Source organism: Caretta caretta, chromosome 6, assembly GCF_965140235.1.
Source record: "Caretta caretta isolate rCarCar2 chromosome 6, rCarCar1.hap1, whole genome shotgun sequence".
NCBI lineage: Eukaryota > Metazoa > Chordata > Testudines > Cheloniidae > Caretta > Caretta caretta.
Genome location: NC_134211.1, coordinates 2,181,142 through 2,247,909, shown reverse-complemented (window position 1 = coordinate 2,247,909; position 66,768 = coordinate 2,181,142). Strand labels below are relative to the sequence as shown.

Here is a 66,768-nt window from a genome sequence, read left to right as displayed (position 1 = left end):
GATCCGCAGGCTCTGGAGTTGGGGGTCAGGGGAATCTGGCTGACAGACTCGCCCAGCTGGGGGGCTGGCTTGCCCAGCCTCTGGATCAGGAGCCCAGTGCGGGACACGAGCAGGGATGTTGCCTCATGGGGGATGGGAATGAGAAACGACACGGCTACCCCCTGTCTGCGAGCACCCTTCCCGTCGGACGTTAGGTTAGGACAGGGGAGGGACAGCTGGGAGCCAGGGCTCCTGGGTTCTAGCCCCAGCCCGGGGAGGGGAGTGGGTCGAGTGGGTTTTGGGGGGGGGGCTGATAGAACCCTAATTCTAGTGGCCACTGTTTGCTCTAATCACTAGACTCCCCTCCCCTCCCAGAGTTAGGAATAGAACCCAGGAGTCCTGACTCCCAGGCCCGCCCTATCTGTCACAGGCCTGTCCCGGCTAGCTGGAAGTGAAATATGATTGAAAACCCCAGCGTTTATGGTGCCATTATTAGGTTCCAGGATGAACGTGGGCCTGGGAATACCCCCCCAACTCTTGGTGCCTGGGTCGAGTGGCTCCTCCTTTTAGGCTGGGGCAGGGCTTTGGATATGGGGGGGGGGGCTTGCTCCAGCCCATCCCTGGCGATTCCATAGGTGGGTCTGGGCATGAGGCAAAGCCCTAATTGTTCTCCTTTCTGCGGTCAGGACTACAATTCCCACAATGTTCAGCCACCCATTCCCTTCGTGGACACTCGGCCCACCCTGCTGGGGTGGGGGCGGAGAGCCCGAACTCCTGGGTTCCATCTCCAGCTCTGGGAGGAGAGCGGGGATTTCTCCTTCAACCGAGGCTGAAATTAGTAGTATTTAATGCCTGCAAGGCAGCAATGCCAGGGAGCCCGCACTCCTGGGTTCTCTCCCCAGCTCTGAGAGGGGAGTGGGGTCTAGTGGTTAGAGGGGGGAGGGTGTTTAGGAATCAGACTGGGTTATCTGGGGTTTTCTGCCCCCTTTCGGTCACCCCATGGGGGTTTCCAAAGATCTCATGGCTGGAGAATGCTGAGGGGAGTTATAGGGCTGGGTCTTTCCATGGGAGCTAGAGTCTCATCTCAGCCCCCCCCCCCCACGGGGGTGAATCGGGAGTCACTAATCCTAAACCCCGTGCACACGGCAAAACACCGCACGCACAAAACTGTTCACAGAAGCACCATTTGCACACAGGGCCTGTCAAAAATCAGAGGGAACGGTGCCCCTGGGCTGCAATGGGGTCATGGCCAGATCATCTCAGTTCCCCTGGTGTAAATCTTGAGCTACCCCCTGGGAAACTGCAGGGTAGTTAATGGACTCACTCCGGATTCACACCCGTTTACTTGTAAGCGGGGCTATCACACCAGCTCCGCTCTCTGCATGGGTTGGGGGCACGAGCTGATTTCCTGCCTTCCCAATACGCCCAGCCTCAAGCAGTCGGAAGTTGCCAAACCAGCCGGCAGGACATTGCTCACGGCTCTGAAATAATCGGTGGGCTATTTGGATCTTGCCGGGGGGTGATCACGATGCCCGTCCATGCTTCTTTGAGTTGGCACTCCGCTGAGTCTGGCTGCATTTCGGATGCAGGGGCCGGGCGAGGAATATCTTTTCCTCTCTGCAGTGGACTGAAACTCCGTGGCCCGGTCAGTTCGGTTCGGCAGACTTCAACGTGTCTCGTGGCCATTGGACAGCGAAGAGCCATCTTGATGTTTTTTTAGCATTTTATTTCTGCTCTGGTTGGCTTTTTAAGGCTTCACCATGGAGCGACACGCTGGATTTTAAGGGTTTTGTTCCCTGTGTGGCGATGTAAACTGGCACAATGGCGGGCAGTTATGGGGGCCGGCCGACTCAAATGATGGCATGACAGGAGAGGTCGCGATTCAAGCTTCGTAACTGTTAAGAACACAAATGGTCAAAATAGACACAATAAATAGCCTTCAAGCAACCCGCGCCTTTGTCTGATGGTGCCTTGCTGTAATTTTTGACGAGCGATGGATTTGTCGGCTTGTGCGGGTACAGTGAAATCCATTAGGGATTACAAAATCGATTCCCGCCAAAGCTGGACCATAGTGAATGGTCCTCAACTGAAATTCAGACAGCCGCACTCTGTCTGTGGGCAGGTTTAGCAGGGGCTCGGTCTCGCGGAGTTAATAAATCGGCTCTGGCTCTCCAGCCGTTTCTCACCGGCTCACACCGCAGGAAGAAGTCGCATACCCGAGAGCAGCGGTTCTCCAACGGCGGCTCGGGACCCCAAAGTGGGTTGGGACCCCAATGGGGGGCCAGGGCTGGCTTAGACCGCATCCCGCTGCCCAGGGCTGAAAGCGAAGCCCGAGGGCTTCAGCTCTGGGCGGTGGGGCTCAGGTGACAGGCCCCCTTCCTAGGGTCGTGGAGTAATTTTTGTTGTCAGACGGGGGTCACAGTGCAGTGAAGTTAGAGAACCCCAGAACTAGAGACCCCAGGGCAAAAGGGGCCAGTGAGAAGGTGAGAGATTTGGGGGTCATCCTGGCAAAGCAGCTCAACATGTGTGACTCATGGCCAAAGGGGCTAATGCGAGCCCGGGCTGGCTAAAGAGGGGAATCTGAAGGAGGAGCAGAGAGCTTATGGATGCAGCTAATTTGGGGAGGGGTCGAAGACCTGCTGTTCAAGGATCGCCTCCGCAGGGTCAGTTGATTTCGCTGAACAAAGAGAAGGTCCAAGGGTGACTTGATCCCAGTCTAAAAATACCCCCCCCCCGAACAAATACTGAATAAGGGGCTTCTCTAGCAGAGAAAAGGTCCAACGCGATCCAAGGGCTGGAAGCTGAAGTTAGACAACGTCAGCCGGGAAAGAAAGTGTAAATTCTTAACGAGGAGAGTTTTTATAGTGGACCATTTTTAAATCAAGCGAGGATGGGGTTTTTTGACAAGATCTGCTCTAAGAATTATTTTGAGGCAGGTCTCTGGCCTGGGGCAGACTAGATATCCACGGCGGTGGCTTCTGCGCTGGGAATCGGTACCGTTCTGGAGGGCTCACTGCTTTTGTCGGGCTCCGGGTGTGCCTCTCGGGGGAGCCAGTCACGGGCAACTAGGCCGCGTTAGCCGTCGGAACCGCCGGCCTCAGTGTTTACTCCGCTCCGCCTACCCTCCAGGGGCGAGCCCAGCGCTCGGCCGGGCGGAAGGGGATAAATATAGAGATTCCCTCGCAAGCCAAGCAAGGAACCTGCATGCCAGAAAACTCGGTGCCCAAGGCGGGTTTCAGAGAGATAATAAATACCCCCCCGGCCCGTAACAAACTCGGACAGGTCTGACGAGTGACTGACGATTCAGTTGAGGCCAGGGAGCGGTAAAAACTGGAGGCTGACTTCAGAAAGAAGAGGAGGAAATGACACAGGGTGGAATTCAGTAAAGAATGGCCCAGTAGTTAGAGGAGAGAGGACAGGGACTCTGGTTCACTCCCCAGCGCTGGGAGGGGAGTGGGGTCGAGTGGGATAGAGCAGGAGGGCTGGGATCCAGGACTCCTGGGTTCTATCCCCAGCTCTGGGAGGGGGGTGGGGTCTAGTGGGATAGAGCAGGGGGGCTGGGAGCCAGGACTCCTGGGTTCCATCCCCAGCGCTGGAAGGCGAGTGAGGTCTAGTAGGTGAGAGGGGGGGCTGGGATCCAGGACTCCTGGGTTCCATACCCAGCGCTGGGAGGGGAGTGGGGTCTAGTGGGATAGAGCAGGGGGGCTGGGAGCCAGGACTCCTGGGTTCCATCCCCAGCACTGGGAGGGGGGTGGGGTCTAGTGGGATAGAGCGGGGCGGGGTGAGAACCTGCCAAGAGTCTGACAGAAGAACACAGTAGCTGTTATGCCAATAAGTCTTTATTACAAGAAGGGTGAGGAACACAGGCCTGCGGCTGAGAGCAGGGCCTGATCGCTCCCAGGTACCTGCAGCAGCCCCCACCAAGCTCGGCTGTCCCCCACCCCAAGCTGGGATGACACACACGGACCCACCCCCACAATGACTCCCCAACCCCCCTCCCCCCGCGCACAAGGAAGTGTGTGGGGGGAATAACTCCCCAACCCCACCCAGACTTCACTAACAGATTTTCCCCAAGGGCTGCATAGATGTTTATGGGTTAAACTGGAGAAGCCCCGACCCCGGAAGCGTTACGGATCCCCAATCTAAAAATGGGGAAACCGAGGCACAGAGTGGCATGCACCTCACAGTTACATAATGACAGCAAAGAGGGAGGACTGGGCAAAGAACCCTGGAGTCCTGAACCCCCCTTCCTGATGCTCTAACCACTAGACCCCACTTCCCTCCCAGAGCTGGGGACAGAACCCAGGTGTCCTGGCTCCCAGCCCCCCCAGCTCTAACCCACTTCACTCCACTCCCCTCCGAGAGCTGGAAGAGAACCCAGGAGTCCTGCCCCTACCCCGGCTCTAACCATGAGACTCCCCGCTCCCCTCCCAGAGGTGTGTCGAATCTCCCAGTGGAACTCAGACACCCTCGGATTTCTTCTCTCTGTAGTGGTGGGGTTGTGCTAAACTCCTCTCCACCCACTTCCTGTTTAGTCCCCACCCACCCCACAGACTAGAGCCGGGGCGCCGTAGTGGGGAAAGGCCCCCGGTCCCATTCCCCATCTCGGCACCTCTCCGCTGCTTCTCTACAGCGCGGCCTCTACGGCAACGGGGAACGCTGCCTACTCGCTAATGTTGCCAACAGAGCGGATTACGGCATCCTCACCCCACCAGCTCCACGGCTCTAACCCACTAGACCCCACTTCCCTCCCGGAGCCGAGGATAGAACCCAGGAATCCTGGCTCCCAGCCTCCCCTGCTCTAACCACTACACCGCACTCCCCTCCCAGAGCCAGGGACAGAACCCAGGAGTCCTGGCTCCCAGCCTTCCCTGCTCTAACCACTACACCGCACTCCACTCCCAGAGCCAGGGACAGAACCCAGGAGTCCTGGCTCCCAGCCTTCCCTGCTCTAACCACTACACCACACTCCCCTCCCAGAGCCAGGGACAGGACCCAGGAGTCCTGGCTCCCAGCCTCCCCTACTCTAACCACTACACCCCACTCCCTTCCCACACCCGGGGACAGAACCCAGGAGTCCTGGCTCCCAGCCTTCCCTGCTCTAACCACTACACCGCACTCCCCTCCCAGAGCCGGGGACAGAACCCAGGAATCCTGGCTCCCAGCCTTCTAACCACAAAATCCCACTCCCCTCCCAGAGCCGGGGACAGAACCCGGGAGTCCTGGCTCCCAGTCCTCCCTGCTCTAACCCACTAGGCCCCACTCCCCTCCCAGAGCCAGGGAAAGAACCCAGGAGTCCTGGCTCCCAACCCCTGCTGCTCTAACCCACCAGACCCCAATCCCCTGCAAGATCCAGGGATAGAACCCAGGAGTCCGGGCTCCCACTGCTCCCCTGCCCCTCCCACGCCTGTACACAAAAGACAGATACATTTTGTTCAGACCCAAACCCTCCACGCTGATCAGCGTCAACCTCAGAGGGTTCCCAGTGTGTCTCCCCCGCAGCCCTCCTTCCCTCACTGCTTCCCCCCTCCCCATTGCCACCCCCCCCGGGGGGGGGATGCAGATTCTCACACTCCCGTGCCTACAGCCCTTCCTCGACCGCCACCCCGAGCGCCGCGGAGAGCCCCGGCGTCCCGGCCCCCGGCCCCACCTCCAGAGCCGCGGAGGCCGCCGGTGCCCCGGCTGCCGGGGGCGCCGCCCCGGCTCGCTCCTGGGCCAGGAGCTCCTCGCGGGCGTGCAGCTTCTGGTGACGGGTGTACTGCAGCAGGTAGCGGAAGGCCAGGCCGCAGCGGGAGCACCGGTAGGGCTTCTCCCCGGTGTGGATGCGCTGGTGTTGGACCAACGCCGAGCTCTGGCTGAAGCTCTTCCCGCACGCCCCGCAGGCGTAGGGCCGCTCGCCGGTGTGGGTCCGGCGGTGCTGGGCCAGGGCCGAGCTGTGGCCGAAGGCCCGGCCGCAGTCGGGGCAGGCGTAGGGCCGCTCGCCGGTGTGGGTCCGGCGGTGCTCCAGCAGCTTGGAGCTCTGGGAGAAGCCCCGGCCGCACTCCCCGCACCGGAAGGGCCGCTCGCCGGTGTGGGTGCGTCGGTGCTGGGCCAGGTGGGAGCTCTGCCGGAAGCTCTTGCCGCAGTCGCCGCAGATGTAGAGGGTGCCGGGCGGGCGGGCCTCCCCGCCGGCCCGGTGCGCCTTGCGGTGCTGGGCCAGGTGGGAATTCTGCCCGAAGCCGCGCCCGCAGTCCGGGCAGCGGAAGGGGCGCTCGCCGGTGTGGACCCGGCGGTGCTGCGCCAGGTGGGAGCGGACGCCAAAGCTCTTGCCGCAGTCCGGGCAGCGGTGGGGCTTCTCGCCGGCGTGGGCCCGCCGGTGCCGCAGCAGGGTGGAGCTGAGGCCGAAGGTCTTGCCGCACTCGGGGCACTGGTAGGGGCGCTCCCCGCTGTGGGTGGTCTGGTGCTGGAGCAGGGTGGAGCTGAGGCTGAAGGCCTTGCCGCACTCGGTGCAGCGGAAGGGCCGCTCGCCGGTGTGGGTGCGCTGGTGCTGGGTACGGGTGGAGCTCTCCGAGAAGCGCTTCCCGCACAGGCCGCAGGGGAAGGGCTTCTCGCCAGTGTGGGTGCGCCGGTGGTTGAGCAGGTTGGAGTTGCGGTTGAAACTCTTGCCGCACTCGGGGCACTGGTAGGGGCGCTCGCCGGTGTGGATGATCTGGTGCTGGAGCAGGGTGGAGCTGAGGCTGAAGGCCTTGCCGCAGTCCGGGCACTTGTAGGGACGCTCGCCGGTGTGGACCCGCCGGTGCTGCAGCAGGTTGGAGCTGCGGCTGAAGGCCTTGCCGCAGTCCGGGCACTTGTAGGGGCGCTCGCCGGTGTGGGTGCGTTGGTGCTGGAGGAAGGTGGAGCCCCGGCTGAAGGCCCGCCCGCACTCCCCGCATTTATAGGGCCGCTCGCCCGTGTGGATGCGGCGGTGCTGTGCCAGGGTGGAGTTGGAGCCGAAGGATTTGCCGCAGTCCGGGCACTGGAAGGGGCGCGCCGGCGGGGCGGGGCGGGAGGGCGGCGGGCCCGGATTGCCGGCGAGGTCGAAGGCGGGGGGGGGTTCCGAGCCGGCGTGCAACCCACGTTCCCCGTCCCCGCGCGAGCCACGACGGAAGCGGAGCTCCCCGCCCTCGTGCGAGCCAGCAGGCAAGCCCCGCTCGCCGTCTTCGTCGGAGCCCCGATGGAAGTTTAGCTCGCCGTCTTCGTCGGAGCCGGCGTGCAACCCAAGCTCGCCGTCCTCGTGCGAGCCGGCGTGCAGCCTGAACTCGTCATCTTCATCTGAGTGCAACCCAAGCTCGCCGTCCTCGGGCAAGCCAGCGTGCAGCCTGAACTCACTGTCTTCATCTGAGCCGGCGTGCAACCCAAGCTCACTGTCCTCGTGCGAGCCAGCGTGCAGCCCGAACTCACCGTCTTCATCTGAGCCGCCCTGCAGGCCACGCTCACCATCCTTGTGCGAGCCAGTGTGAAGCCCAAGCTCGCCGTCTTCTTCCGAGCCGGCGTGGAACCCGAGCTCACCGTCCTCGTGCGAGCCAGTGTGAAGTCCAAGCTCAATGTCTTCTTCCGAGCCGGCGTGGAACCCGAGCTCACCGTCCTCGTGCGAGCCAGTGTGAAGTCCAAGCTCAATGTCTTCTTCCGAGCCGGCGTGGAACCCGAGCTCACCGTCCTCGTGCGAGCCGGCGTGCAACCTGAACCCACCATCTTCATGTGAGCCCCGTTGGAAGTCGAGCTCACTGTCTTCCCCCGAGCTGGCGTGCAGCCCGAGCTCACAGTCCTCGTGCGAGCCACGAGGGTAGCTCCTCCGGTAGGCTGCGGGGCTGCTGTCCGGCTGGGAGCAGGCATCCCCCACTGCCCCGCTGCCGGCTGGGCTGTCCGGCCCCCACTCCTCGTTATCCGACCAGCACTGGATGTCGCACGAGATCCCCTGTTCCGAGCCAGCCGGGCTCGGCGGCTTTTCCTCTTCCTCGGCCCACGGAGAGGGGCTGTGCTCTTCTGCCTCGCTCATGGCTGGGACTGGGGGGAGAAGAGAGGAGTTCATGGAGTGACGGGCCAAGAGGGGACCTGACCCCCCTGGGCTGGGAGCCCGGACTCCTGGGTTCTCTCCCCGGCTCTGGGAGGGGAGTGGGGGCTAGTGGGTGAGTGAGGGAGGCTGGGAGCCAGGACTCCTGGGTTCTCTCCCTGGCTCTGGGAGGGGAGTGGGGGCTAGTGGGTAGAATCGGGGGAGGCTGGGAGCCCGGACTCCTGGGTTCTATCCCCCTGGGCTACAAAGGCTGCGGGGGGGAGCGGGGGTCCATGCTGTTCTCCCCAGGACAAGGCGAGGGGAAGGGCTGGGGATTGGGGAGGGGACACACAGCCCAGGAGGTGAGGAGGGAAGAAGAGGAGAAATCTGCACCAGGGCTGGGAAGTGAGCCAGGGGGTGCCCCCAAACAGCCCCAGTCTGGGTGCTAAGCACTACACCCCGAGCTGGAATCCAAGGGCAAAACTACCCTGAACCCCAAACGGGCCAGGCTGGGGGGGGGATGAGACCCTGCACCGCCCGCCCCGTACACCCCTCGAGCGGACCGGGCTGGGGGGGGTGAGACCCTGCACCACCGCCCCCCGTGTACCCTTAGAGTGGGCCGGGCTGGGAGGGATCCTGTACCGCCCCCCCTCTCCGTGCACCCCCCGAGTGGGCCGAGCTGGGGGGGGACCCTGCACCGCCCCGTGCACCCCACGAGCGGGCCGGGCTGGGGGGGACACCCTGCACCGCCCCCCCCATACACCCCACGAGCGGGCCGGGCTGGGGGGGACACCCTGCACCGCCCCCCCCATACACCCCACGAGCGGGCCGGGCTGCGGGGGGGGACCCTGCACCGCCCCCCCGGTACACCCCCCGAGCGACCCGGGCTGCGGGGGGGGACCCTGCACCGCCCTCCCCGTACACCCCGAGAGCAGGCCGGGCTGGGGGAGCCCTGCACCGCCCCCCCCGTACACCCCGCGAGCGGCCCGGACTGGGGGGGGAACTCTGCACCCCCCCCGTGCACCCCCCGAGCGGGCTGGGGGGGGACCCTGCACCGCCCCCCCCCGTGCACCCCCCGAGCGGGCCGGGCTGGGGGGGACCCTGCTCCGCCCCCCCCCGTGCACCCCCCGAGCGGGCCGGCCTGGGGGTGGACCCTGCACCGCCCCCCCCGTGCACCCCCCGAGCGGGCCGGGCTGGGGGGGACCCTGCTCCGCCCCCCCCCGTGCACCCCCCGAGCGGGCCGGCCTGGGGGGGGACCCTGCACCGCCCCCCCCGTGCACCCCCCGAGCGGCCCGGGCTGGGGGGGCCCCTGCTGGGCTCGGCTCCCTGCCTGGATCCCGGGCGGCCCCGACTCACCCGCGCCGGGAGGGTGGGGGCTGGATCCCCGCTGGGGGCCCCGATCCGGCCCCTGGGGCCCAGCCGGCGCCGAGCCCAGGGCCGGGGGTGGGCGGGGGCCGGTAACAGGAAGGTCCCGGCGTGAAAGCGGCTCCCGGTTACGCACTTCCGAGGCGGGGGGTTTGAACTGGCGCCCGGGAGGGCTGGAGCCGGAGCCCCGAAGCCAGGGCGATGGGCGGGGAGCCACGCCCAGAGATGGGGGGGGGGGCGGATTTCCCCAGCGGGAGGGGCCACCCCCTGGCCCACAGCGCCCCCCTCTGCCCCCACACCCATCCGCCCCATAGCCCTCTGGGCCCCACCCTCCTGCGCCCCCCCACACCCATCCGCCCCATAGCCCTCTGCGCCCCACTCTCCTGCGCTCCCCATGCATGCACAGCGCCCCCCTCTGTACCCACACCCATCCGCCCCATAGCCCTCTGGGCCCCCCACCCACAGCCCCCTCTGCATGCATAGGCCCCCTACACACAGCCCCCCATGCAACCCCCGACAGTCTCTACCACTCCCCCAGACATCCCCCTCCCCTTGCATGCACCCAGCACCCCCATGGCCCCCTCCACCCGGCACACACACGCAGTCCCTCTCTGCACCCCGTATACATACACACAGCCCCTCTGTGCCCAGGTGTGTACACACACACCCCAGAGCTAGAGGTGCCCGTTTTGGTTGGAGGTATTCCTGGATGACCATCTTTCATTAAAGATTAATCTTTACTTCCTGCAGAGTCTAGGATAATCCCGGATTGTTGGCAGGAGAGACCCAAGCTCCCTTGCAGGGATATTCTCCAAGTGCAGCTGGTAGGAGACAAAACATTTCCGCTTTCCCCACTCAGAACTAGGCAAAACTTGTCCAGTTTGATTTTATTCCGGATTAAAACGAACAGATCTGGGGGTTTTTTTTTTTAACATAAGGAGCCTTTGACCCCATGGAACCACAAAAACACCCACCTTCTGAACAGAAAACAAAGTCTTTTGTTTCATTCTGAACACCCTGAAGTTGTTTTCCACTGTCTGCAAGATGTAAGCCGTTGTCTGAGCCAACCTAGATGCCAGTTCATATTGCTGTAACGAGGAAAGATTTTTACACTTCCATTGTTCCTCCCAGAAAATGGCGATGAATGTATTGTCTTTTAAACACAAAGTGAAACACTCTCACTTTTTCGGGTGGCGATTGACTGGAAATTAATGGGGAAACAAAGTGAGATGACTTAACTTTCCATTGAAACTAAATGAAATCCTTCTCTTTTTACATGGTTAAATATTGGACTTTGCCTCACTGTCGCGAAGTGAACATGGTAATCAGCACCCTTTTTACAAGAAAGGGAAACATTTTGACTTTCTGATCACAAACGAAAGAAAACCGGCTTTTGAATTAACTGAAATTTCAGCTTTTCCCAATTCAAAGCAATTTTCCTTCGGACTCAACACAAAGTGCAGGTCAGGGTTTTGGGGTTGTTGTTTTTTTTTTTTTTTTAAAGATTCACCATGTTTTGAATTTGTTTGATGGAAAAATCAATCACTTTAGCTAGAGCAGACATTTCCTTGCCCCCCCCCCCCCCAAATCAGTTTAGATGAAGACACCAAGGCCAAAGGAGACAGCCCCTGCCCCTAAAAGCTCACAGTCCAAATAAACAAAGCCAGGATCATTCCCCCATTTTACACATGGGGAAACTGAGGCCCAAACCGATTCAGTGACTCCCCAGAAGTCACATGGGGAGTATGTGACAAAGCCAGGGATAGAACCCAGGCATCCTGACTCCCAGTCCCCACTAGACCCTGCTTCCCTCCCAGAGCTGGGGATAGAACCCAGGCGTCCTGGCTCCCAGCACCCCCTGCTCTAACCCGCCAGACCCCACTCTTCTCCCAGAGCTGGGGAGAGAACCCAGGCGTCCTGGCTCCCAGCCCCCCCTGCTCTAACCCAACAGACCCCACTCCCCTCCCAGAGCTGGGGATAGAACCCAGGCGTCCCGGCTCCCAGCCCCCGCTCCCCTGACTCTAACCTACTTAACCCCGCTCCCCTCCACCTAGGGAGAGAACAAAAGTTGGGCAAGAAGTAGCTTTTGTGTTGAGCAGGAAACGCCAAGATTTCAAAAAAATGTCAGTTCCCAAACCATTCTTTTTTGGGGAAACGTCTTGAAAAATGACGTGTGTGTGTGTGTGTGGGGGGGGGGGGAATCACTTTGCGTCAATCAAAATGTTATGTTCCAATTTCAACCTTTACCAAAAATTATGTCCTATAAACACTTATGTATAGTTCTATTAAATAGACAATTCTTTATATAATTTTTTAAAAGCCAGACTATGAAATATTGCATATGAAATATTAATTGTATACGTATACATATATCATTGTATTTAAGTATTCTATCTAGCACACACTGGTCTCAATTTAGTTTTCACTTCAATTTATATTCTATGAATATTTGGCTCGGGAGAACTAGCTTTGACATTTATAATTTGGACTGATCGTGACGTTTATTTGTCAGCTTTTTGATATTTTTATCAACTTAAAACTTTCAGAGTTGCAGGAAATTCTGGGAGAGTCCGCTAGTTCTTTAATGATTGTCTCATCAAAGCCAAATGCTTCTATGATTATCTGTCCATTTCGATGATTACGAATGGAAATATTTTTCCATGGCGGATGGTGACATTGACATTGACGGATACAAATGAGCAGATACAAATCCAATCCTTCCAGGCTTAAACAGTGTTGGGCTGAGAATTATGATAAATGTAAAATTAAAAAAAATCAAAATGAACCATCACGTTGAAGCAAAAAAACCAAAATGCCCTGATCTGATTCTCCCCCGGCCCTGCCATTCCCTCCGCCCCGAAATGTCATCAGAATGTTTCCATGGCATTTTTTCCCTATACAAACATGATCCCTCTTTGGAAACTTTCCCACTGCCTCTAGCCAGGACCCAGGAGTCCTGGCTCCCACGCCGGTACCTTCAACTCAAGCGCGTCTTCGCCCCTTATCACTCGCCCACCGATTATGGATCATGGGGCAACATGGAAATCGGTCTCCTGTGAGGACCAATGTCTGCAGCATTGTTTCAGAGGATCCAGGGCCTACCACCAAGGATGGCTAATCTGCGGCTGGAGTCCAAGATGCCACCGGGACCCCATCCACTCTTGATTGAAAACTTGCCAGTGATGGACACTCCGCCACGGCCCTTGGGAAATTGTTCCCATGGTGAATTCCCCTCCCTGTTACAAATTTGCACCTTATTTCCCATCTGAACTGGTCTAGCTTCAACTTCCAGCCGTTGGATCATGTTAGACTTTTCTCTGCTAGACTGAAGAGCCCACGGTCACATCTGTTCCCCACGGAGGTACTTGTAGACCATGATCTAGTCACCCCGCAGCCTTCTCTTTGTTCCTCTAAACAGCTTGAGCTCCGGCAGTCTCTCTCTCTAAGGCAGGTTGTCCAGTCCTTTAATCGTTCTTCTCCGACCCCTCGCCAATCGATCCACATCCTTCTTGAACCGTGGGCACCAGAACTGGACACAGGACTCCATCAGCGGTCGCACAAGGGCCAAATCCAGGGGGGAAATAAACCTCTCTGCTCCTACTCACCATTCCCCTGTTTGCACATCCCAGGATCACACTAGCTGGATCTTTAGATCCTTTTCAGAGTCCCTGCTTGGCAGGATACAGTGTGGCCTGGCGCTCGGCTCCCTCTTGCTTTGGAGCATGAAATAGCCGGGGTTGATGGGTTTGAGAGTTTTTTTTTCTATGTGTAAGGTGGTGCTTATAAAACCACTGGATGGCTCATGGGGGCAGGGAATGGGGCCCGGGGCTTTTCCCTCTATGGGGCGCCGGCTCTGATCCGACCCCAGGGCAGAGGACTGGCTGGCTCAGGGCAAGGGGCAGATTTTCAGGGGGGTAGAGTTCCCTGCCGAATCATAGAGCCCAGGGCAGAAATAGGGATACACACTCTCTGCAAACCGGGCGCTGAACGTATAGAGGTGGGACATGCCCCAGGCATCATAGAAGGAAACCTGGCCCCCTTCGTAGTCCAGGTACACCCCAATCCTGTGGGGCAGGGCCTGGGGGCGGAGCACCACTGGGGGCGTGTCCTTGGCCATGAGCTCGGCCCCGCCCCGGAGCCGAATGACCCAGAATCCCTTGCTGGGGGAGGCATGGATCTTCCCTTTGCGGCTGATGGAGGCGTGGACCACGCCCAGCGTCCACGCCGGCTTCTCCCCGACCTCCACCTCCCAGTAGCGCCTCCCGGAGGTGAACGCCCCCGCGCCCAGCACGGCCACGCAGAAATCGAAGCGGGCGGGCGTGTCGGGGAGAGGCCGGCGGAGGTGGCCGTCCCGGACTCGGGTGCGATCCTCCGAGAGAACCAGGCAGGGATGAGCCGTGGCGGGATCCAGCGTCACCTGGGGAAGATCTGGGGAGGGAAAAGGAGCAGGGGTATGGGGGGCAGGGTTGGTTTAACATGGGACCCCCTATTGAGCCCCCTGCCCCTCCCCACTCCCTGCAGCACAGCGCCCCCTAGCGCTGCACTGGGGCATTGGGCCAGCCCTGACTGCCAGGGGAGAGCGCCCCCTGCTGATCCCCATCTCTTACCTATGTTGAGGATAGATTTCATGTTCTTCCAGGCAGTATACTGGATCGGCCCTTTGAATTGCCCCAGAGTCTGTGATTGGGACCCTGTATTTGGCCCACAAGGGGTAGCCAGTTGCTGCTTTGCCCTATATGAGAGGGAAGAACCGTGCCCCCCCCGCCCCATAGCGTGTGTTAGTGACTGAGCAATGGGGATGGAGGTGTGGGGGAATCAGGGAATGAAGCTGCTTCTGCAGTGGCAGACTTACCAGTCCAGGAAGGATTTTATGTCCTGCGAGGGGACGGACACGGAGAGAGAGAAACAAGGAATTAGTAGAGTTCTGTCTCTTTAAGACACTGTGGGGCGCTGGGAGTGGCTGGCTCAGTGGGGTGGGGAACAGGACATGGGGCTTTTCCCCTCTCGGGGGCGCCGACTCCCATCCAGACCCACGGTGGGGGACTGGCTGGATCAGCGGGGTGGGGAATGGGAGACGGGGCCTTTCCCCTCTAGGGGGCGCCGACTCCCATCCAGACCCACGGTGGGGGACTGGCTGGATCAGTGGGGTGGGGAACAGGACATGGGGTCTTTCCCCTCTAGGGGGCGCCGACTCCCATCCAGACCCACGGTGGGAGACTGGCTGGATCAGTGGGGTGGGGAACAGGACATGGGGTCTTTCCCCTCTAGGGGGCGCCGACTCCCATCCGGCCCCACGGTGGGGGACTGGCTGGATCAGCGGGGTGGGGAATGGGAGACGGGGCCTTTCCCCTCTAGGGGGCGCCGACTCCCATCCAGCCCCACGGTGGGGGACTGGCTGGATCAGCGGGGTGGGGAATGGGAGACGGGGCCTTTCCCCTCTAGGGGGTGCCGACTCCCATCCAGCCCCACGGTGGGGGACTGGCTGGATCAGCGGGACGGGGAATGGGAGACGGGGCCTTTCCCCACTAGGGGGCGCTGGACTCACCGTCAGGAACTCCATGGTGCTCTGCTGGGGCAGGTGGGCCTGGGCCTCGGTGAGCATCTCCTGGGCTGCCTGGCATTTCCCCGCCAGCTCCTGCAGGTTCGTCTGCATCGCCCGCAGCTGGGCGCTGCCCGCCCGCCGCAGCCTCTCCTGCCACTCCCCCTCCCGGGCGGCCAGCCAGCCCCGCAGCGTCCCGAACTCCGCGGAGATGTGATCTTCCAGGCTGAGCACCGTCGCCTGGAAAACAGCAGCTCGAACACCCCCTAGGTACCCTTGGGCATCTCGTGAGCTAGTACTTCAGGTACCAGACATCGTCGACAGCTAATACTCCCTGGGACCCAGCATTCCTTGAGCTAATACTCCCAGGTACCTGCCAGTGTCCTTCTATAGCCAGTACTCTCTGAGATGCAGCATTTGTCCAGCTAATACTCCCTGGTACCCAACATTTCCTGAGCTAATACCCCAGACACCCTTCCACAGCGAATACTCCCTGGTACCCGCATTGCTCCAGCTACTCGAGTACCCAGCAACTTTCTAGAGCTAATGCTCCCAGGATACTCCCAGGTACCTCCCCCCCCCCGTGCATGGCAAATACCCCCAGGTACCCAATATCTCCATATAGTTAATACTCCCAGGTACCTACCCCCTTGTGCATGGCGAATACCCCAGACACCCTTCTACAGCGAATACTCCCTGGTACCCACATTGCTCCAGCTACTCGAGTACCCAGCAACTTTCTAGAGCTAATGCTCCCAGGATACTCCCAGGTACCTACCCCGCTGTGCATGGCGAATACCCCCAGGTACCCAATATCTCCATGGAGCTAATATTCCCAGGTAGCTACCCTCTGTGCATAGCGAATACCCCCAGGTACCTAATATCTCCATATAGCTAATACTCCCAGGTAGCTACCCTCTGTGCATAGCGAATACCCCGAGGTACCCAATATCTCCATATAGCTAATACTCCCAGGTACCTACCCCCTGTGCATGGTGAATACCCCCAGGTACCCAATATTTCCATGGAGATAATACTCCCAGGTACCTACCCCCTGTGCATGGCGAATACCCCCCAGGTACCCAATATCTCCATGGAGCTAATACTCCCAGGTAACCAGGAAGTAACTTCACTATACACCAAGTACCTCACATTCTCTCCCAGCTATGGTAAGACTCAAGGTACCCCACCCCCAGCCCTACCCTTACCCCTCACAGGTGACTCAGCCGTGCTGTCCCCCAGAGGGCTGCCTGCCTCCTCCCCAGAGTCCCTCGGGTAGCGGGGTGGGGGTGGGAGGTGGGGTCGGGGATCCCGCCCTTCCTCGATCCACCCAGCCCCGGGTACCTGGTGGTTCCGAATCCTCTCTTCCTTCTCCGTCTTCAGCGTCCGGAGCCGAGCGAGGCTGGACTCCAGCTGGGCAATGGCTGAGGGCAGCTCTTCCTGCGGGGCAGCAAACAGGCTGGAGGCGAGGGTGGGGCGGGGGGTCACAGGCCAGCGTCCCCAGCTTTACCCCACCAGACCCCACTCTCCAACCAGAGTGGCCCACAGAACCCAGGAGTCCTGGCTCCCAGCACCCTCTGCTCTAACCCACTAGATCCCACTCCCCCGGGGCTCCGAGAGCAGGGGGAAAAACCCAGGAGTCCCAGCACCCTCTGGCAAATACTCCCAGCACCCTCTGCTCTAACCCACTAGACCCCACTCCCCTCCCCAAGCTGGGGAGAGAACCCAGGAGTCCTGGGGCTTCCCGGTCTCACCTGATGCTGCCCAGTGGCCTGGTGGATGGGGAGGAACGGGAGGTTTTCGGATGTGGCTGGTTCCCTGGCGGCGAATTCCCCACCCTCCACCCCCCAGGGTTCGCTGTGCTCCGGGCACCTGCCCCCTGGGCACGCCCCCTCCTCTGCCCCACCAGGGCTCAGGCCCCTGGCCTGGTCGATCAGCTTCCTCAGCAGCCTGCAGGGCGCATATCTCCTGTCGGGGCAGGGCTCCCGGCATTCAGGGCAGGCAGGGGCGACGCCCAGGGTGCCCCACGTTGTCTCGATGCAGCCCTGGCAGTAGACGTGGCCGCAGGGCAGGGTGACGGGATCCTGCAGCCAGTCCAGGCACACGGGGCAGGAGAACTCCTTGGAGAGAGACCCCAATTGGGGGGCAGAAGAGGCCATGGGGTAGGGGGCAGATCCTGGCTCCCAGCCCCCCTGCTGTAACCAGTAGACCCCACTGCCCGCCCTGGGCCGGGGGAGATCCCAGGAGTTGCCGTTCCTGTGCGTGCTGCAGGCCGGCCCAGGGAAAGGTGCGGCCCAGGCTCCCTTTGCTCTCCCCACAGGGAGTTTCTCACTCGCAGGGTGTGTGCCCCAGATCTCTGCTCAACACACCCAGCCAGAGAGAGATGCTCAGAGATAGACGCGGAGCCCGGCCAAGGAAACACCCGCCCCACCCCCACCGGCTAACAGCCAGAATCACACCCCCCCACCCCCACCGGCTAACAGCCAGAATCACCCCCCCACACCCCCACCGGCTAACAGCCAGAATCACCCCCCCCACCCCACCGGCTAACAGCCAGAATCACCCCCCCCACCCCACCGGCTAACAGCCAGAATCACACCCCCCCCACCCCCACCGGCTAACAGCCAGAATCACACCCCCCCCACCCCCACCGGCTAACAGCCAGAATCACCCCCCCCACCCCCACCGGCTAACAGCCAGAATCACACCCCCCCACCCCCACCGGCTAACAGCCAGAATCACACCCCCCCACCCCCACCGGCTAACAGCCAGAATCACACCCCCCACCGGCTAACAGCCAGAATCACCCCCCCACCCCCACCGGCTAACAGCCAGAATCACACCCCACCCCCACCCCACCGGCTAACAGCCAGAATCACACCCCCCACCCCCACCGGCTAACAGCCAGAATCACACCCCCCCACCCCCACCGGCTAACAGCCAGAATCACCCCCCCCACCCCCACCGGCTAACAGCCAGAATCACACCCCCCCACCCCCACCGGCTAACAGCCAGAATCACCCCCCCCACCCCCACCGGCTAACAGCCAGAATCACACCCCCCACCCCCACCGGCTAACAGCCAGAATCACACCCCCACCGGCTAACAGCCAGAATCACCCCCCCACCCCCACCGGCTAACAGCCAGAATCACACCCCCCACACCCCCACCGGCTAACAGCCAGAATCACACCCCCCACCGGCCAACAGCCAGAATCTCACACACCCCCACCCCCACCGGCTAACAGCCAGAATCACCCCCCCCACCCCCACCGGCTAACAGCCAGAATCACACCCCCCCACCCCCACCGGCTAACAGCCAGAATCACCCCCCCCACCCCCACCGGCTAACAGCCAGAATCACCCCCCCCACCCCCACCGGCTAACAGCCAGAATCACACCCACCCCCACCAGCTAACGCCAGAATCACACCCCACCCCCACCCCACCGGCTAACAGCCAGAATCACACCCCCCACCCCCACCGGCTAACAGCCAGAATCACCCCCCCCACACCCCCACCGGCTAACAGCCAGAATCACACCCCCCACCCCCACCGGCTAACAGCCAGAATCACCCCCCCACACCCCCACCGGCTAACAGCCAGAATCACACACCCCCCCCCCCACCGGCTAACAGCCAGAATCACACCCCCCCACCCCCACCGGCTAACAGCCAGAATCACACCCCCCACACCCCCACCGGCTAACAGCCAGAATCACACCCCCCACCAGCTAACAGCCAGAATCACCCCCCCACCCCCACCGGCTAACAGCCAGAATCACACCCCCCACACCCCCACCGACTAACAGCCAGAATCACACCCCCCACCGGCCAACAGCCAGAATCTCACACACCCCCACCCCCACCGGCTAACAGCCAGAATCACCCCCCCCCACCCCCACCGGCTAACAGCCAGAATCACCCCCCCCACCCCCACCGGCTAACAGCCAGAATCACACACACACAGACACACACACCGGCCAACAGCCAGAATCTCACACACACACACAGGCTAACAACCAGAATCACACACACAGACACACACACACACACACAGAGGTTCACAGCCAGAATTGTGCACACGCACCCTCACCCCACACCCACACACAGGCTAACAGCCCGAATCTCTCTCTCCCACGCACACAGGTTGACAGCCAGAATCACACGCACCCACACGCAGGCTAACAGCCAGCATCTCTCTCTCTCTCTCACACACACACATGCAGAGCCAGCCACAAACACACACGCACAAACATGCTTGCAAAGGGTCTTTCTGTCATACAAACAGCCAGATTTACACACACACACATCCAGAGGCAGGTGATGAGCGGGAGCACAGCCGAGCAGGGGGCAGCCCGGCACTCGCTGGCTCCCAGCCCCGGCAGGGCAGGGCGGGTCTGGTGGGGATAAGATGTGTTTACCCACCGCAAACTCTAGGGGTAGGGTTGCCAGGTGGCTAGTTTTCGACTGGAATGCCTGGTCGAAAAGGGACCCTGGCGGCTCCGGTCAGCACTGCTGACCGGGCTGTTAAAAGGCCGGTCCGTGCGCCGGGCTAAGGCAGGCTCCCCGAGTGCTCTGGCTCCATGCGGCTCCTGGAAGCAGTGGCATGTCCCCCCTCCAGATCCTATGCATAGGGGCAGCCAGGAGGGTCCTCACGCTGCCCCTGCCCAAGCGCCGGCTCCGCAGCTCCCATTGGCCATGTAAGAGCCAGAGGCAGGACACGCCGTTGCTTCCGGGAGCTGCTTGAGGTAAGCGCTGCCTGGAGCCTGCACCCTGACTCCCTTCCATGCCCCAACCCCCTGCCCCAGCCCTGATACCCCTCCCGCCCTCCAAACCTAACCCGGAGCGCCCTGCTGCACCGCAAACCCCTCATCCCCAGCTCCATCCCAGAGCCCACACCCCCAGCCGGAGCCGTCACACCTGCCTGCGCCCCAACCACCTGCCCCAGGCCGGAGCCCCCTCCCACACGCTGAACCCCTCATCCCCAGCCCGGCGCCCCCTCCTGCACCCCAAACCCCTCATCCCCAGCCCCACCGCAGAGCCCTCACCCTCTCCTGCACCCCAACCCCCGCACGGCCCCAGCCCAGATCCCTCTCCCACACTCCCAACCCAGCCCGGAGCACCCTCCTGCACCCCAAACCCCTCGTCCCCCGCCCCAGAGCCCACACCCCCAGCCGGAGCCGTCACACCTGCCTGCGCCCCAACCACCTGCCCCAGGCCGGAGCCCCCTCCCACACGCTGAACCCCTCATCCCCAGCCCGGCGCCCCCTCCTGCACCCCAAACCCCTCATCCCCAGCCCCACCGCAGAGCCCTCACCCTCTCCTGCACCCCAACCCCCGCACGGCCCCAGCCCAGATCCCTCTCCCGCACTCCCAACCCAGCCCGGAGCACCCTCCTGCACCCCAAACCCCTCGTCCCCCGCCCCAGAGCCCACACCCCCAGCCGGAGCCTGCACCCCAAACCCCTGCCTCAGCCCAGATCCCCCTCCCTCAACTCCTCATTTCTGGCCCCGCCCCGGAGCCTGCACCCCCAGCTGGAGCCCAAGCCCCTACCCCAGCCCGGTGAAAATAAATGAAGTGGGGAGAGCAAAGGATGTGTGTGTGTGTGTGGGGGGGGGGGGAAGGGGGGCTGGAGTGAATGAGGGCGGGGCCTCGGAGAAGGGGCAGGGCAGGGGACGGGGCAAAGGTATTCAGTTTTATGGGAGTAGAAAGTTGGCAACCCAGTCTAGGGGTGACAATTCACTGCACCCTGGGGCTTCAATCGGATTGTCACTCCCCTCCCACGCCCGCCCCGCAGCTGGGGAGAGAACCCAGGAGTCCGGGCTCCCAGCCCCCTGCTCTAACCACCAGCCCCCACTCCCCTCCCAGAGCTGGGGGGAGAACCCAGGAGTCCTGGCTCCCAGCCCCCCCTGCTCTAACCCACCAGCCCCCACTCCCCTCGCAGAGCTGGGGAGAGAACCCAGGAGTCCTGGCTCCCAGCCCCCCCTGCTCTAACCCACCAGCCCCCACTCCCCTCCCAGAGCTGGGGACAGAACCCAGGAGTCCTGGCTCCCAGCCCCCCCTGCTCTAACCCACCAGCCCCCACTCCCCTCCCAGAGCTGTTCCCACGGTCACTGGCCCTTTAATTTTTTTCATCCATAAAACGCTGGTTGGCCCTTTAAATCCCCCCCTTCCATTGTTGCGCTCTGATTGGACAGGATTAATGAGGAAGTAATCGCTGATTGGTTGAATTCCTGAAGTAGGCGAGCCATGGAAAGGATCAATTTTCTCTTTCTGACTGGCTGGTTTGTCCATATAGCCGTCTCTTGATTGGCCAATCGTTGAGAGAGGGCGGGATTTAGGGAAGAACGAAGCTCCACCTGCCTCTGCCTGAGCTTCCCATTTTCTGATTGGCTGGAAACTGCCCGCATCCTCCCTGTGATTGGTCAAACTCTGCTAGAAGGCGGGACTTTGAGGAACATAACGCCGTTGCCGTGCGCAGGGATTGGCCTCGCGTCCTTCGCTCTCTGATTGGCTGCATTCTCACTGAACTAACCTCTGATTTGCCGAATCTTTGTAGGGGCGGGAATTGCTTGCAGACAGCGCTCCTCTCGGGCGAGGTCGCGCCCCCTCCAGTCTGATTGGCTGATAGTCACGGGACCCGCCGCCGATTGGCCCATCTACCAGGAGGGGGCGGGACTTGGTCCCGCCAAACACCTGCGCGCTTCTGAGGGCCCCGCCCCGGCCTCCAGTGTGATTGGGCGGGAGCGGCGACATCCGGGCACTCGAGGACGGAGCAGGGAGCGGCGGACCCGAGAGGGAACCAGCCCCGGGCTGGCAGGGTCCCGGGCGCGAGCCGGTGAGAGGGCCCGCGAGGCCCCGCCCCGCTGGGGACTCCCCGCTGCCCCGCCCCTTGCGGAGACCCCGCCCCCTGGGGGGGCCGTTGGCTCCTCCCCATATGGGAGAGAGGCGCCGCCCGAGCCCCGCCCCCTGCAGAGACCCCCGCCCCATAAGGGAAAGAGGCCCCGCCCCCTCCCCGTCCGGCCCCGCCCCCTGTCCCCGAGGCCCCGCCCCTCCCTACCCGGCCCCGCCTCCTGCCCCCAAAGCCCCGCCCCCTCCTGGTCCTGCCTCTTCCCCTCCCCCGCCATGGCCGGTTGAGGCCCTGCCTTCCCCGCGCCCCCCATTTCCTGCCCCCTCCCGCACCCCCCCTCGTGCTGTTCCCTGCCCTGCCCCCCCCCACCGTCCCCGGACTCCTGGGTTCTCTCCCCTGGAGCTACGGGGTGACTCGTCCCCGCCTCCCCTGCTCCTGCTGGGCCCCCCCGTCCCCGGACTCCTGGGTTCTCTCTTTGATCTCCCCGCCCGCCCTCCCTCGGCAGGGGAGCAGGTGCCATGGCGGAGCCGCGGAAGGAGGAAGAGGAGGAGGCCGAGGAGCGGGGCAAGCGGGAGCCAGCCCACCGGGCCACCGTCGCGGCCAAGAACCTGGCCATCCTCAAGGCCCGCTCCCTGGACGTCACCTTCGAGGTGGGGGACGAGTACGAGGTCATCGAGACCATCGGCACCGGAGCCTACGGCGTGGTCAGCTCTGCCCGCCGCAGATCCACAGGTCAGCTCGGACGCCTGGGTCCCATCCCCACTCCTGGGAGGGGCGTGGGGTCTAGTGGGTGGTGGGGGCCGGGAGCCAGGACTCCTGGGTTCTATCCTAAGTTCTGGGAGGGGAGTTAGGTCTGGGGGCTCAGCGCGGGGGGCAGGGAGCCAGGACTCCCGGGATCCATAGGGGAGGGCTGCGCAGGGGATGGTGTCTCTGCTCTGACTCTCCCCGTGCTGTTTGCCTCCAGGCCAGCAGGTGGCGATCAAGAAGATCCCCAACGCCTTCGATGTGGTGATGAACGCCAAGCGCACCCTCCGCGAGCTCAAGATCCTCAAACACTTCAAGCACGACAACATCATCGCCATCAAAGACATCCTGAAACCCGCCGTGCCCTATGACGACTTCAAATCCGTGTGAGCGCCCGCCCGGACGCCTGGGTCCTGTCCCCAGCCCTGGGAGGGGAGTGGGGTCTAGTGGTTAGAACGGGGCGGGGGGGCTGGGAGGCAGGACTCCTGGGTTCTGACCCTGGCTTTGGAAGGAGAGTGGGGTCTAGTGGGGAGAAGTAGGTGGGGTTGGTAGCCAGAAGTATGGGGAATACGAAGGAAGAACTCGAAATGCTGGAAAATAAATACAACTATGACCTGGTTGGCATTACAGAGACCTGGTGGGATAATACGCAGGACTGGAACATTGGTATAGATGGGTACAGCTTACTCAGGAAGGACAGACAGGGAAAAACGGGAGGAGGTGTTGCCTTATATATTAAAAATGCATACACTTGGACTGAGGCTGAGATGGAAATAGGAGACAGACTTGTTGAAAGTCTCTGCGTAAGGATAAAAGGGGTAAAACCAAGGCTGATGTCATGGTTGGGGTCTACTACAGACCACCTAACCAGGAAGAAGAGACAGATGAGGCTTCTTTTAAACAGCTAACAAAATCATACAAAGTCCAGGACTTGGTGGTGACGGGGGACTTCAACCACCCAGACATCTGTGGGGAAAATAACACCGCAGGGCACAGATTATCCAACAAGTTCTTGGACTGTATTGGAGACCATTTTTTATTTCAGACGGTGGAGAAAGCTATTAGGGGGGAGGCTGTTCTAGATTTGATTTTGACAAATAGGGAGGAGTTGGTTGAGAATTTGAAAGTGGAAGGCAGCTTGGGTGAAAGTGATCATGAAATGATAAAGTTCATGATTTCTAAGGAAGGGTAGGCGGGAGAACAGCACAATAAGACATTGGATTTCAAGAAGGCAGACGTTAGCAAACTCAGGGAGTTGGTAGGTAAGATCCCATGGGAAGCAAGTCTAAGGGGAAAAACAATTGAAGACAGTCGGCAGTTTTTCAAGGAGACATTATTAAGGGCACAAGAACAAACTATCCCGCTGCTTAGGAAAGATAGGAAGTATGGCAAGAGACCACCCTGGGTTAACCAGGAGATCTTCGAGTGATCTAAACATTAAAAAAAAAGGGTCCTACAAAAAGTGGAAACTCTCAAATTACAAAGGATGAATATAAACAAATAACACGAGCATGTAGAGACAAAATTAGAAAGGCCAAGGCACAAAACAAGATCAAAGTAGCTAGAGACATAAAGGATAACAAGAAAACATTCTAAAAATACATTTGAAGCAAGAGGAAGACCAAGGACAGGGTAGGCCCATTACTCAGTGAGGGGGGAAAAGTAATAACAGAAAATGTGGAAATGGCAGAGGTGCTTAATGACCTCTTTGTTTCAGTTTTCACCATGAAGGTTGGTGGCGATTGGACGTCTAACGTAGTGAATGCCTGTGAAAATGAGGTAGGACAGAGGCTAAAATAGGAAAAGAGGAAGTTAAAAATTACTTATACAAGTTAGATGTCTTCAAATCACCAGGGCCTGATGAAATGCATCCTAGACTACTCAAGGAGCTGACTGAGGAGATATCTGAGCCATTAGCGATTATCTTTGAGAAGTCATGGAAGAGGGGAGAGATTCCAGAAGACTAGAAAAGGGCAAATATAGTGACCATCAATAAAACCCGGGGAATTACAAACCAGTCATCTTAACTTGTGTACCCGGAAAGATAATGGAACAAATAATTAAGCAATCAATTTGCAAACATCTAGAAGATAATAAGGTGATAGGTAACAGTGAGCAAGGATTTGTCAGGAACAAATAATGTCAAACCAACCTGATAGCTTTCTTTGACAGGGTAACAAGCCTTGTGGATGGGGGGAAAGCAGTAGACATGGTATATCTTGACTTTAGTAAAGCTTTTGATACTGTCTCCCATGACCTTCTCATAAACAAACTCGGGAAATGCAACCTAGAAGGAACTACTGTAAGGTGGGTGCAAAACTGGCTGGAAAACGGTTCCCAGAGAGTAGTTATCAGTGGTTCACAGTCATGTTGGAAAGGAATAACGAGTGGGGTCCCACAGGGATCGGTTCTGAGTCTGGTTCTGTTCAATATCTTCCTCAGTGATTTAGATCATGGCATAGAGAGTACACGTATAAAGTTTGCAGATGATACCAACCTGGGAGAGGTTGCAAGTGCTTTGGAGGATAGGATTAAAATCCAAAATGCTCTGGACAAACTGGAGAAATGGTCTGAAGTAAATAGGATGAAATTCAGTGTACTCCACTTAGGAAGGAACAATCAGTTGCGCACGCACAGAATGGGAAATGACAGCCTAGGAAGGAGGACTGCGGAAAGGGATCTGGGGGTCATAGTGGATCACAAGCTAAATCTGAGTCAACAGTGTAAAGCTGTTGCAAAAAAAGCAAACATCCTTCTGGGATGTATTAGCAGGAGTGTTGTAAGCAAGACACGAGAAGTAATTCTTCTGTTCTGCTCAGCACTGATTAGGCCTCAGCTGGAGTATTGGGTCAGGTTCTGGGCGTCACATTTCAGGAAAGATGTGGACAAATTGGAGAAAGTCCAGAGAAGAGCAACAGAAACGATTCAAGGTCTAGAAACCATGAGCTGTGAGGGAAGAATGAAAGAACTGGGTTTGTTTAGTCTGGAGAAGAGAAGACTGAGAGGGGACGTGAGAACAGTTTTCAAGTGTGTAAAAGGTTGTTACAAGGAGGAGGAAGAAAAAGTGATCTCCTTAACCTTTGAGGCTAGGACGAGAAGCAATGGGCTTAAATTGAAGCTTGGACATGAGGAAGAACTTCCTACCTGTCAGGGTGGTTAAGCCCTGGAATAACTTGCCTAGGGAGGTTGTGGAATCTCCATCATTGGGGATTTTTAAGAGCAGGTTGGACAGACACCTGACAGGGATTTGTCTAGATAATAGTCAGTCCTGCCATGAGTGCAGGGGACTGGACTAGATGACCTCCTGAGGTCCCTTCCAGTCCTATGATTCTGTGACTCCTGGGTTCTATCTCCAGCTATGGGAAGAGAGTGGGGTCTAGTGGGTAGAGCTAGGTGGGGTTGGTAGCCAGGACACCAACCTGTGGGGAGGGATAGCTCAGGGGTTTGAGCATTGGCCAGCTAAACCCAGGATTGTGAATTCAATCCTTGAGGGAGCCATTTAGGGATCTGGGGCAAAAATTGGGGATTGGCCCTGCTTTGAGCAGGGGGTTGGACTAGATGACCTCCTGAGGTCCCTTCCAACCCTGATATTGTATGATTCTATACCCCCCAGCTCTGGGAGGGGAGTCGGGGGGCTGGGAGGTAGACTCCTGGGTTCTCTCCCTGGTTCTGGGAAGGAACTGGGGTCTAGTGGGTTAGAGCAGGGAGGCCTCGGAGCCCGGACCTCTGGGTTCTATAGGGAGGGGAGTTTAGTGAGTTAGCAGGGGTGGGGGCTGGGAGTCAGGACTTCTGGGTCCTCTCCCCGCTGACCTCCCCATGCTCCGGCAGGTACGTGGTGCTAGACCTGATGGAGAGTGACCTTCACCAGATCATCCACTCCTCCCAGCCCCTCACGCTGGAACACGTCCGATACTTCCTCTACCAGCTGCTCCGGGGCCTCAAATACATTCACTCGGCCAATGTCATCCACCGCGACCTCAAGCCCAGCAACCTGCTCATCAACGAGAACTGCGAGCTGAAGATCGGTGATTTCGGCATGGCCCGGGGGCTGTGCACCAAGCCAGACGAGTACAAATACTTCATGACTGAATACGTGGCCACGCGGTGGTACCGAGCCCCGGAACTCATGCTCTCCCTCCACGAATACACGCAGGCCATCGACATGTGGTCCGTTGGCTGCATCTTCGCCGAGATGCTGGGCCGCAAGCAGCTCTTCCCCGGGAAGAATTACATCCACCAGCTGCAGCTGATCATGACGGTTCTGGGCACGCCGTCCGCCAAGGTGATCCACGCCATCGGGGCCGACCGGGTGCGCGCCTACATCCAGAGCCTGCCCTCCCGCCAGCCGGTGCCCTGGGAGAACCTCTACCAGCAGGCCGACCGCTCGGCCCTGGCGCTGCTGGCCAAGATGCTGCACTTCGACCCCCGGGAGCGGATCGCCGTGGCCGAGGCCCTCAAGCACCCCTTCGTGGCCAAGTACCACGACCCGGACGACGAGCCCGACTGCGTGCCCGCCTTCGATTTCGACTTCGACAAGCAGGTCCTCACCAAGGAGCGCATCAAGGAGGCCATCGTGGCCGAGATCCGCGACTTCCACGCGCGCCGCGAAGGGATCCGCCGGCAGATAAGTTTCAAGCCCGCCCTCCGGCCGGCCGCCGCCCCCGCCCCCGCCGCCCCCTTGCGCTGCCAGGACGTGGACATGCCCAGCGCCGGATCCACCGGGGGAGACTACGCCATGGAGTCGCCAGCCCCCGGGGAAGTCCCGTACCCTCCGGAGACTATTGACCTGACCTCGCCCGGGGCTCCCCCGCAGCCCGAGGGGCCGGCCGAGGTAAAGGCTGAGCCGGAGGCAGCGCCGCCGAAGAGGGAGGGGGCCATCTCGGACGACACCAAGGCAGCGCTCAAGGCCGCCCTGCTGAAGTCGGCTCTGCGCAATAAGAACAAAGGTGAAAGGCCGTGATGCCTGGGTTCTCTCCTCCTCTGTGGGTGGGGAGTGGGGTCTAGTGGTTAGAGCGGGGAGGGCTGGGAGCCAGGACTCCTGGGTTCTATTTCTGATTTTCATAGAATCGGAGATGTGTAGGACCGGAAGTGACCTTGAGAGGTCATCTAGTCCAGTCCCCTGCACTCATGGCAGGGCTAAGTATTATCTAGACCATCCCTGTCAGGTGTCTGTCCAACCTGCTCTTAAAAATCCCCAATGATGGAGATTCCACAACCTCCCTAGGCAAGTTATTCCAGGGCTTACCCACCCTGACAGGTAGGAAGTTTTTCCTGATGTCCAACCTAAACCATCCTTGCTGCAATTAAGCCCATTGTGTCTTATTCTATCCTCAGAGGTTAACGAGAACAATTTTTCATCCTCCTCCTTGTAACAACCTTGAAAACTGTTCTTATGCCCCCTCTCAGTCTTCTCTCCTGTAGACTCAACAAACCCAGTTTTTCCCTCACAGCTCATGTTTTCCAGACCTTGAATAATTTTTGTTGCTCTTCTCTGGACTTTCTCCGATTTGTCCACATCCTTCCTGAAATGTGGCGCCCAGAACTGCACACAGTACTCCAGCTGATTCCATTTCCGCGTGGAGTAGAGCGGAAGAATTACTGCTCGTGTCTTGCTGACAACGCTCCTGCTGATACAGCCCAGAAGGATGTTTGCTTTTTTTTGCAACAGTGTGACACTGTTGACTCATACTTAGCTTGTGATCCGCTCTGACCTGCAGATCCCTGTCTGCAGTCTTCCTTCCCAGGCCGTCATTTCCCATTCGGTGTGTGTGCGACTGATTTTTCCTTCCTAAGTGGAGTCCTTTGCATTTGTCCTTATTGAATTCCATCCTATTGGCTTCAGACCATTTCTCCAGTTTGTCCAGAGCATTTTGAATTTTAATCCTATCCTCCAAAGCGCTTGCAACCTCCCAGTTTGGTATCGTCCGCAAACTTTATACGTGTACTCACTATGCCATTATCTAAATCATTGAGGAAGATATTGAACAGAACCGGGCCCAGAACTGATCCCTGCGGGACCCCACTCGTTATGCCCTTCCAGCCTGACCGTGAACCACTGATAACTACTCTCTGGGAACCATTTTCCATCCAGTTTTGTACCCACCTTACAGTAGCTACATCTAGGCTGTGTTTCCCTAGTTTGTTTAGGAGGAGGTTGTGCGAGACATTGTTTAGTGTTCTCTTGCTGGTTTCTTCCTGTCTCTGCCTTGCCTTGGACAGCAGGGGGCTGCGGGTCGGGAGGGAGGGGCACTGGCAGAGCTTGAGGGGGGGCAGGTCTGGGCTAGCAGGGGTCGGGAGTGAGCTGACTCCTCTCTGCTTTGTTCCCAGACACCCAGTGCTCCGTGCTGGAGCCCCAGGACGTGCGGAAGCCGGTGACGGCCCAGGAGCGGCAGCGGGAGCGGGAGGAGAAGCGGAAGCGGCGCCAGGAGCGGGCCAAGGAGCGGGAGAAGAAGCAGAAGGAGAAGGAGCGGAAGGAGCTGCGGCGTGGGGACGTGCTGCGCGGGCTAGTGCTGAGCGAGAATGACCGCAGCCTCCTGGAGCGATGGACCAAGATGATTGACCGGAACCACCAGAAACTGGCTCACAACGGGCCCATGGACCACGGCCCAGCCGCGTCTGCCGGCCACGTTCCACCGGGAGCCGCTGGCCACCTTCCAGCTGCACCTACTGGCCACCTCCCAGCCACGCCTGCTGGTCATGTTCCACCGGGAGCTGCCGGCCACCTTCCAGCAGCACCTGCCGGCCGCCTTCCAACCACGCCTGCTGGCCATGTTCCACTGGGAGCTGCTGGCCACCTCCCAGCCACCCCTGCTGGCCACCTTCGACCAGGAGCCACTGGCCACCTCCCAGCCACTCCTGCTGGCCACCTTCAACCAGGAGCCGCTGGCCACCTTCCAGCTGCACCTGCTGGCCACCTTCCAACCACGCCTGCTGGCCATGTTCCACTGGGAGCCGCTGGCCACCTTCCAGCCACCCCTGCTGGCCACCTTCAACCGGGAGCCGCTGGCCACCTTCCAGCCACCCCTGCTGGCCACCTTCAACCGGGAGCCGCTGGCCACCTTCCAGCCACCCCTGCTGGCCACCTTCAACCGGGAGCCGCTGGCCACCTTCCAGCCACCCCTGCTGGCCACCTTCAACCGGGAGCTGCTGGCCACCTTCCAGCCACCCCTGCTGGCCACGTTCTGCCAGGAGCTGCTGGTCACCTCCCATCCACCCCTGCTGGCCACATTCCATCGGAAGCCACTGGCCGCCTCCCAGCCACCCCTGCTGGTCACATTCCACCAGGTGCCGTTGGCCACCTCCCAGCCACACCAGCTGGTCACGTCCCGGCCACATCAGATTTCTTGAGCTTCCCTGAGAAGGCACCAGCCGGAGGCAGCTCCAAACTCACCGTACTGCCAATAGTTGCGGATCCAGCCCACGCCTCGGCCCCCAACATTGTCCAGTACTTCCCGGCCCCGCCCGGCCCCTTCCCTCCGGTTCTGGTGGCCCCCTCAGCTTGCCATAAAGCTCTGGCTAAACCCGAGTGCCTCCTGAGTGTCAAATACACCCCGGGTCAGATCTTCCAGGCCCCCTTTGGCCTGGCGGGGATCAGTGCATGGCCCGGTGTCCAGTGCCCAGAGAACTGGTCCGTGGCCGGGAGGCCAGCACCTGGGGAAGCCCCGACGACTCCTAGCGGGACACAGCCGCAAGAGGGGCCATCAGTCCGCACCGTAGGCAGCCTTGTGACACCAGGCAGGGAGGGCGTGGGGTTGGATCCGGCCATCTTCCTGCAGGAGATGGGGAAGAGGGCTCCGGCTCCGGCAGTGGGAGGAGTCAAAGGGCCCGGCCAGCACCCGATCGCTATGGCCACGTCGCTGGAAACCGGCCCCCCGGAGTCACCTGACATCACCATGGTCACGCAGCAGCTTTCCAAGTCGCAGGTAACGGGGCCTTTCCCCTGTAGGGGGCGCCAGCACTGATCCAGTGAGGTGGGCCCGGATGGGGCATCTCCCTCTGTGCCGGGGAGCAGCTGGTCGGGAGGATCCTGCCCCGGGTGGGGACGGGCAAGACGGGCCTGAGGGGTGCCATGCTCACTGTGTCTCGCTGCCATTGCAGGTGGAGGATCTCCTGCCCCCCGTCTTCTCAGTGACCCCCAAGGGCAGCGGGGCAGGCTACGGCGTGGGCTTTGATCTGGAGGAGTTCCTGAATCAGTCCTTCGACATGGTGGGGGAGAACAGGGACAGGTGAGAGTGTCGCACAGCAGGGACAGCTCCCCGCTGCGCTAACCACTAGATCCCACTGCCTTCCCAGAGCCGGGGAGAGAACCCAGGAGTCCTGGCTCCCAGCCCTTCCCCTGCGCTGATCCATTAGGTCCACTCATGGGGGTTCTTCTGGTGCCTCATGCTTTCTATAGGTCAGGCACTCCGGTTAGACTACATCTCCCATGATGCACCGTGGTTTTCCCCTTTGGCTGACCTGCCCCAGTGCATCCTGGGAATAGTGGCTGGGTTATTTCCTTCTGCCTTCTGAGATGGGCTCCCTCACTGGACTGCATCTCCCACAGTGCACCATGATTCCCCTCTCTGAGGAGGGAGGCGGTGCACCATGGGAGTCCCTGGCTGTTGTGCATCATGGGAGATGTAGTCTAGCTGGGGAGTCCTGCTCATGGCAAGAAGATATGCTCTCCCATGATGTGTTACCCGCACACTGTAGGGCACCCACCCTTTCCCAGTTCCTAGGGCTCTGGGCAAAAGCCACCTATCCCTATCCAGTCCTTAGGGCTCAGGGCCACCCATACCCAGTTCCTAGGGGAGCAGGGCCACCCATACCCAGTTCCTAAGGCTCAGGGCCACCCATACCCAGTTCCTAGGGGGCCAGGGCGTACTCTTCCGCGGGTTTGCGGGGTCTTTTACCAGTGAAGGAGCCTCACACAGTAATACCCTTATCCTTCATATATTAACAGCTACCAGACCAGAATATATTACACCCGCTAAGCACGCAATGCTCACCACTCCCCATAAGGCAGGCGGACTTTTCCCGGTGGCCAGTCAGGATCAGGTCATCCGGGGACTCCACCTTCTGCCTGCTGGGTGTTGAGGTCCGGCAGCTCTGATCCGGGGCTGTATCCTGGCGTATCCAAGAGCTTCCTTTTGGAGCCCAGTTTATATAGTGAAACTTGAGTCTTGCTTAGCTGTATCGTAACCAGTCGTTTTACGAAGGTACGGCAAACCAGTGTTTTTCACCAGCCCGTTCCAAAACAATTCTTTTACCCAGTCATACCCACCGCCAAGGTTCCCTCGAATTTTTGACGTCCATGTGCGGAATGAGTTTTGTTAGGTGCACCAATATGGAGGTGAAGTCAGACGGGGCTGAGGGGTTCGGAGAGGGAGGGGGCTCAGGGCTGGGGCAGAGGGTTGGGGTGCAGAGGGGTGTGGGTTCTGGGGTCGGGGATGAGCGGTTTGGGGTGCAGGAGGGGGCTCAGGGCTTGGCCAGAGGGTTGGGGTATGTGGGGGGGGGTGAGGGCTCTGGCCGGGGGGTACAGTCTTTGGGGTGGGACCGGGGATGAGGGGTGCGGGAGGGGTCTCAGGGCTGGGGCAGAGGGTTGGGGTGAGGGATGAGGGGTTTGGGGTGGGGGAGAGGGCTCAGGGCTGGGGCAGAGGGTTGGGGCGGTGCAGGCTCTGGGGTGGGGCTGGGGATGAGTTTGGGGTGTGGGAGCGGTTCAGGCAGAGGGTTGGGGTGCAGGGGTGAGGGCTGTGGGGTGGGGCCAGGGATGAGGGGGTTGGGGTGCGGGAGGGGGCTCAGGGCTAGGGCAGAGGGCTAGGGTGCGGGGGGTGAGGGCTCTGGCTGGGGGTATGGTCTCTGGGGTGGGGCCGGGGATGCAGGGTTTGGGGTGCAGGAGGGGGCTCAGGGCTAGAGCAGAGTGTTGGTGATCGGGGGGTAAGAGATCTCCCTGGGGGTGAGGGCTGTGGGGTGGGGCCAGGGATGAGGGGTTCGGGGTGCGGAGGGGTCTCAGGTCTGGGGCAGAGGGATGGGGTCCGGGGGGGGGGTGAGGGCTCCGGCAGGAGATGTGGGCTCTGGGGTGGGGCTGGGGATGAGGGGTTTGGGGTGCAGGCTGCGGCGGAGAGAGAGGACTCCCCCCAGCCCTCTCTCCCCGCCACAGCCCTGCACGCCCCCCGCCTCTCTCCTCTCCAGTCCCGGCCCCTGTGGCCGCGCGGCTTAGGGGGAACTGAGCCCACCACCTGAGCTGGTTTACACCTTGCCAAACGAGTTCAACCGAACCAATCAAAGAACCAGACCGAGACTCGGCTCGGACCTTACAGATGCTCAGCCAGAAGGGAGATCCTGCGGCATCATGGGAGATGTAGTCAGGCTAAGGCCCCGGAGCGACAACTTCCATGAAGCTCTGCAGCAACATTGGGTCACGGGTTCGAGTCCTTCCCGGGGTCCCACTGGGAGAGCGCTCGGGGTTCTTACCCGGCCTGGCCCGACGTCGGTCTGTCTGATCTCTCTCTTTGTCTTCCTCCCCACCAGCCAGGGCGATTCGGCCCCTCTCTCGGCCTCCCTGCTGGCTGACTGGCTCGAGGTCCATCGGATGAACCCCGCCGATATGGAGTCCCTCCAGCAGGAGCTGCAGCTGGGCTCTCCCATGATCCTCTCCGACATTCCCGACCTCCAGGACGCCTGAGGCTGAGATCTCAGCTCCCTTGTGCCTCCCCTCCCCATGGGGAGTGAGGGTGGGGCCAGGACCAACTCCCCTCTTCCCTTCCCCCTGGGGTCAGGACTGGCTGCGCATCAGGGTCTCGATGGGGCAAGCAAGTAGACACTTCTCCCTCCCGATCGCCTGGGTCCCGTCGCTGGTTTTACCTGCTGTCCTGTCAGGTCTCATGTACAGTTAGGCGGAGTCAGGAGGGCTCCCCGAATGGCTGGGAGAGCTTGACCCTACTCCAGCAGGCACTGCTGCGGGGCAGGGGCTCACTAGGGGGCGATGGGCCCTGGGAATCAGTGCTGGCCCCGACGTCCCAGAGCGCCACCAGGGGGTGCTGCATTGCAGTGTGGGTGTGTGTTGATTTCCTTCCTGACCCCTCTGAGTTGCCCTGGAGCATGAGCGTGGCTCACCCGTCCCTGACTCTTCCTAAGCCGAGCTGCCTGGGGACTCCCCGCCCTGGGTGGAATGGGCCAGAGCTCCTGAGGCCTCGGTTTGATCCCCGCCCACGCCACAGTGTGGAGGACTTAGCCCGGGCTTGATCCCATGGGATGTGAATCATCATCCTGCTGCGTCAGTCCCCTGTCATTTCCCTTCTCCTCACTCCTACCTCTGTCTCCCTCCTCTAACTCTGATTTCTCATCCCCTCCCATAATACCCGCCTTGCTCGCCCGCTGATTTAGGCATAGGATCCAGATCCTTACAGCTATTTAAACACCTGACTCCGACCAGGATCTAGGTCTTTAGGAGCACAAATTTTGCCAGAAGTCAGTAGGGTTTAGGATCCTAATGGCCTGGATCGCTGTGGGATTCAGGAGCCTAAATCCTGTTAGCCGTTTGGATGGTATCTCTTCTTGCGTAAATCTAATTTACACTCCCTTCAGTAAACACGGAGAACAATTGACCACTGTCCTCATTGTAACCGCTCTCAACATCTTTGAAGACTGTTCTCCGGTCCCCCCTCTGTCTTCTTTTCTCTAGACTAACCATGCCAGTTTTTTAACCTTTCCCCGTAGGTCAGGTTTCTAAACCTTCGATCACTTTTGTTTCTTTCCTCTGGACTCTGTCTGATTTCTCCACATCTTTCGTAACATGGCATCTGGAATTGGACACGCTACTCCAGCTGAAATACGCCCCGTTAATACACCCCGTTAATACACCCCAGATGACATTAGCCTTTCTCGCCACTTCCATTTAGAGGTGAGTGACATTTTCAACTACAAACCCCCGCAAATTCGGTGTACCCGAAACCTTTCAAAGAGTTGTCCTTGGTTTTGCTGAATTGTTTTGGTTGAAAAACCAGCTAAAAAACTCCAAGGAAAATAAAAAAAAATTGACACCTTAGGGCTGAAATGTTTTTCATATTTTCAATTCCAAATTTAATATCATGGAAAAAAAATGAAAACCAGAAAACAGTAGAAACCTTTTGTTTTGGCACTTTCAGAAGTGTCGCGTTTTCTCTTGGAAGCGGCTGGTCATACAGAAATTTGCCTGTAACTTAAGTTTTAAAATAGGGAAAATGTAAAAAACAGCTCAAAATATTTAGTTTGACTGGAAACAGATCTTTTTCCCTTTTTGATTTGCCAGACGTTTTTAAAAATTGCCTTTCCTCTTTGACCCCAAATTTGTCTTCTTCTTCTTTTGCAAAGAACTGAAAAGTCCATTATTTGTCCAACTTAATTCCACCAGTTTACTCTGGTCCCCACTCTGCATTGAATCTAATCTCCAGTCCCCTCTTTACTTTTCGAATACAATCCCCATTCTCATTGTTTAAACCTGTCTAATCTAATCCCCACTCAGTGTCTCGTGTAATATCTATTCTCTTTTTTTTCTACCTAATTTATCCCCCACTTTGGGTCTAATACAGTCTCGTCTCCTTTTTACCTGCCTAATCTAATCTCATTATCAAATCTAATCCCTAAAAGATGCTCAGAACTTTTTTTATCAGAACAACTGGTTTTCATGTTAAAAAAAGCCGTTTTGACAACACCGGATCCCCCCCCGCAAATGGTATCATGTCAATTCCATTTTGTTTATTTTATTTGAAACTGTCACATGTTTCAATATTTCGTTCACAAACCACTTTTCGTTTTGCTGATTTATTTTATACCAAAAACCAAAGAAATTCCTAAATGTTTTGAATGAACCAAAGTGAAACATTTTAACCCCAAATTAACTGTTTTGTTTGCAAAAAATGTTGCAATTCTGGGGTGAAAAAAAGTCTCAACGTTTTCTAAGGAACGGAAAATCCGTTTTCTGATCCACTCTCCTAATCCCCAGTGCATATCTAATCTAATTCCCGCTCTGTGTCTAATCTAATCCCCAGTCTTCTCAAATTCCCCCAGGGGCTCAGTGGTGGAGCAGAGAATCAAATCCGGGCCCCCGGAAGCAGGTGCTTTACCCGATCCGCACACACGTAGGTGCCCTGGAGCACCCACGGAAAAAATTTAGTGGGTGCTTAGCACCCACCGACAGCCAGCTCCCCAACGCCTCCTGCAGCCCGGCCAATCAAGTCCTGCCCTTCCCTCCCAGCGCCTCCCGCCCGCTGCGATCAGCTGTTCTGCGGCATGCAGGAGGTGCGGGGGAGCAGGGACCGGGGAGGGGTGGGGGGGGTTTGGGGGAAGGGGTGTAGTGGGGGTTGAACACCCCCCAGGGAAAGGAGGAAGCCGGTGCCTTTGCGTACACCCCCCGTATTGCCCGGTTGCTGCCTCCCCGGAGAGCCCCAGTTTTGACTGGTCCGTTGTGTTCCTCTCTGTCCCTGGGGCATTACTGGCCTAAGCCCACAGGGGGCAGAGCGGGCCGGGGCTGTAGGATGGAGGCAGTTTTGTTGTGCTGGGGAGGGGCAGGGCCATGGGGTCGACTCTCCCCAGCGGCGTCCCCAGTCCTCTCCTGGGAGATCGGGCATCACGGCGCGCCTACCTCGAAAACGAGCCGGCCAGGACCCTGGCAGGCTCAGTTGGGGGCTTTCGCGTTCTGCCCCAGCCTTTGCAGCCCAGACACGGGGGTTTGAGGGAGGGGAACGTGGGCTTTTCGCCGCCGAAATGCTGGGAGCGGAAGAATGGGAGTTGAGATCCTACGAGGCCCCAGACAGCTGGGACTCTGTGGTTAGGGGGATGGGGTGGGGGGGTAAATTGGGGTCCTGCAAGGCCGTTTACAGCCAAAATTACCATGTCTAGAGGGCTGGGGAACTAAGCCCCCGAACAGGCTTCTTGCAGCCCCATCGGCCGCTCTAGGCTGGCTATTTTTGCAGGGGTTTTGCAAGTGCGCCTCAGAAGTGTTTTAGCCCAGGAGTTGGTCCCTAGCCTGGGTCCGAGTTCACTGGAGCCAGTTGCGTGTGTGTGTGTGTGTGTGTTTCTCTCCAAGCGGTTGTGTTTTTTATTGTAACACTTTCGGCATTTAAACTTTCGATAAATGATTTTAAAAAATCCCGAAGCGCGGTGTCTGAAGGATTGCTTGAGGCCACCCCTGAGACTGGGGCCCCGGTGCGCCGGGCGCTGTGCCCTGCCGGGCTGGGGGGCTGCCCAACCCCCCTGGCTGAGATCGGGGGGGCCATGTTGGGCCGGGTGCTGCATGGACCCAATCAGAGGCAGTCCCTGCCCCCCGAAGAGCTCGTAGTCTGAAAGCAGGATTGTTCTGCTTTACAGCTGGGGAAACAAGATCAGAGAAATGAAGTGGCCCAGTACGGCTGTTTGTGGCAGAGCTGGGAATGGAACCCAGGAATCCTGGCTCCCAGCTGCCCCCCTCAGCCCCCCAACCACTAGACCCCTCTCTGAGCCAGGGAGAGAACCCAGGAGTCCTGGCTCCCAGCTCTAACCCAGTAGACCCCACTCCCCTCCCAGAGTTGGGGAGAGAACCCAGGAGTCCTGGCTCCCAGCACCCCCTTCTCTAACCCACTAGACCCCACTCCCTTCCCCGAGCTGGGGAGAGAACCAGGAGTCCTGGCTCCCAGCTCTAACCCAGTAGACCCCACTCCCCTCTCTGAGCCAGGGAGAGAACCCAGGAGTCCTGGCTCCCAGCCCCCCACTCTAACCACTCAACCCCTCTCTGAGCCAGGGAGAGAACCCAGGAGTCCTGGCTCCCAGCTCTAACCCACTGGACCCCACTCCCCTCCCAGAGCTGGGGAGAGAACCCAGGAGTCCTGGCCCCCATGGTCTAACCCCCACTGATACGTGCTTCCTTAAGTGCATGGGTTACAGGGAGGCAGGAGATCCCAGGTGCTCCATGGTCTCCGCAGGGTGGCCAGCACTAGCCCTGGGGCAAGGAGGTAGGATTTGTGCGTGGGGGGGCAGGAGCAGTGTGCGTGTGGGTCGCTAGAAGGGACATGGAGGGCAGGATTCCCAGCGCTGATGGCGTGAGCCGTTCCCCAGGTGGATCCTAGCGACAAAGGGGGCCAGGGAAACTAGCCAAAGAGGTTGAAAGGCGCCGGGTTCAGCCTGCCCCTTACCCAGCTGCCTCCTGTTCGCCGCAACGGGCTCCACCCCAGGGGTGGCTCCATCTCCGTGCCCGTCGAGCTGGTCCCATGGGGCGTTGCCGTGTGGCTGGCCCCCAGCTGCCCTGCCCCGGCAGTGGCTGCATGTCAGCGCCGGGCCAGCTGGTCCCGGGCTGCGTTCCATGCAGCTGGTACCAAGCGGCCCCAACCCCAGAGCTGGCTGCATTTCAGCCTCTTTGGGAAGCGCGGCAACCCGAATAGAACCGCGCCCGAAAGCCCCGGCGTGAGACTGTGCCCGGAGCTGCGCAAACGCACAATGAGGGACAACCTTTGTTCCCAAGGACGGAGCTACCGTGGGGAGAGCGCCCCCTAGCGCTGTCCTGGGGTGTGGGGGCCGGCCCTGGCTGCCTGGGGAGAGCGCCCCCTGCTGATCCCCCGCTCCCTGCAGCACAGCGCCCCCTAGCGCCGCACTGGGGCATCGGGGCCGGCCCTGGCTGCCCGGGGAGAGCGCCCCCTGCTGACCCCCCGCTCCCTGCAGCACAGCGCCCCCTAGCGCCGCACCGGGGCATCGGGGCCGGCCCTGGCTGCCTGGGGAGAGCGCCCCCTGCTGAGCCCCCGCTCCCTGCAGCACAGCGCCCCCTAGCGCCGCACCGGGGCATCGGGGCCGGCCCTGGCTGCCCGGGGAGAGCGCCCCCTGCTGAGCCCCCGCTCCCTGCAGCACAGCGCCCCCTAGCGCCGCACTGGGGCATTGGGGCCGGCCCTGACTGCCCGGGGAGAGCGCCCCCTGCTGATCCCCTGCCGTATATACACCTTAGTGCCTGAGTCCCCGGCGTTGCGCCGTGAGTCAAGTCAGAGGCCCGTCAGCGGGATAATTGGGCTGCTCACAGAGGAGTCAGGCCCAGGGGAGATGAGCTCATGCGGGAGGCTTCCCCGGGCATGAGCCATCAGTAACTGTGCGAAAACCACTAGATCCCGCCCCTCCCAGAGCCGGGGAGAGAACCCAGGAGTCCTAGCCCCCAGCCCCCCCCCGTTCTAATCCACTAGACCCCACTCCCCCCCCCCCCCAGCGCTGGGGAGAGAACCCAGGAGTCCTGGCCCCCAGCCCCTTGTGCTGTAACCCACTAGACCCCACTCCCCCTCCCAGAGCCGGGGAGAGAACCCAGGAGTCCGGGCTCCCAGCCCCCCACTCGAGGAACCGGTTTGGCCGGTGCTGTCCACACCCCGTCTGCTGTGGAATGCCAGGTGCCGGGGGGCAAGTACGGGTCTGGGCAGGGCTCGGGCAGCCGGAGAGGGGCACAGACACCCGCAGAGCGCGCCGGGGAGAGCGAGAAGGAGACACCGGAGAGGGGGAGCGAGGCAGAGCCCCCGACGGAGGAGTACAGGGATCGCCCCAGCCCCATGGCCAGCGACCCCCCGGCCGAGCTTCACTGCCCCATCTGCCTCGAGCTCTTCGTGGGGCCTGTCATGCTGGAGTGCGGGCACAACTACTGCCAGGGCTGCCTCACCCGCTACTGGGGGGAGCCCCCGGCCCAGCCAGGGGAGGCCGCCCCCTGCCGCTGCCCGGAGTGCCGGCGCCCCGCGCCCGGGGGCAAGTACGTGCCCAACCGCGCCCTGGGCCAGCTGGCAGACAGGGCCCGGGAGAGCGCCCCTGCCCAGGAGGGGCCGGCGGCCGGCGAGGAGCTGCGGGGGGAGCCGCTGTTCTGCATGGACCACGGCAGCCTCACGAGGGCGCTGGACACCGAGCACTGGGGGCACCGTTGTCTCCCGCTGGACGAAACCATGCGGCATTATAAGGTCAGTCGGGGGTGCCGGGTTGCGGGGTGGGAGGGCGGGCTGGGTAAAGGGGCGCCGCTCTGCAGGGGTCAGTAGGGGGCACTCTCCCCTGGCAGTCAATGCGGCACTAGGGGGCGCTGTGCTGCATTATCCGGTGGTGTTGGTTTCCTTCCTGACCCCTACGAGGCATCTCACCTGCTGCCCTGAAGCATGAGCATGGACCAGCCGTCTCTGCCCCTAACTAAGCCATGGAGCCTTACGTAGACCTGGAGGTGGATGCTACGTTCCCAGTCAATCCCGGTGGGATATTACCCAGGACCGAAGCTTGACAGGGCCTAATGGCCTTCCTGTGGCTCCGGTGTTTTAACGCAGAGTGGGCAGTGATCTGGAGGATGGTGTGGATTGCATCCTCAGCAAGTTTGCAGATGACACTAAACTGGGAGCAGTGGTAGATACGCTGGAGGGCAGGGATAGGATACGGAGGGACCTAGACAAATGGGAGGATTGGGCCAAAAGAAATCTGATGAGGTTCAATAAGGATAAGTGCAGGGTCCTGCACTTAGGATGGAAGAACCCAATGCACCGCTACAGACTAGGGGCCGAATGGCTCGGCAGCAGTTCTGCGGAAAAGGACCTAGGGGTGACAGTGGACGAGAAGCTGGATATGAGTCAGCAGTGTGCCCTTGTTGCCAAGAAGGCCAATGGCATTTTGGGATGTATAAGTAGGGGCATTGCCAGCAGATCGAGGGACGTGATTGTTCCCCTCTATTCGACATTGGTGAGGCCTCATCTGGAGTACTGTGTCCAGTTTTGAGCTCCACACTACAAGAAGGATGTGGAAAAACTGGAAAGAGTCCAGCGGAGGGCAACAAAAATGATTAGGGGTCTGGAACACATGACTTATGAGGAGAGGCTGAGGGAGCTGGGATTGTTTAGTCTGCGGAGGAGAAGAACGAGGGGGGATTTGATAGCTGCTTTCAACCACCTGAAAGGGGGTTCCCAAGAGGATGGTTCTAGACTATTCTCAGTGGTGGAAGAGGACAGGACAAGGAGTAATGGTCTCAAGTTGCAGTGGGGGAGGTTTAGGTTGGATATTAGGAAACACTATTTCACTAGGAGGGTGGTGAAGCACTGGAATGCATTACCTAGGGAGGTGGTAGAATCTCCTTCCCTAGAAGTTTTTAAGGTCAGGCTTGACAAAGCCCTGGCTGGGATGATTTAATTGGGGATGGGTCCTGCTTTGAGCAGGGGGTTGGACTAGATGACCTCCTGAGGTCCCTTCCAACCCTGACACCCCAGACTATCCAGAACCTCCCGCCCCAGAGCTGGCTGCATCTCCGCGCCAGGCAAGCTTGTTTTTTCGGACTCATCCCCGGGTTTCTGTCCATCCAGGAGATTTTAACCGTGTCACAGACCTCGCTGGAGGCCAGGATCCAAGCGGCGAAGTCTCTGCAGGAGCAGAGAGCTCAGAAAGCTCCTGAAATTGCAGTAAGTTCAAACCCACGACCCGCCCCTGGGTGCTGACTGCCAGACCCCCCCCAGCACGGCTGGTGCCCCTCACTCCTGACCCGCAGCCTCCCGCTAGCCCAGCCCTGCCCCCCCCCCAGCTCTGCCGGTGCCCCTCACTCCTGACCCGCAGCCCCCCCTCTAGCCTAGCCCTGGGCTCCCCCCCAGCCCTGCCAGTGCCCCTCACTCCCGACCCGCAGCCCCCTGCCAGCCCAGCCCTGCCCCCCCCAGCTCTGCTGGTGCCCCTCACTCCCGACCCACAGCCCCCTGCCAGCCCAGCCCTGCCCCCCCCCAGCTCTGCCGGTGCCCCTCACTCCCGACCCGCAGCCCCCTGCCAGCCCAGCCCTGCCCCCCCAGCCCTGCCAGGGCCCCTCACTCCCGACCCGCAGCCCCCTGCCAGCCCAGCCCTGCCGGTGCCCCTCACTCCCGACCCGCAGCCCCCTGCCAGCCCAGCCCTCTCTCCCCAGGCCCAGCGTCTCCGCCTGGAGCAGCACCTGTCCTCCCAGTTCATCGAGTTGCACCAGGGGCTGCAGCAGAAGGAGGCGGCCCTGAGGCGGGAGCTGAGGCGGGAAGAGGAGCTTTTGCTGAGCGAACTGGAGACCAGCCAGCGAAATGCCCAGGAGCTCGTCCGCAGCTCGGGGGGGCAGATCGCTGCCATCCAGGCCCGGCTGGCGGAAGAGGACGCGGGCACCTTCCTGAAGGTAAATGCACCCGCAGCCCCCCGGCTCTGCCGGGGCCCCTCACTCCCGACCCGCAGCCCCAGTCCCCCCGCTCTGCCGGGGCCCCTCACTCCCGACCCGCAGCCCCAGTCCCCCCGCTCTGCCGGGGCCCCTCACTCCCGACCCACAGCCCCCTGTCCACTCCGTGTCTGCATCTCTCACGTCTACTTTCTCTTTTCACAGGACATCAAAAGCTTCCTGGAAAAGTGAGTGTCCCAGATGCCCCCCGCCCCCGCCTCCCCCCCCCCCAGTATCCTGGGATAACTGCCCTGCTGGGGAAGAGGGGTCTGTGCCAGGCCTCTCCACTAGGGCTCAGCCCTTCTCTGTCCTCATCACCCCTTTGCTTCCTGCCTCCCCACCCCAGGTATTGCCCCGGGGAGGAAAAAGGGGTTCAGCTGCCTGCACCCCGAGATTTCAGCCTGGGCCAGTTCAAGGGGCCCATCCAGTACATGGTGTGGAGGGAAATGAAATCCGCCCTGAGCCTCTGTAAGTGACTCCCCACCCCAGTCCCCTCCTCGCTGGCTGCATCGGGAGTGGGGGTGCTTGGCGCTGGAGGGAGAGGGGGCTGGGCAGAGGGGCGTGTCTCTGGGACCGGGGTGGGGCCGTGGGCGGGGTCTGGACAGAGGGGTGTGTCTCTGGGATGGGGTTGGGCCGTGGGTGGGGTCTGGACAGAGGGGTGTGTCTCTGGGATCGGGGTGGGGCCGTGGGCGGGGTCTGGACAGAGGGGTGTGTCTCTGGGATTGGGGCGGGGCCGTGGGCGGGGTCTGGGCAGAGGGGCGTGTCTCTGGGATCGGGGTGGGGCCGTGGGCGGGGTCTGGACAGAGGGGTGTGTCTCTGGGATCGGGGCGGGGCCGTGGGTGGGGTCTGGACAGAGGGGTGTGTCTCTGGGATGGGGTGGGGCCGTGGGTGGGGTCTGGACAGAGGGGTGTGTCTCTGGGATCGGGGCGGGGCCGTGGGCGGGGTCTGGGCAGAGGGGCGTGTCTCTGGGATCGGGGTGGGGCCGTGGGCGGGGTCTGGACAGAGGGGTGTGTCTCTGGGATCGGGGCGGGGCCGTGGGTGGGGTCTGGACAGAGGGGCGTGTCTCTGGGATCGGGGCGGGGCCGTGGGCGGGGTCTGGACAGAGGGGTGTGTCTCTGGGATCGGGGCGGGGCCGTGGGTGGGGTCTGGACAGAGGGGCGTGTCTCTGGGATCGGGGTGGGGCCGTGGGCGGGGTCGGGACAGAGGGGCGTGTCTCTGGGATCGGGGCGGGGCTGTGGGCGGGGTCTGGGCAGAGGGGCGTGTCTCTGGGATCGGGGGGGGGGGCGGACCTGTGGCTTGTTCACTCCCCCTGCTCCGGTTTAGAGGGGCTGTCTCCAGGGCAGGGGGGCCCTTCCCCGGTACCGAGAGCTCACCCCTTTCTCCCCCCCCAACAGCTCTGCCCTCCATCACCCTGGACCCGGCCACCAACCACCCCAACCTGCTGCTGTCGCCCGACCTGCTGGCCGTCCGGCTGGTGGACGAGCCCCAGGACGAGGCGCTCGAGGGGCCGGAGCGCTTCAGCAAGAGCGTGTGCGTGCTGGGCTCGGCCAGCTTCACCTCGGGCCGCCACTACTGGGAGGTGGAGGTGGGGGACAAAACCAGCTGGGAAATCGGCCTGGCTCGGGCCTCGGTCAACCGGCAGGAGGCCAAGGTGATGCTCAAGCCGGCCAACGGCTACTGGGCCGTCTGGCTCCGCAACGGGGCCGACTACAAGGCCCTGGACTCCCCCTCCCGGCACCTGGCGCTCACGGCCAAGCCCCGGCGGGTGGGGGTGTATCTGGACTACGAGGGGGGGCAGGTGTCGTTCTACGATGCGGCCGCCATGACCCACCTCTACACCTTCTCCGACGCCTTTGCCGAGCCCCTCTACCCCATGGTGGGCCCCGGGGTCAACAAAGACGGGCTCAATGCAGAGCCCCTCAGGCTGGTGGGGCTATAGACGGGGCCGAGACCTGGCACTGGGCACCAGTGTGGTGCTGGGGGGGGGGGGGGGCACCGGGGAGCGGGGCGAGGGGTCGGTGGGGGGCTCTGTGCTGTGGGGAGCGGGGCGAGGGCTCGGTGGGGGGGGGGGGCGTGCTGCGGGGAGTGGGGCGAGGGCTCGGTGGGGGGCGCCGTGCTGCGGGGAGCGGGGCGAGGGGTCATTGGGGGGCTCTGTGCTGGGCGGAGAGGGGCTCGGGGTTCGGTGGGGGGCTCTGTGCTGCGGGGAGCGGGGCGAGGGCTCGGTGGGGGGCGCCGTGCTGCGGGGAGCGGGGCGAGGGCTCGGTGGGGGGCGCCGTGCTGCGGGGAGTGGGGCGAGGGCTCGGTGGGGAGGCTCTGTGCTGCGGGGAGCGGGGCGAGGGGTCATTGGGGGGCTCTGTGCTGGGCGGAGAGGGGCTCGGGGTTCGGTGGGGGGCTCTGTGCTGCGGGGAGTGGGGCTAGGGGTCGGTGGGGGGCTCTGTGCCGCGGGGAGCGGGGCGAGGGCTCGGTGGGGGGCTCTGTTACCTTTCTCGCTTCGATGACTTTGCATGGTAAGGTGCTATTCAGGACCTATATTGATTGATTTTCAATTAATAAAGAGCTGGTGTGTCCGGTACCACCCTCCCCCGTTACTGCCCATCCACAACCCCGCTTCGGTCCGGGCCGGCGCGTTCCCCGGCCACCCATCCCAATCGCCCGGCACATCAACGACCCACGTCCACGAGAAAAATATCAAGCCCTTTGTTACACGGGAAAAAACTTTCAATAAACTTTACACATCTCACTTGGTGCCTGCCTCTCTTTTTGCCTCGACTTTATTTGCCCGACAGAATCAAAATCCCTCTTTACTCCTCGCCAGAGGAAGAATTTCCTTTCTGCAAACCCTCTAAAATAAACCTCACACTGTGGGAATCCCCAGTCCACAACCCTTTGTGATGCTAACGAACTTTTTAACAAACGACTTGCGATATTTGGCTGCCTGACTTTATTTCTCTTCATTTTATTTGCACGGGAGAATAAAATCCACCTTGGTTGCCGGACGCAAATGCTTTTTGCCGATCCTTCACTTTAAAAGGAAGAAGGGAATTCGTCGCTAAAAACTTGGTGGTGATGAAGAAACTCAAGCTATCGTTAACAGCTTGACTTTAGGTACTTTGCGGCCTGATTCTATTTCAGTTCATTTGTATCTGGGCCGATGAATACAGCCGCTCTTTATATTTTGGAAGGGCGATTTTTAGAAGAATCTGCATTTCTGCAAATATTTAGAAATTCCAAGACAAACAACTGTGTTAAGGGGAAGTGAAGGGTGTAAATGTATGTCCCTAAGTTTAAAAAAATAGCAGAGATCAGAGGGCCGTAAGAGGTTTTGCTGTTAAAAGAAAGATCCTTTTGGCAAACAATTTCTTGAAATAAATGAGGAAATTTCAAGGCAACCCGCCCCTCCCATAGTTAAGGATGAAAATATCTATCCTGTTAATTAAAGAGAAAATAATATCAAAGAACGATTGAGATCACAAACAAACATGCACAGACGCAACCAACCAAAACAAATTAAATCGGTCAAGAAAAAAGAAATCTAAGGAAATTTGAAGGCAAAAAACTTTAAGGCTGAAAATAACTTCTCCTTCAAGAGAAAATAATTAAAACCATGATTGAGACTTCAAACAACCAAACTGAATAGACAGGCAAAAAAAAACCCCGAAGGACGTTCCGAGGAAATTGTGTCCTTGGTGCCTCAGTTTACCCACCTGTGATGCAGGGATACTAACCCCCACATCCCATTCTGAGAGGATAAAGTCCTTTATGTCAGCAGAGTGATTTGAGCTGCCTGCATGGCCGGGGTGAGAGGTGGACATCTTTCTGAGTGCGCATTGTGGGTTGGAAACAAACATTTATCTCATTGGGCCAGCTGCTGAAGTGGCCCTGGTGATAAGCGCCCCTTTGTGGCATGCCCGATTTATCTTTTCCCCTCCGGGCCTTGCTTTGATCCCATGCCCCGTAAGACAGATAGCTTGAGAGGTGACCGGTGCATGGCAGGAAGCGGTAAGGGATGTTGGTCTAACTTAGGTTGGACGCAAGTTCTTGAGAAGCTGGTTGGCGCCTACGTTGTTCCTCTGGTTCGTTACGCTCACCGTGAAGAATTTACCCCTTATTGCCCGTCTGAATGGGGCTAGCTTCAGCCTCCAGCCCTTGGCTCGTGTTAGACTTTTCTCTGCTGGACTGAAGAGCCCACGGTCTCATCTGTTCCCCACGGAGGTACTTGTAGACCATGGTCTAGTCACCCCGTGGCCTTCTCTTTGTTCCTCTAAACAGCTTGAGCTCCGGGAGTCCCTCACTCGAGGGCAGGGTGTCCAGTCCTTTAATCGTTCTCCTGGTTCTTCTCTGACCCCTCGCCAGTCGATCCACGTCCTTCTCGAACTGTGGGCACCAGAACTGGACACACAGGACCCCAGCCGCGGTCGCCCCAAGGCCAAATAAACCTCTCGGCTCCTCCTCGCCAGTCCCCTGTTGGTTCATCCCAGGATCACCCCAGCTCTTCGTGCTGGGAGCCCACGCTGGGTGGCTTGTCCTCGAGGACCCCGAGAGCCTTTTCTGAGCCCCTGCCCGGCAGGATACGGCCTGGCCTTGCGCTCGGTGCTGCACGTTATTACTTGTCGGAGGGGTGGTGGCGTCTGGGACGCCAGCTAGAGATCAGGAGCCCACGGTGCCAGGCCGTGCCTCGTCTGCCCCAACAATGCTGCAGGACCTCACTTGTTCCTAGCAGGAGCTGGACTTTAAGGGGCAAACCTGCCACCGGACCCCTTATCAAGGGGCAGAGATGGGGGTGCAGTTACGGCCTCTGCCGGGGCAGGCAGGACTCTTGGGTTCTTTGTGGGGGGACTTATTTCAACCCTACGTGGCTTCAAGCTCTAAAAATCTGTTGACAATGGAGCTGGAATATTTTTAGTAGCGGGGGTGCTGGAAGCCAGCCCCCTTGCCCCTGTCTGTGCCCCCCCCCCACCTCTCCCGAGCTGAGCCGGGGAGCAGGGCTGTGTCTCTGGGAGGGAGGGACCCGGACACTGGTAACGGGGCTGAGGCTGTGGTCACGGGCTGGGGGATAGGCACGGGGCCAGGAGCCGGCAGCCGGGACCCCATGTGCGGGGCCAGGAGCAGAGCCCCGGCCGTGGGGCCGGGTATGGGGCCCTGGGAGCGGGGGGCCCTGGGGGTGGGGCCCTGGGAGCAGGGGAGGGCTGGGCACAGGGCCGGCGGCCGGGCAGCCAGGGCCCCAGAAGCAGAACCCCAGGCCCGGGGCCGGGAGTGGGGCCCTGGGCGCGGGCCCCGTGCTCCAGGCCAGTGTCCGGGGAGTGGGGCTGGCAGCTGGGCCCCGAGTCCCAGGTGCGGGGTTGGGGAGCGGAGTGCGTGGCGCGGGGCCAGTGGCCAGGGAGCGTGGCCGGTGGCCAGCCCCCAGGGACCCGAGCCGAGGAGCGGAGCCCTGGCTGCGGGGGCCAGCGGCCCCGCATTAAACTGGGGGGTTCTCGAGCACCCCTATTTCCCGCCCCTATGTCTGCTGATTGGGGAATCAACTTAACAAAAGGGCCGAGGTGGGCAAAGGCATGAACAGAGGGACTCGGATAGAGGGACCCGTGGGCTGGTCACATCAGTAACGGCCGCGCTTTGGGGCCGATAGGGAAGATTTTTGGAAACAGATTCCTCCCCCCCAGGCCCTGCCTTGGGCTTTATAAAACCGCCCAGGCCGATGTGATTGGGAGCAATCGGCCAGAGAGCGGGAGGTAAGAGCTAACCCGCCCGCATGGCCCCGAGTCCCGTTCCCCCCCCCCCGAGCCAGCCAGTGCCCCGGGCTGGGGCCTCATGGGAGCTGGCGCCCCATAGAGGGGAAAGGCCCCTTGCCTCATTTCTTGCCCCGGAGCCAGCCAGTCTCCTGCCCGGGGCGGGGTGGGACCTGGTGCACCTGAGAGGGAAACGTTCCTACGTGGCTGGCTAGTCTGAGCTGGTCATTTTGGGGGTTTTCAAGGGAAGCCCCTCAGTGAATTATTCGGGGAGCGGATACCAGGATGTCCCCCGAGAAAGTCGCCCTCCTGCTTTTCACGGCCGCTTGGGTGCTGCCTGCTGGAACCTCAGAGGTAAGTGGCTTCAATACAATATCCCTGCCCCACCCCAGAGGTGGCTGCATCTTAGTGCTGGATGAGTCATCCCTGTGCGACGTTGTGTGCGGCTGTTCCCCAGGTGCCCCCCCCAGAGGGGTGGACTAGATGGGGGTTGGACTAGATGACCTCCTGAGGTCCCTTCCAACCCTGATATTCCATGATTCTATGATTCAGAGGTGGCTGCATCTTAGTACTGGATGAGTCATCCTTGTGTGACGTTATGTGCGGCTGTTTCCCAGGTGCCCCACCCCAGAGGTGGCTGCATCTCAGCGCTGGGTGAGTCATCCCTGTGTGATGTTGTGTGCGGCTGTTCCCCAGGTGCCCCACCCCAGAGGGGTGGACTAGATGGGGGTTGGACTAGATGACCTCCTGAGGTCCCTTCCAGCCCTGATACTCTATGATTCTGTGATTCTATGATTCAGAGGTGGCTGCATCTTAGTACTGGATGAGTCATCCCTGTGTGATGTTATGTGCGGCTGTTCCCCAGGTGCCCCACCCCAGAGGTGGCTGCCTCTTAGTGCTGGATGAGTCATCCCTGTGCGACGTTGTGTGCGGCTGTTCCCCAGCTGTCCCACCCCAGAGGCGGCTGAAACATTCTGTGCTTGAATTTCCAGCAATCTGTAAAAGGCAGATTTTGGCCACTTGCTGATATAATTTGTGTTGGAGAAGCACCAGAAAGCCCCATCCACCAGGAGGAGCCCCATTGCACTGGGTGCCGCCCAGACCCCAGGGGAGCTATCGAGGCCCCCGGTGTGCCAGGCACAACACGAACACAGGCCCTGCCCCGAAGAGCTGCCAGTCTGAATAGATGAAGGGTGGGAAGGGAAACAACAGCACAGAAACATGGGGAGATTTGCCCACAGTCACCCAGTGATGGCAGAAGCAGGGATAGAACCCAGGAGTCCTGGCTCCCAGCCCTGCCTGTTCTAACCACTAGACCTCACTCCCCTCCCAGAGCTGGGAGAGAACCCAGGAGTCCTGGCTCTCAACCCCCCACCCCAATCTAGCTCCCTAGAGTCCCCTCCCCTCCTAGATCTGGGAATTGAAACCAGTCCCCTCTCCAGCTCTAACCACGAGGCCCCACTGCTGGAAATTCCCCTCAGCAGCAATGCCCTGTGTGCAGTCCCCGTTCTTCCCTGCATGGGTCATTTCTGAAGCATTATGCATTAAGGGTCATGCCTGACCTTGAGCTGCCGGTTGTTCCAGCCCAGCCCCGATGAGGTCCGCACGGCGGAGGGGAAACCCATCCTGAACTTGGCCCCTAACTCCCTGGACAACGTCTACCGCGGTTGCGTGAAGGCCATGAAACGGCGCCTCCCATCCCTGCTGGAAGAGGAGCTGGAGGAGAACCAGCTCTTCCGTGAGGCGTGGGACCAAGCCAAGGAGACGTGGCTGCAGATGGAGAACCAAGCAATCTTCCCCTAGACGTTGAGGGCCCTCTACAGCGTTGGTGTCTTGGCCTACACTTTGGAAGATCCACCCCTCTACCAGTCGTTCAACCTGGCGGCCAGAACGGCATGGAAGAGCCCCCAGGCAGATGCTGGCTTTCCCTTCAAGTCCTTGCATTTCCTTCTGACCCAGGCGGCCAAGAGGCTAGGAACCAAGGAGCCCAGTTGTGCCAAAGTCTAGAGAGGAACCAAGGTGAAGTTCTCCATCCAGGGTTTGTTCCGCTTCGGTCAGTTCACTTCCACCTCAGAGAAGAGGCAGGCGGCGGAGGAATTTGGACACATGACCTTCTTCGTGCCGGTCTCGTGCCAGGGGTTCCCGGTGGGGAATCTGTCCCGCTTTCCATGGGAAGAGGGGACGGTGGTGCCGCCCTACGAGATGTTCCAGGTCACCGGGGTTAAGGAGACGCCAAGGGAGAAGACGGTGCATGCCAAGTCGGTGGGCGTCTGCAGCAACCATAACTGCGGGAAAGGTGAGGGGGAGGACGCGAGGAGGGACGTGAGTTATGGAAGGCCACCAGGGAGATAAAAAACTAGCCCCTAGGGGGTGACAGCTCAGGTCTGGCCCTGGGGTGGGGTGGGGTGAGGAATAGGACACAGGGCCTTTCCCCTCTAGGGGGCACCGGCTGCTATCCCACTCCAGGCCAGGGGACTAGCTGGCTCGAGGGGCAGGGAAAATTAATGGTCTATTTTCTGTTTCCCAGAAGGGAACAGTACAATGAACTGCCCTGATCACCCAGGTACGGGGGTAAGGGTGGGGGCTCATCCCTTGGCTGGACAGGGGGTGTGCGTGGGGCTTGAGACAATTACTTGCAGGACTCCTGGGTTCTCTCCCTGGCTCTGGGTGGGAAGTGGGGACTCGTAGTTAGAGCAGGGGGGCTGGGAGCCAGAACTCCTGGGTCATCTCCCTGACTCTGGGAGGGGAGTGGGGTCTAGTGGTTAGAGCAGGGTCTGGGAGCCAGGACTCCTGGGTTCTCTGCCCAGTGCTGGGAGGGAAGTGGGGTCTAGTGGGTCAGAGTAGGGGGGGTGGGAGCCAGGACTCCTGGGTTCTATCCCCAGCTCTGGGAGGGGAGTGGGGTCCAGGAGGTTGTGGTGGGGAGGCTAAGAATCAGGACACCTGGGTTCTTTCCCCTGTTCTGCAACTGACTCCCTGGGTGAGTCTGGGGGCATCTCTGCCCCCTCTGTGCCTCAGTTTCCCCCGCTGTGCCGGAGGGCACTGGCACCGATCCAGCTGGGCAAAGTGCCGCGCGTGTGTGTGTGTGGGGGGGCGGGTCTGTGGCTGACGCGTGTGCGGATGGCTAATGTGGCGTGCGCTTGTGTCTCCCCGCAGTGCTGTATTTGTGCGGTGCAAGCAGCAGCCCCCGGGATGCTTCTAGCCAGCAGCTCTGTGGAGCATCGTGTGTGGGTGGGTGTGAACAGCGCTGCTCCCTGCTGGAGGGAATCAGGGCCGTCTGTGTGTGTGTGTGTTTGTGTACGAGGCTGTGTGGCTGTGACCTTTCCACCCTCATATGCCCCAGCCCGCTACCTGCGACTGCAATAAACGCCCCCATTGCAATGTGTTGGGTGGTTTTTAACCGCCAGGGCTCCAGCGGGGCATGGGGTGTGGGGGGCGAGGGGGCAGCAGAAGCACCGTCGATTCCGTCGCCAGCGGCAGGATTCAATCGTTGGGGGAAATGAACCCCTGAGATCTACTCACCTCCCGCGTGGCCGCTCTTTGGACACGCGGGCCAGGGAGAGGTGCGCCCGACGCCCAGCGGCTGGCGCGGGGCTCGGCCTCTCTCTCTGCCCAGCATGCCAGCCCCCCGAGGGGGCCCAGAGCAACGTTTGCATCTGGAGCCGAGCGGAAGTTTTCACACCAAACTTTTCATTCTGGGGGAAAAAATGGAGATTCGGTGAGTGCGAAACATCCTGCCAATTTCACCGACTTCTTTGTTTTGGAGGGGGGCGAATTGAAGGAAACCAAACAAATTAAGAAGATCTGCAGCGGGCAGTCACAGATCGGCTACGTGTCCCCTCAGACCGTCCCCTCTCTAAACTGATCAAGCTCCGTCTTGAAGCCGGGTAGGGTTTTTGCCCCCCTCTGCTCCCCTTGGCGGGCTGCTCCAGAACTTCACGCCTCTGATGGTCAGAAACCTTCGTCTAATTTCAGCTGAAACTCGTTGACGGCCAGGTTAGAGCCGTTTGTTCTTGGGTCAACGTTGGCGCTTCACTGAAATAACTCCTCCCCGTCCCTGGTGTCTATCCCTCTGATGTGTTTAGAGAGAGCGATCATGAAGAAAAAGATCAAAAAAGAATGAGGTAGATTCATGGAGGATAGGTCCGTCAATGGCTATTAGCCGGGATGGGCAGGGAGGGTGTCCCTAGTCTCTGTTTGCCAGGAGCTGGGAATGGGTGACAGGGGATGGATCACTGGATGATTCCCTGGTCTGTTCATTCCCCCTGGGGCACCTGGCCCTGGCCACTGTCGGCAGACGGGACACTGGGCTAGGTGGACCCTTGGTCTGACCCAGTCTGGCCGTTCTTATGTTCTTCTATCCCCCTGCAACCTGCCCGGATGCACCCCTGGATGCTGGGACTCTGGCCAACAAACAGCAAGTGAGGTGCAACGGAAGGGTCCCTGCAAGGTGGGAAACTGAGGCAAAGGGCAGCAGCCCCAAATACCAGGGCCGGTGTTTAGTTGTGCCAGCTTTCCCAGGGTTTTTCTTCTGTACGCTTAAGAGGCACCCCCAGCTATTGAACCCGGGCTTTGGAGCTGCCGGCACACCGGTTTCAGCGGTCGTTGGAGAGGGTCACCCCTTTATTTCTACCCATCCCCTGGCTCTTAGGTGGCTCTGCTCCTTGCATCATTCGCCACTAGATGGAGATCGTGTGTAGCAAATTCCTTTGCTCCTTCTCTTCTCTGAGTCTCGGGGCTGTTTGTTTCATAGCTCTAGATTTAAACATCTTTCATAGACTATCAGGGTTGGAAGGGACCTCAGGAGGTCATCTAGTCCAATTCCCAGTTTTTGCCCCAGATCCCTAAATGGCCCCCTCAAGGATTGAACTCACAACCCTGGGTTTAGCAGGCCAATGCTCAAACCACTGAGCTATCTTTGATCCCAGTACCGTCAGGGCCATGCCACCTCGGAGCCGCCTGTCTTCCATGGGCAGCAGGTGATATGGGTCCCGGTGGCTGGTCCCCACCGATATTTGGAGGCTGGATTGAAGCCAATGCCCCCTAGAAAAGCAAAACCCCATGTCCTATTCCCCAGCCCCCGAGCCAGCCGGCCCGTCACCCTCTTCCTTTTCCTTCTTCATGCCCTTATACTCCTGAAGCCCCTCAGGGCCTGGGCTAAGAGGGTAGCAGCAGACCAAGCCCAGAGCTTCTGGAGTGAAAACAGCCGTGCTGGATAAAGGGAACAGAGTCCACTGCTAGGGGCTGCAGTGTATCCACCCTTTGCCATTAGGCCCAGTCATACACCCGGCACCTCCCTGTCCAGCGCGACTTTCCTCGCTCCCCTACCCCAGCTGGTACGCTCGACGGCCTCCGCGCCACGGCCGCGAACCTCTAACGGGCTCGTGTCCATGAAGGATCAAACGTGGTGACCTCCAATTCTCCTCCCCCTGGCGCGGGTTGGCAGCGCGGCAGGGGCTAAAGAAAGCCAAACACATTGCAATGAGGGCGTGTTTATTGTAGGGGCAGATACGGAAAGAGAATGAGCATCAACTGGATCGGTTGAAGAGGGGCCAGAGAAGAGCCAGGAGTGCGAGTGATGGCTTAGACAACTTGCCTCAAGGAGCTCAATCTATTTAGCTTAGCAAAGAGCGGCTCCGGGGGGGGGGGGGGGGGGGACTTGATCCCAGTCTATAAGGACCTATGTGGGGAGCAAATGTTTGATCTCCAATCTAGCCGAGAAAGGTCTAATGCGAGCCAATAGCTGGAAATTGAAGCTGGACAAATTCACACTGGAAAGACCGTGTACATTTTTGACCATGAGGGGAATGGACCATCGGAGCTATTAACCAAGGGTCGTGGTGGAGCCTCCATGGCTGACCATTTTAACTCAGATTGGACTTGCTTGGGGGAAGTTCTCTGGCTGGCGTCAGACCAGATGACCACAACGGTTCCTGCTGGCCTGGAAATCTGGGAACCTACGAACCCAGAGCTTGCAGGGCTTTCTGCTGATGAGGGTTAGGGTTAGGGTTCGGGTCCCGTCAATGGCCCTCATACAACTGGAGAACCTCAATGGGGCAAACCCACAAGCATTATGGGAAACAAGCTAGGGTTGCCAGTTTGGTTTGGATGTACTCCTGGAGGTTTCATCACACGAGATAATCATCAAATCAAGAGGAACCTTTAATTCCCCGGAGTCTCCCGGACAATCCTGGAGGTTTGGCAACGCTATGCACTGCCCAACTTTCCAAGGCTCTCCATAGGCGTACCCCGATGGTGGATCTACCGACGCCCAGCTGGCTGGCTGTTGGCCAGTAGCAATCGGAGGGGGAAGAGGTTCCTGATGGTGGTGGGAGGGGAGCAGGTAAATTACAGGATGCCCGTAGAGGAAGCCTGGCTTAGTTTGATCCCAATTCCCAGAAGTCCAGTGCAGGGGTCCTGGCCAATTTGGGGGCCCTGGGACCTGTGTAGAAGTGTGTGTGTGTGGGGGGGGCACTGGCACTGAAACTGAGGTCCCGCCCCCTGGCCAGGACAGAAGCCAGAGCCGGGCCATGGTAAGACCTGCTCAGGGCGCCCTGGACTCTCCGCCTGCCCTGGGAGGAGGGCTGTGGTGCCTGACAGCAGCCCCTGCCCCATGTCCCCGGCCCCCCGGGGCGTGTTGCCCAGGGCAGGTGGAGGGTCCGGGGCTCCTCACAGTGGCCACAGGTGGCTCTTAGGGCATTGTGGGGGGGCAATGTTCTTTGTGCCCAGGACCCCAATAAATCATAATCTGCCTCGGGTCCAGTGGGTTGAGAATCATGGAAATGTCGGGCTGGAAGGGACCCCAAGAGGTCCCCCCGGCCCCCTGCGCAGAGACCAGACCAAGGAACCCGAGCCCAGCCCTGACAGGGGGTTTGTCCAGCCTGTTTTATAAACCTCCAGTGACGGGGAGCCCACCCCCGCCCTGGGACGCTAAGAGCTGAGTTACCCTGCGCATTGGAAAGTTTTTTCCCGGGATCTAACCTCCATCTCCCTGGCTGCAGATTGAGCCCCTTCGGTCTCGCTCTACTTTCCTGTCCTCCCGCAATGCACCCTGGGAAAAATCCTGGCCGGGTACAGGGCCGAGCACCGGGGGAGACCGGCTCCGGATGGGGCACAGCTGTCGGGGAAAACGCAGACCCGCGAGGGAAGAAGCTTAACGGGAAGCCAGCAGAGGTGTGTTTGGCTAGAGTGGTTCCCCGTTGGTTACAGCGGGAAAGCAGATGGGGAAGTTTTGCCTGCCTAGGTAGACGAGGCCATGCACACGATGATCCCTGGAGCTCCTGGCTAAAGGCATCCCTGGGGTCACTGCTCCCCCTCCTTGCTCCGGCGCCTCACAAATGCAGCACTGTGGGGAGACGCAGATATGCCCCACGTTAGCCATCAGGACACCCCCCAGCCACAGCCGAGACCCCACTTAGCACAGCTGGGGCAGTTCTATTCTTCCCCCGGCGTGGGGTGGGGGGTAACTGGGGCACATGGATGTGCCTAAACTCAACCAGGGAGTCAGTGGCTGAGCTGGGAATAAACCCAGGAGTCCTGGCTCCCAGCCCCCACTGCTCTAACTCACCAGCCTCCACTCCCCTCCCCAAGTTGGGGATAGGACCCAGGAGTCCTGGCTCCCAGCCCCCATTGCTCTAACCACTAGACCCCACTCCCCCCCAGAGTCAAGGGATAGAACCCAGGAGTCCTGGATCCCAGGCCCCCTGCTCTAACCCACTAGCCCCTACTCCCCTCCCTGAGCTGGGGACAGAACCCAGGAGTCCTGTATCTACTGTCTCTAGCCTCCCACACACAGCCTGCCCAGCCAAGGGGTGAGCCCCTCGTACCTTGGTGAGGAGGGCATCTCTTCACATTGGGGTCTCCTGGAAAATAGAAAAGAAGCTTTTAATTTTCCTTGTCACCCCAAGACACCCTGTCCCCGGCCCTGCGGCTGGACTGGAGCCGGTGCCCCCTCGCGGGGAAAGGCCCCTTGTCCCCCTGAGCTGCAGCTTGGTTTTAAGACCCTGGTGGATCTCCATAGCTCACGTCCCTCCTGCCTCCCCCTCCTCACCTCTCCCCACGTAGGCGCAGTTGTGGTTGCTGCACACCCCCACCGACTTGGCGTGGACAGTCTGCCCCTGCTCGTTCAGCTGGACCTTGGTGACCTGGAACATCTCGGAGGGCAGCACCAGGACCTCTTGTTCTTTAAGGTAGTGGGACAGGTCCCGAAGCGCGTACCCCGTGCAGGAAACCAGCACGAAGAAGGTCTTTTGGCTGAATCCGGCCGCCACCCTCGAGCTCTTTGAGGTGGAGGTGAACTGGCCGAAGCGGAACAAGCGGCTGATGGAGAATTTTACGTTGGCTCCTCTGTAGACGGTTTCACATCTGGGCTTTATCCCCCATATCTCTTTGGACGCCTGGGTCAGCAGGAAATGCAAGGCCTTGAAGGGGTAGCTGGCGTAGGCAGGGGATCCCGTCCAGCCCGTCCTGGTGGCCGTGTTGAAGTCCTTGTACAGAGGCGGGTCGTTTAAGGTGTAGGCAACCACAGCGACGCTGCAGAAAGCTTTCATTGTGTTGGGGAAGATGAACGTATTCGTCTTCCTCAGCCACTCCTTCTTGGCCGTGTTCCAAGCCAGGTCAAAGTTCTCGTTCTCGGTCAGCTCCTTTTTCATCAGGGACGGGAGATGCTGCCACATGGGGTACTCGCAGCCTCGGTACAGGTCGTCCACCGAGGAGGAGACCAAATCCAGTGGGGGGTTTCCAGCTCCCATGCAGGTCCCGGGGGGGCTGGCCTAGGAGAGGGTTCGGCTCATGGTGAGACGTGACACGAGGCGCAGGGTGACGTCATTTACGGCAGAACGAATTCATTCCGCTCGCTCAAGCTGGGGAGAAGGGGGGCTGATGGCGACGGGAATGGCCAAGTCTAGTGGTCGGAGCAGGGAGGGTATTGGAGGAGCCAGGACTCCTGGGTTCTGTCCCCAGCTCTGGGAGGGGAGTGGGGTATAGTGGTTAGAGCAGGGGGGGCTAGGAGCCAGGACTCCTGGGTTGTCTCCCCGGCTCTGGGAGGGGAGTGAGGGTCTAGTGGGTTAGAGAAGGAGGGGCTGGGAGCCAGGACTCCTGGGTTCTTTCCCCAGCTCTAGGAGGGGAGTGGGGTCTACCAGTTCGAGGGACCTCAGCACCTGGCTGGTCCTTGGGCACGAGCGTAATCAATGGGGTGAATCTGGACCCAGGCCTGTCTCTCACGGGGGCCGTGGCTACGCTCCGGGCGCTGCAGGGAATACCGCTGCAGCATCGTAGTGAAGACGCGTCTGACTCCCCCTCTCCGAGAAGCAGGAACAAGGGCCGGGGAAGAGTTCTTAGCCACGTCTACACGGGCGGGTGGGTTGGCTTAAGGACAGGGCTGAAGGGTGTGAATTTTTCACCCCTCCACCCCTGAGTGACAGCACAAGGGGGATCTAAATTTTAAGTGTAGATCTGGCGTGTGTCTCTGCAGTGCCTGGCACATGCCTCACTCCACCTGGCCCCCCTCCCTAGGCTGGTCCCTCGCCCCCCTCTCCAGCCAGCCCCCTTCAGCCAGCCCTCTCACCCCCTTGAGTTTAGTCCTCCCAGCCAGACCCCACGCTCCCCCTCCCCTGCTCTGCCCTGGCTCCAGCCAGGCCCCCTGTCCCGCACTTGAATAGCAGGACAACACACTGATCTCAGCTAAGGGGAGGGATCCTCTAGTGGTTACCTACGTTTTATAGATTGCTGGAAAATGGGGGGTGTCACTGGAATAGAACCCAGGAGTCCTGGCTCCCAGCCCCCTCCCCGCTCTAACCACTCAAGCCCACTTCCCTCCCAGAGCTGGGGAGAGAACCCAAGAGACCTGGCTCCCAGACCCCCCCTGATCTAACCACTCAAGCCCACTTCCCTCCCAGGGCTAGGGAGAGAACCCAGGAGTCCTGGCTCCCAGATTCCCGCCCCACAAACCACTAGAAGCCATAGCCTGAGATTTTCCCTGCAACTTTCCCAAGCATCCGCGGTTCTTCAGGACGTCGGTGTGGGATGTGTGAGATGCAGCCACCTCTGGGGCAGGGCAACTGGAGAACAGCTGCAAAGCGACACTGCACAGGGACGGCTCGCTCGGCACAGAGATGCAGCCACCTCTGGGGCGGGGCAGGGATATTGCATTGAAGCCACTTACCTCTGAGGTTCCAGCACCCTCAGAGCACCCAAGCGGCCGTGAAAAGCAGGAGGGCGACTTTCTCGGGGGACATCCTGGTATCCGATCCCCGAATAATTCACTGAGGGGCTTCCCCTGAAACAACTAGAATGAGCAGGAGTCAGACTAGCCAGACATGTAGGAACATTCTCCTCTAGGGGGCGCCGGCTCCCATCCTGCCCCAGGGCAGGGGACTGGCTGGCTCCAGGGGGTGGGGAATGGGACCCGGGGCCTCTATTGGTGGGTTACAGCTTGGCCAACTCTCATGAGTCTCATGGTAATTCTTGTTTCCCATAAAGCCCCAGCTCCTGGAGTCAGGTGGATACGTGATGACTTCAGCCTTCGTTCGTAAAGGAAAACTCAGTTTCCAGCCCTGGTGGTGGCGGAGAAAGCTTCCGGACCTGACCCCAGTGCACCCTAGAGGCTCCGAAAGCAAATCAAAAGCGCCAGAAATCTCACTGTTTTTACAGAATCTCATGGTTTGAAAGCTAATCTCATGAGTTCTGCTGAGCCGGACTCCTGGTTTGGGGTTGGTAATTCTGGGGTGATCTCTTACCTGCCGCTCTCTGTCTGCTTCCTCCAGATCTCATCCGGTTGTGGGGTTTTAATGGAAGCTCTTGGGCTGGGGGCAGGGGGGGGGGAAATGGGTTATCAAGATCTCCGTTATTGGCAAGAAATGTGGCCGTTACTGAAGCACCCAAGTTTGCAACTTTGGGTTTAACGGGCTGATTTTATCTGAAACCCCTTTACATCATTTTCCTGCCTCGGCTCTTGGGCTAAGCTCATTGCTCAGATCTTTCAGGAATTTGGGGTTGAAATATCTCCCCCTCCAAAGTGATCCCAGGAGTCCTGCCTTCCAGCCCCCTGCTCGAAAACACTAGCCCTCACTCCCCTCCCAGACCTAGGGAGAGAACCCAGGAGTCCTGGCTCCCACCCCCCCTACTCTGACCCACTAGACCCCACTTCCCTCCCAGAGCCGGGGAGAGAACCCAGGAGTCCTGGCTCCCAGCCCCCCCTGCTCCAAACACTAGCCCTCACTCCCCTCCCAGAGCTGGGGATAGAACCCAGGAGTCTGGGCTCCCAGCCCCCCCTGCTCTAACCCACTAGACCCCACTCCCCTCCCACAGCCGGGGAGAGAACCCAGGAGTCCTGGCTCCCAGCCCCCCCTGCTCTAACCCACTAGACCCCACTTCCCTCCCAGACCTGGGGAGAGAACCCAGGAATCCTGGCTCCCAGCCCCCCTGCTGTAACCCACTAGACCCCACTCCCCTCCCACGGCTGGGGAGAGAACCCAGGAGTCCTGGTGCCCACATTTGGCAAAGAGGCCCTGTGCTGGGCAAGGTGCAGGGGAGCTGCTGGGGTGCTCAGGGTACCGGAGCGCCGGCCTCACGAGAGGAGACTCAGGGCGCTGGGCTCTGTGAGCCTGGACCAAGGGCCGAGGTGGGGTGGGGGGTGGCAGCTCATTCAGGGCACGTCGCGGTGGGAGGGGAGGGGGAGCCATGGAGACACTGACACTGGTGGGCCTGGAAATGGGGAGAAGGCTCCAGGGGAGGCAGAGTCTGGAAGAGCCTCCCAATGGGAGCCAACGCCCTGAGTAGGCCGAAGATGGGGCGCGGCCGGTTTCTGAAGGGGTGGAGAGGACGGGGTGGCCTGTGATCGCAAAGGACTTGGCTACACAATCCAGGAGATCCCTTCCAGTCCTGCGTAGCTGTGACTCCCAGCCCCCCTGCTCTGACCCACCAGCCCCCACTCCCTTCCCAGAGCCAGGGAGAGAGCCCAGGAGTCCTGGCTCCCAGCCCCCACTGCCCTAACCCACTAGACCCCACTGCCCTCCCAGAACTGGGATAGAACCCAGGAGTCCTGGCTCCCAGCTCCTCCCCCCAACCCGACTCCACGCTCCTCCCAGAGCTGGGGATAGAACCCAGGAGTCCTGGCTCCCAGCCCCCCCAAACCCGACTCCACTCCCCTCCCAGAGCTGGGGATAGAACCCAGGAGTCCTGGCTCCCAGCCCCCCTCCCAACCCGACTCCACTCCCCTCCCAGAGCTGGGGATAGAACCCAGGAGTCCTGGCTCCCAGCCCTAACCCACTAATCCCCACTCCCCTCCCAGAGCCGGGGATGGGAACCAGGTGGAGTCTTGCAACAACTAATTGTCTCCAGCCTCAAGCGCGTCTCTGTTTCCTCCTGCGTGCTACACGCTGTTCCCGAGAATGCAGCCCCATGTCTTCGAGGAAGGGAGCCAAAGCGAGAGCCAGGAACGCTTCCAGCCGCCCATCCCCCAGCTCCGTCCAAGGCTCGTGCAGCTCTCCGCAAGTCGCTGTGGGGCGAGGGGGATCTGCTTCCAGCCTGAGCGCCAGCTCCCTCCGTCCACCCTTCAGGCTCCGCAGCCCGCACAGCCCTGCCCGCGCTCAGAGCAGAACTGAAGAGCTCCTTCCCACCGCCCGGGGGCCCCGTGAACAGCTCCAGCAGCCGGAGGAGCTGCCGGAGAAGCTGGTCCCCAGGTGAACTTGGAAGCAAAAGTCCCTTTTCTCCTGGGCTGCATTTCGGAAGGTCTCCGCATCACGGACCTTTGTTGACCATCCCAATATTGGGGAACCTGCCATGGTGGTCAACCAGGCCTCAGAGCGTCATGGGGATATACCCTCTTCTCCGGATGACCCCTGAGGCCTTGTGGGTGGGTGGGTGGGCCGGGGCAGAGACTGGGTCCCATCTGTGGCCCCCGTCTAGCAGGAGGACAGAAGACGTTCAGATCCACCAGTAACCTCCTGTGCATGATCCAGGCCATCAGCCCCCTCTCCACAGCAGAGCATGCCCCTCAGAGCAGACCCGGTGGTCGATCCTCAGCACCCAGCGGGTCGGCCGACCGCCGACAACTGATGGGTAGCTCCATTCGCTTTTCCAGGCTGAGGGCATCTGCCATGAAGGTGTTCGGCCGCGGCTGATCCCGGCTCGGCGCTGAACCGACCTAAAAGGAGTCGCAGGAACGATTTGGTTTGGCCCCCAACCCCCCTACAGTTCCAATCCTGCAACGCACAGCCCAAGAGGTCCCAGCCTGTGGACGGTGGAGCAGCTGCGCGGGGCACCGCGGGACAGCAGACCACGCATCCCGAGTGCGCGTGGTGCGATGGCGCTGGCCGGTGTGGCTGTGAAGGCAGCGGGAGCTTGCAGCGCTTAGGAACAGCTCGGGCGACAATTGTCGCGGGTCCGTTCAGGCCGGCTCCACAACACCCACCACAAGCGGCAAGGGTGGCCGTTGCCCTACGAGAAGATGCGCGTCTCATCATTTCCAGCATCAGGTGGGTTCTAAGATAGATGCCCGTCTCTAACCCCTCGCCGGGCAAATCGCTCTGCCAACTTTAATCACAAGACCCTAGGCACCGCAGGCTGGAAGGGACCTCGGAAGGTCATCCAGTCCATCCCCTGGGCTGAGGCCGGACAAGTAACCCTAGACCAGCCCTGACAGGTGTTTGTCCCCAACCTGGTCTTAAAAACCCCCAGTGACGGGAATTCCACCATCTTCCTCGGTCACCTGTTCCAGGGCTAAAGGAGCCTCAAAGTTAGGAAGTTTCCCCTAATATCTGAGTCTCCCTTGCTGCAGACGAAGCCTGTTACTTCTTGCCTTCCCCGTGGAGAACATCTGAGCTCCATCCTCTCTGTGCAGCCTTTGACATCTTTGACGCCTGTTCTCAGGTCCCCGCTCCACCTTCTCTTCTCAATACGGAAACATGCCCAATGGTTGCAACCTTGCCTCACAGCTCAGGGTTCATAGGACCATAGAATCATAGAATATCAGGGCTGGAAGGGACCTCAGGAGGTCATCTAGTCCAACCCCCTGCTCAAAGCAGGACCGATCCCCAACTAAATCATCCCAGCCAGGGCTTTGTCAAGCCTGACCTTAAAAACTTCTAGGGACGGAGATTCCACCACCTCCCTAGGTAACGCATTCCAGTGTTTCACCACCCTCCTAGTGAAAAAGTTTTTCCTAATATCCAACCTAAATCTCCCCCACTGCAACTTGAGACCATTACTCCTCGTTCTGTCATCTGCTACCACTGAGAACAGTCTAGGGCCATCCTCTTGGGAACCCCCTTTCAGGTAGTTCCTAAATCTCTGCTCATTTCTGTTGCTCTCCTCCGGACTCGCTCCAATTTGTCCTCATCTTTCTGAGAGTGCAGTGCCCAGACTTGGACACGGGATGTCAGCTGAAGCCCCACCAGTGCCAAGAAGAGTTGTCTCCAGCACATGCCAAGAATTTATTGGCTGTTTTGTGTTACTTTTCCAGTGGCTGGCTTGGGTGGCTCATGACCCCCATTCCTACCAGGTCTTGTGCTTGGGATCTTTCGTGAGTTGTTCTCGAAATGTCTCTTCCACCTCCTGATTTGGTGATCTACAGTAGACCCCTACCATGACCTTGTCCCCTATTTCCACCCTCCCCCGATTTTACCTTCACCCAGAGGCTTTCAACAGGGATCCATCTGGACCTCAGAACGAGTATAGTCATTTCTGATATATAAGGCAACACGCCTGCCCTTTTTTTCTTGCCCGTTCTTCCTCAACAAGCTGGCCCCTCTAGCCCAATATTCCTGGCAATTTGCATAGTTTTTTAAAGAAGAAATTCTCTGCCTAAAAGGATCTTTCTTCTAATGGCAAAACCTCCTGCTAAATGTACATCTCAAATGGACTTTGAATGTAAGGATCAATAACTACATCTTTCGCGTCACAAAGTTTTTGTCTTGGAATTTCCTTTTATTTGCAGAAAGGCAGGGTCTTCCAACAAGATACTGCTTCCTAGCTATCAATAGTGTCTTCAAGGGTAAACGTGGGTAAAGGGAGTTCTCATTTGGGGTATATGGCATTTACCCACATCTCAACTGGGAAATATCAAATCTACTGTACCCACTGGTTTTTTTTTAACCCCTACACCGTGTCTGTAGATAAAGAATGACTGTATTCGCAGTGGAAACCAAATGAGATGAAAATTAGACAGCAAGGATCCAAAGTCTAGGGTTATCAATTTATTGACTTTATTGTCACTCCTTTTCCTTCCCTCACCCAACGGGGCCCCCCCCTTCCCCAACCACCTGAGACCCCCTTCCCCCCACCCAGCCAGGGGGCCTCCAATCACACTGATGTCACCCCCACCGGGTCATCCCTCCCAGAGACAGTGCAATGCATTGAACTCGTGATGCCCTGGCCTTCAGCCCTGGAACTAAGGGGTTAACTGCTGGGGTGGGGGCAGGGCGGTGGGGGGGAGCGGGATGTGAGCAGGGAGCAGGAGGAAGCTGCAGTGACAGGGAGCAGCCACTAGAGGGGGAGGCGGGGGCAGGAGCAGGAGGCTGCAGTTACAGGGAGCAGCCACCGGGGGCATCACCGGGCAGGCGTCTCTCTGCCCCTCAGGGTACCCAGCCCAGAGCATGTCGTCCTGGGTCTGCCGGGTCCCGGCGGGACTGGAGGAGCCCAGGAGGCTGAGGGCCTCGCAGGTCGGGGTGTCCACCGTCGGGACGGACACCTCCTGCGGGGGCTCCGGGGTGGGGAGGGGAGCCAGGACACCTGGGTTCTATTCCTGGCTCTAACCACTAGACCCCCCCCACTCCCCTTGCAGAGCCAGGGATAGAACCCAGGAGTCCTGGCTCCCAGCCCCCCACTCCCACCCCAGCTCTAACCCTTAGATTCCACTGGCTTCCCGGAGAACCCAGGCGTCCGGACTCACCTCCTTGGCAAACGTCCCCCCAGCTGGTGCCCCAGCACCCGGTGCCTGGGGGGAATCGGACCCCGGCGTCCGGGGGGGCAGACGGGCCGCACGCTGGGGGTGAGGTTGGCGGGGGTCTGGAGCTGCAGCAGTGTTCCCACTGGCTCGGAAGACGGCGTTGCAGGGGTGGGGGGTGAGGGCAATTCGGCTCACAGGCCGACAGCGTGTGGGCCCCCAGGAGGAATGTGTGCAGGGCAGGGTCATAGAGGCTGCAGGGGGAGAGTCCGGGATGAGGAATAGAACCCAGGCATCCGGGATTGGGACCCACAGAGCTCCCAGAGTCCAGGGCAGTGAACGGGACCCAGGTGTCCGGGATGGCATCACTCTAAGCCCCCCCGGCCCCGGGTGTGATTGGATAAGACCCTGGAGTCTGGGTCAGCAGTGCCCCCAGCTCTATGAGGAGAGATTGGATGGGACCCAGGCATCCGGGACGACCCCCCCGCCACCACCGGGGAGTGATTGGATGGGACCCAAGTGTCCGGGATGCCCCCCTTCCCCCATCACCTCTGGAAGCAGTGCCCGGCTGACAGCACCCACTGGTGGGCGACGAGTGACACCCCCCCACTCACGGGAGTCCAGGAGGGGCAGGCTGACCTGCCACGGCCACGCTCCCCCCATGGCCCCCCTGCCCCCCCCATGATCCGGTGCGAGGGGGAGGGGCTGCGGGGAGACCAGAGACTGGGATGAGGGGCAGCCAGCCGGGGACCTGAGAAAAGCCGGGGGAGGGAGGGGGGAGGGAAGGGGATCAAGGGTGGGGTCAGATACTCTCCTGGGTCAGGCAACGGGGGCAGGGAACTGAGGTTAAATAGAACAGGATTAGCAGGGAGGCGGGAGGCCGGGCTAGATGGGCCCATTGCTCCTGTCCAGCCCCCAGCTCTGCAGGTGCCCCTCAGTCCTGACCCGCAGCCCCCTGCTAGCCCAGTCCTGGGCTCCCCCCCCCCCGGCTCTGCCAGTGCCCCTCAGCCCCGACCCGCAGCCCCCTGGGGCATGTAGGGACACAGGCCAGGCTCACAGCTGAGGCTCGCCGGAGCGGTTGGCCGAGGCCCCGTGTCTCCACGACCCTCGTGCAGTGAGCTCATCCCTCAAGCGGTCGCTTTGGCTGCTGGGCCTGGGCGGGAGCCAGGTATAACTGCAGCGAGCCAGAGAACTACAGCTGTCTAGACACGTCTGGTGGGTCCCGGCGGGGCGAGGGGAGGGGGAGTGGGCTGGGAGCCAGGACTCCTGGGTTCTCTCCCCGGCTCTGGGAGGGGAGTGGGGGTTGGTGGGTTGGAGCAGGCGGGGCTGGGAGCCAGGACTCCTGGGTTTTCCCCCCGGCTCTGGGAGGGGAGTGGGGGCTGGTGGGTTAGAGCAGGCGGGGCTGGGAGCCAGGACTCCTGGGTTCTCCCCCCGGCTCTGGGAGGGGAGTGGGGGCTGGTGGGTTAGAGCAGACGGGGCTGGGAGCCAGGACTCCTGGGTTCTCCCCCCGGCTCTGGGAGGGGAGTGGGGGCTGGTGGGTTAGAGCAGACGGGGCTGGGAGCCAGGACTCCTGGGTTCTCCCCCCGGCTCTGGGACAGCAGTGGGGGCTCGCGGGTTAGAGCGGGGGCTGGGAGGGACTCTCCGACCGAGAAGAACAGCAAAGAGGAGCTGGGCTCCCGTCCCGGGGCCAGGCAGCGTCTTGCGGTCGGTGCCCTGGATTCCCGGCCCCGGGGCCAGCAGCAGGTGCCGAGGCCGAAGGTTCAGACACCGACTGGCTGCTCTGAGGCCTGCCCCGTCCCAGATCTGCCGGGCCCTGCTCTCCTGGGGCTGCGCCCCCTCTGCCACCGGGCCCCCCCACCCCGCAGTGAGGCTGGGAGCCAGGACGCCTGGGTTCTCTCCGCAGCTCTGAGAGGGGAGTGGGAGCTGGTGGGTTAGAGCAGCGGGGGCTGGGAACCAGGACGCCTGGGTTCTATCCCCAGGTCTGAGAGGGGAATGGGGGCTGGTGGGTTAGAGCAGCGGGGGGTGGGAACCAGGACGCCTGGGTTCTATCCCCAGCTCTGAGAGGGGAGTGGGGGCGGGTTAGCCAAGGGCGGACTGGGAACCAGGATGCCTGGGTTCTCTCCCCAGGTCTGCCCATATGGGCACCTTCTCCTACAACACCCTCCTGTCACTCCTAAGGTAGCGGGCGTATTCGGAGAGCCTCTCGTGCGTGGCTGTTTCCCAGCAGGGCTCTGTGTCCAGTCGGGCCCAGCCAGCGGCCGGGCGGGGGGGTCTGGTACGTGTGGAGGGATTAGCCGGGGCTTCTGGGATCTAGAAGCGGGGGGTGGGGGGGGGCACAAGGGCTGGAAAGTCAAGCAAGGAACCTGAGACATGAGTCAAGAGGGGGGGAAAAAATCTAGGTCTGGTCTGGGGGGACTGGCTGGCTCAGGAGGGCAGGGAATGGGACATGGGGGCTTCCCCCTCTAGGGGGCGCCAGCTCTGATCAAGCCCCAGGGCACGGGATTGGCTGGCTCATCGGGGGGTGGGGAATGGGACACAGGGCCACTAGGGGGCGCCGGCTCTGAGGGGGCCGCCTCCGTTTGCGGACTGTGGCTATTTGCCTTTCGCCGTGGTTAGTTCCACCCAGCTCCGCTCTCTGGTGCACGGGGAAGTCGGGGGGTGTCCCATGAGTCACCCCAGGGAGCGAGCGCGTGTGTGGAGCAGGTTCACGCCGGTGCGAGGGGCTTCCCGGTTCTTTGGTCTCTTCCCTCTGGCTTCGCCTGCTCTAGGGCAGACCAGACGGGCGTTTGAGCAGCGCCTAGCGCTGGGATCTAGCGCCCCCTGGAGGGGACGGGCCCCATGTCCCATGCCCTGCCCCCCGAGCAGGTCAGTCCCCTTCCCCCAGTTGGAGTGAGACTTTTTTGGCTGGCGGGAGGATGGCATGGAGGGGGGGGGCAGGGCTCTGAGCCCCACGACACCACTGGGGGTAGGGAAGGGAGCGGCGCCATGCAGTGCATTGTGGGCTGCTAGCGACGGTCCCCTGGATGTGGCTGCCCAGCAAGGGCTGCTGGGAGGTTTGCAGTGCATTGTGGGAGGCTCGCAATGCGGCCCTGTTCAGGGCAAGGCAGCAAAGGCTGCTGGGTAATGTGCGGCGCGGTGTGGGACGAAGCCCCGTAGCCAATGCCCAGGTGCATTGTGGGAGGCTAGCGATGCTCGCCTGGGAATGGGGCTTTGTAGCTAGGGCTGCTGGGTAATTTGCAATGCATTGTGGGACCAAGCCCAGCCCCCCTTTCTCAGGGGTGCAGACACAAGGACACACGTGCAGCAAAGCATTGTGGGATAGTGGTGATGCCTCTCCAGAGAGCTCCCTGCGGAAAGGGTTGCTGGGTAGTTTGCAATGCATTGTGGGACAAAGTCTGTCCCAGGCCCCTCTGGGACTGGGCAGCGGGAAAGGCAGGATCGAGACTTGTGACTCTCTCTGCTGCCTTCAGCCCCCCAGCCCTGGGCCATCCCCCTGTCCCCCTCTCCCTGCCCTGGCTAACATGTCTTTGAGCCCCCTAACCCTGACATGG

The 66,768-nt window shown here is 60.2% G+C and overlaps 5 protein-coding genes and 1 pseudogene across 8 annotated transcripts; 3 read left to right on the top strand and 3 right to left on the bottom strand.

Annotated features, from left to right (window-relative positions):
* Window positions 1-3,800: 3,800 nt before the first annotated feature.
* On the bottom strand, window positions 3,801-9,594 carry LOC125639097 (uncharacterized). Its single transcript, XM_048855616.2, has 2 exons — window positions 9,344-9,594; window positions 3,801-8,001 (listed from the first exon to the last, which is right to left on the bottom strand). The coding sequence occupies exon 2, from the start codon at window positions 7,991-7,993 to the stop codon at window positions 5,561-5,563; it is 2,433 nt and encodes an 810-aa protein (XP_048711573.2). The 5' UTR covers window positions 7,994-8,001; window positions 9,344-9,594; the 3' UTR covers window positions 3,801-5,560.
* A 618-nt stretch (window positions 9,595-10,212) lies between these two features.
* Window positions 10,213-17,320, bottom strand: LOC125639100 (E3 ubiquitin-protein ligase TRIM69). Of its 2 annotated transcripts, XR_007357383.2 has the most exons (7): window positions 16,646-17,320; window positions 16,236-16,331; window positions 14,898-15,131; window positions 14,205-14,227; window positions 13,960-14,084; window positions 12,328-13,780; window positions 10,213-10,553 (listed from the first exon to the last, which is right to left on the bottom strand). XR_007357383.2 is itself a non-coding variant. In XM_048855620.2 (6 exons), exons 1-6 carry the CDS (start codon window positions 17,048-17,050, stop codon window positions 13,239-13,241), a joined length of 1,425 nt encoding a protein of 474 aa, XP_048711577.1. In that variant the 5' UTR covers window positions 17,051-17,320; the 3' UTR covers window positions 10,213-13,238. The 2 variants fall into 2 exon arrangements, 1 of the variants encoding a protein (XP_048711577.1); XM_048855620.2 differs by having other exon boundaries at window positions 10,213-13,780.
* Window positions 17,321-21,588: 4,268 nt separating this feature from the next.
* Window positions 21,589-35,251, top strand: MAPK7 (mitogen-activated protein kinase 7). 3 transcript variants are annotated; one of them, XM_075129146.1, is made up of 7 exons: window positions 21,589-21,729; window positions 22,247-22,473; window positions 22,706-22,871; window positions 26,314-27,431; window positions 28,813-30,407; window positions 30,583-30,710; window positions 32,998-35,251. In XM_075129146.1, the coding sequence occupies exons 2-7, from the start codon at window positions 22,260-22,262 to the stop codon at window positions 33,149-33,151; spliced, it is 3,375 nt and encodes a 1,124-aa protein (XP_074985247.1). In that variant the 5' UTR covers window positions 21,589-21,729; window positions 22,247-22,259; the 3' UTR covers window positions 33,152-35,251. The 3 variants fall into 3 exon arrangements, with proteins under 3 accessions (XP_074985247.1, XP_048711567.2, XP_074985248.1); XM_048855610.2 differs by having other exon boundaries at window positions 21,605-21,729; window positions 22,255-22,473; XM_075129147.1 differs by lacking the exons at window positions 21,589-21,729; window positions 22,247-22,473 and having other exon boundaries at window positions 22,719-22,869.
* Window positions 35,252-36,720: 1,469 nt separating this feature from the next.
* On the top strand, window positions 36,721-43,594 carry LOC125637838 (zinc-binding protein A33-like). The gene is made up of 7 exons (XM_075129054.1): window positions 36,721-36,780; window positions 38,841-39,392; window positions 40,764-40,859; window positions 41,345-41,578; window positions 41,780-41,802; window positions 41,961-42,082; window positions 43,009-43,594. The coding sequence occupies exons 1-7, from the start codon at window positions 36,721-36,723 to the stop codon at window positions 43,551-43,553; spliced, it is 1,632 nt and encodes a 543-aa protein (XP_074985155.1). The 3' UTR covers window positions 43,554-43,594.
* Window positions 43,595-47,596: 4,002 nt separating this feature from the next.
* On the top strand, window positions 47,597-52,711 carry LOC125637837 (erythroblast NAD(P)(+)--arginine ADP-ribosyltransferase-like; annotated as a pseudogene).
* Window positions 52,712-54,602: 1,891 nt separating this feature from the next.
* Window positions 54,603-56,055, bottom strand: LOC125637836 (NAD(P)(+)--arginine ADP-ribosyltransferase 2-like). Its single transcript, XM_075129165.1, has 3 exons — window positions 55,385-56,055; window positions 55,161-55,196; window positions 54,603-54,679 (listed from the first exon to the last, which is right to left on the bottom strand). Exons 1-3 carry the CDS (start codon window positions 56,007-56,009, stop codon window positions 54,666-54,668), a joined length of 675 nt encoding a protein of 224 aa, XP_074985266.1. The 5' UTR covers window positions 56,010-56,055; the 3' UTR covers window positions 54,603-54,665.
* Window positions 56,056-66,768: the final 10,713 nt, after the last annotated feature.

Bases quoted from the DNA above. Each gene is read 5' to 3' on its own strand.
- LOC125639100 (XM_048855620.2), bottom strand. From the start codon at position 17,050: ATGGCCTCTTCTGCCCCCCAATTGGGGTCTCTCTCCAAGGAGTTCTCC. The intron at 15,132-16,235 runs GTACCCGGGGCT...GCTGTTTTCCAG, and splicing joins AGAGGATTCGGAACCACCAG to GCGACGGTGCTCAGCCTGGA. The intron at 14,228-14,897 runs GTGAGTCCAGCG...GTCCCCTCGCAG, and splicing joins GCACCATGGAGTTCCTGACG to GACATAAAATCCTTCCTGGA.
- LOC125639097 (XM_048855616.2), bottom strand. From the start codon at position 7,993: ATGAGCGAGGCAGAAGAGCACAGCCCCTCTCCGTGGGCCGAGGAAGAG.
- LOC125637836 (XM_075129165.1), bottom strand. From the start codon at position 56,009: ATGTGGCAGCATCTCCCGTCCCTGATGAAAAAGGAGCTGACCGAGAAC. The intron at 55,197-55,384 runs GTGAGGAGGGGG...TCTATTTTCCAG, and splicing joins CTGCGCCTACGTGGGGAGAG to GAGACCCCAATGTGAAGAGA.
- MAPK7 (XM_075129146.1), top strand. From the start codon at position 22,260: ATGGCGGAGCCGCGGAAGGAGGAAGAGGAGGAGGCCGAGGAGCGGGGC. The intron at 22,474-22,705 runs GTCAGCTCGGAC...GTTTGCCTCCAG, and splicing joins TGCCCGCCGCAGATCCACAG to GCCAGCAGGTGGCGATCAAG. The intron at 22,872-26,313 runs GTGAGCGCCCGC...ATGCTCCGGCAG, and splicing joins TATGACGACTTCAAATCCGT to GTACGTGGTGCTAGACCTGA.
- LOC125637838 (XM_075129054.1), top strand. From the start codon at position 36,721: ATGTTGGGCCGGGTGCTGCATGGACCCAATCAGAGGCAGTCCCTGCCC. The intron at 39,393-40,763 runs GTCAGTCGGGGG...CTGTCCATCCAG, and splicing joins AAACCATGCGGCATTATAAG to GAGATTTTAACCGTGTCACA. The intron at 41,579-41,779 runs GTAAATGCACCC...CTCTTTTCACAG, and splicing joins ACGCGGGCACCTTCCTGAAG to GACATCAAAAGCTTCCTGGA.